Raw genomic sequence first — 60,045 nt, 5'->3', positions numbered from 1 at the left:
CAAGAACCAAAAGTCTTAGCCGGTAAGTGAGAAGGACGACTCTTACCACGGTAAGCGATTACCGGATAAATTGTTGCATGCGATGTCGTTTTCATAGACTAAAATCTTACTCGATAAGTAAATAATAATGTTAAATTTTACTTGTAAGCACTTACTGGGTAAGTAATTGGTAAACGACTCCTAAGTTAGGTCTTGTTTGTTTTTTCATTTTATGTTATTATTTATCACTTATGTCTGATTACTTCAGATATTTTGTAATTCAAACTGTTTGTTTTTTTTTATTAAAAATATTAAAAGGCCAATGTTTTGTGAAAAAAAAGGTGATGGGGTAAGTGAGGATGTGGTCCATGTCTAAATTTCTCCCAACAATTGGGTAGGTGTTAGATTTGGTGTTGTACTTGTAGTGTTAATATATGGGAAAGAGTACAAGTCCTTATTATGTGATGATGACGTCACATAGTAAAAAACATTTTTTTAAGGTTCTAAAACATGAAATTCATTAATTATGTGTGGTCATTTTAGTTATCAATTCATGGTTCATTTCTTTATTGTTTATATGAATTTAAATTGTTAATAATTTAATCATTATTGTTTAAGACACTGACATAAACACACATATATATATATATATATATATATATGTATATAGGGGTTCAATCAAATGAATACCATTAAAACGGTTGAGAACCATGATGACCAATCTAAACCTTGATTTGGTTTTGTTCATATAATTTTAATTTGAAAACTGCTTTTAATTTAAAAAATGATGTAATCGTCATTTTGGTAACAAGAATCACTAGATGAAACATAGAGATTCATTCACAAGATGAAACACATAAATTCATCAGATGAAACACATACTCACCATGTTATTTCACCTCATGAAACAAAACACAATTTTCATAAATATGTCATTTCACCTCATGAATTCCAAACATACTGTTCATATATATGTTATTTCACCAAATGAAACCAAACGCAAATTTCATCTCTAATCTATTTCAGCCCGTGAAATCAAACGAAATCGACATCAGAATTTTGGAATTGAGAATTGATTCAAAACTTATCACTGATATCAAACAACAAATCGAAATCGAAATTGATTCAAACCCTCTTTCTCTCTATCGAATTCAATCCCTAATTCGATAATATGAGATTCTTCAAATCAAATTTCTAACCCTAACCATCCTTCTAGTTGGAAAAGAAATTTGATGTGATCTGATTCAAAAAATATCTGAAACTGAAGCTGAAAATGTGTTTTCTTATCTCTCTAATGATGTTGTTCTCAACATTTTCTTCAAGCTCATCGACGATCCACGACACTGGTCGTGTCTCGCCTGTGTTTGCACCGAATTTTCGTTTCTGATTCGAACGATTTGCTGCAAGACGAAATGCCATCAAGCGATCCCCGCCATGGTCTATGATATTCTCCGTTGAACGCCTCCATATCGACAGTTTCTCCTCCTGGCGGTAAGAAGCCTTTCGCTCAACAACTTTCCTTTCTTTGAGATTTCCAAAAAGGTGAGATTTCGCAACAAAAATTGTCTTTCTCTTCGGTCTTTACTGAAACAGATACACGAGCTTCATCTCATGCATGATCTTCTGCGAACTTCAGTGTATAGGTACTTACCGTGTCAACTGAACCATCAAATTTTCCATTTCGATTTCCGATTCCGAATTGGAGGGTGAAGATGATGCTGACAAGGATCAAGTGGTCGTTCATTTGTAATCCGATAGACACGTGGAAATTGGAGGATTTCAGTGGTTATATGGGATCGACTTTGGATGAATTAGGTGTAGATTCAACAACGGAGTAGAAAAGTCAAATGAAGTGGGTTGTACCCAAAAACCCAATATGCCCTTTCATTTCTAAATTAAATAAGAGATTAGACAAAACTTTTACTAATATTACAAAAATGCCACCATGTTTAATGACCTTTGATTAAAACCCTTTAATGAATGAGATTAGTCCGCACCGTCCTCAATGAACCTACATTTTCTTTGTGTACAAGTGATTTAAAAGTGTTGTCCATCGTTTGATTCACTGTATACATATAACAGAAAAGAATATCACAAAGGCCTTTGGTTTTTCAAGCTGACTTCTATTTTTTTCAAAAAAATTATTTCAAAGTCCTCACAATATTGTGGTAATTTCATTATTTATACGTTTAGCAACGAGTTGACGAGTTAGATTAAGTTAAGTTTGTGACAAACCTAACTTAAATATATTATATATTAATTAAAAGTTTGACAAATTGATAATCTAACAATTTTATATAATCAGACTATTTATGAGATTGGATTAAACATGTTGATGGTTTGGTAAACCATCATATATAATCATACACCAATCAAATAACATATATATATATATATATATATAAATGCAATGCTATTATATGAATTACATATCACCAATGAGAATCTTTAAAACTAAGTGTATAGAAGTAGAGATGGTGTTGCCCCGACCCGGTAGGAAATCCGACTCACCCAACCCGAACAGGGACTCCTGCTAAAACGGGTCTTGGGACCGGGGGAGGACTCAAAGCAGGTTGGGCCCAGGTGACTTGTCCCCCGTCCGCCTCGTATGCGGTGTAAATTTTATATAATATATGTATATATGTATATATATACATATATTATTTTCTAAAATGAGGTCTTGACCGAGGATGATGATCGGAGTTTGACCAAAAAATAATCCGGAAACGGGATATTAATCCCCGTACCCGCCGGGGACCGGGGCGGGGGCCGTTCATAGAAACCGGGGTCGAGGCCACGGCCAGATATTAGAAAACTCTCCCCATCCCTGTCCCGTTGTCATGCCTACATAGGAGAGAGAAATAATAGTTCATTAAATGTATTAATTATCTTTTTATTTATTTATTATTAATTATCTATTTAAATTAAAGTGAATTACAATCGTAGTCCATCAAAATGCGTTTGATACACTGAACAATACATAACAAAAAAGAATAAAGATCACTGATCCAGGTTTTGCAGGAATTTTATATGGAACTAATAGAAACACACTGGAACAAAAAGGTTGAGGCGTTAGGCGTGTTCCACATTCACCACGTGGAACAAGATGGAACAAACTTATATTTTACCAATGTAATATCAAAATTACACATAATTATCATCTAAAAAATCAAATACACCTCTGTTCTTACATTTTTTTTATTGTATAAATTTTATTAGTTGTATTTTACGTTATTCATATTTTCACTTTATCTTCCTCAAATTTTTATTTTTATACAAATTTTATATTTTGGTTGATTTATATAATTTATTAAATATTGATAAAAATAATATAGAAAAAGCATAAAATAAAAACTGAAAACTACATCAACTTTTTATTTTTGTGTGTTTAATCGTTTTGATGAAAACATTTTAATGAGATATTCTATTACAAAAATATTTTTAATTATAATTTAATAAATTACATGAATTAATCAAAATATATAAAAGATATAAACAACTCATTAGAGTAAACTGGTCATTTTATATATGATCTTTTGTTCAGTAATGTCTTACCAAATGCTGAATAGTTGTTCTGTTATGTTATATCCTATTTTGTTTGAAGACTAAAAGCACCCTTATTTGCTTTTTGATTGGGACCCTAAAATTCAATATAATTTTTATTTATAGAAAAGTCCAAAAAACACAATGGATTTTTCTGTATAGAGTCATTAAGTCCTTGGACTTTTTGAATAAATAAGTCTTTGAATTTTTTTTTGAAGTATATAATATTTATATACAACAAATGCAACAAATAAACTCACACACTATTCTCACCTATGGTGAGGTTTGAACCCCTGACCTCCTAGAAGGCTAAGGGCTACGATACCGCTAGGCCAAAAGCCCTTTGGTTATTTGGACTTCTTGAAACTTGTTAAATAAATTCTTAGACTTTAAAAAAAAAAAAACCTGCAACCTGTATAGGAGGTAAAACTACAAAATAAAAAAACCATTCTTGAAATTTTCTTAAGGATTAGGGGACGAAGAAGGTTCGATGATGGGGGTGGAGATGGTCTTCGAGCGACGACTGCTGGTGGTTTTCGAGAGGGAAAACAAAAGAGAGATAGAGGGGCATCCTAAACCTGATACGGTTTCAAATGGTGGTAAGGAGTAGAGATGGAGGCGGTTCGTGGTGAAGAATCGAGAGACGAGTAGGCCAAGGTGTTTAGCATCGATCGAGAACAAGGATCAACCGAAGGAGGGAGGAGGTCGTGAATGGAGCGGATGAGACGTCGTCGATGAAGCCGTTGGTGGAAGATGGTGGTCGCAGGGAAGGGTAGACCCTGGTGGTCCGATAGCAGGTGGTGGCTTGAGACTGGAGATAGTCATCGGTGGTGAATGTAATCGAGGGAGCCAACGATGATGAAACACAGTGGGAAGGAAAATAGACTGTTGAAGAAGACACTTAAAAGATGGGATGGTGAAACTAGAGTTTTGCCTTTCTTTACATTCCTAAAATAAAAGGAAAAAAAACTCTTTTCGGGGTTTCGAAATCTTTGAAATTGATAAAACGATATTAAAAAAAAAATAAACATATAAACACAGATATAATAAAACAAATTAATAACAAAAACTCGTTTTTTATTTAAAAAAGTTATATTTTTTTAAGAGAAACAAATTAATAAATAAACACAGATAAAATTATTGATTTTTAAAATATTTATGGTTTCTAAAAAGGCAACATTTGAATCGTTAAGAGATGAATATTGTTTAACAAAAAAAGTCTATCTCTTAATGGTTCTAAAATCATTTGAATGATTTTATATATTGTGCTTCCCTTAACCATTCAACGTCTTAATTTCATTGTAAATAATTATATTTGATTTTACACTATATCATAAGTGCTTCTTAATTATTCTAACCATTTAATCATTTCACACCAAACCATTCGGTGCTACCAAACATTATTTGTTTGATTTTGATTTCGGGTACTGGATTTCAGAATTGGGCCCATTAAACAAGTCGTACGGACGAACCCATCCCGTCGTCGGTCGGAGGTGACGGCTAATTCTCGTTCAAAAGTCAAAATCATTGACTTCAATGTTTCCTCATTAACAACGACGACGACTACCTCAATTTCACGAGTCCTCCATGTCGGCACTTGACCCACTCATCGGCCCTTCATCCACTTTTTTCTTCTCCGGAGACCTAATCAATTTCCCCACAAAATTATAAATGCAACTCATGAATTTTGTGTGAAAGGTTGAGCCAATCGTGGATTGGAAGCCATCTCTGTTGAATTTGAATGTATCTCGGCCCCAATTAGTCAGTTGGATTTAAGGGAGGTGTTATTTGTTGTGGGGTTTTATACAATTCTTTCAATTTTGAATTAAGAAAAATCAAGTTTCTTGACCTAAAATCTTTCAATTTTTGAGATGGGGGGTTTAGCGATTAGAGATGAAGGAGGGATCGCGAAAAGTTTATGGAAGAAATCGAGAAATGAATCGATATTTGCTATTTATACTCCTTATATATTATCACTAGCATCTGGGAAATTGGATTCTGCTTCTTTCCTTCATTGTATCTCTCAGGATCTTCGTTTTCTTCAAGCTTCTGCTGAGGCGTAAGTTCTCTCTCTGTCCGTCTTTTATTATGGCAACTGATTCCTGTTTATAAATTATTTATCGAAATCCTTGATGTTGCTCTTTATATGTGTATTTAATTGTTTTGAATTTGGGGGTTTTTAGGTTTGAGATGGCTGAAGAATGCTCAGATGATGATGATGATAAGGCTGTAATTCGTAAAGTTAGAAAACGGGTGTTGAAGAAGATGGCAATGTTTCGATTGATCGTCCAAGTAAGCTCCCCAATTCCCTTTGTAACATCCGAGATCAACCGTAGCAGATATTGCCTGCTTTATCCGTACTTGGATTCACGGTTTTAAAACGCTTCTGATAAAGTTATGTATCCAATCCCTTATAAGGCAACCTTAGTTCTAGATCTTACAATCCACACAAATCTTAGGCCAACTATACAGATATTGTCCGCTTTGTTCACACCTGAACTCACGGTTTTAGAACGCATTTGATAGAGGAGCTATCTAGGCCCTAACAATGTGGGATCTTACAATGAGTGTGTTATATTTCAGACTACAATATCGGATGTGATAAATATTAATATTTCGGTCGCAAATTCCCAATTGAATTATATATTCTTTTTGGGAAGTTGAAACTTGCAGATAAGATGAATCCTACCGTCAGGGATCATTACAGTCACCACCATAAATTAAGTAATATTCGAGTCTGCATCGATGGTCCAATCCTCCTCAAAAGTCATTTTGCCGATAGATATATCCGGGATGCTAACAGCTAAATCATGTTGTTAGAGAGTCCCACATTGGCTAGATTTGGACCATTTATCCTCTATATATGTTTGGAATCTCTCTTGTCTCCTCGAGGGATCTTTTGGAGAGTATTCTAATGAGGTTCCACATATTCTTACATGGTACTGGAGTCGAGGTCTACCACTTTAGGGACCTGGAGCAATATGTACTCGTCTAGCCCACTCTCGACACTCTGGGGCAATTTGTGCTTGTTTAGCCTTCAGTGGAGGGGTGTTTAGGAGTTCCACTAGGGAAATCTATACTCGTCTAGCCCCTCTCGACACGTTGGGACAATATGTGTCTGACTGGCTATCTAGCCTCTGTTGTAGGGGCGTGTTAGATTCCCACATCAGCTAGACGTGTTGGAGTCCCACGCCAGCTCTTTTGTATAGTATTCAAATTGGGTTCCACATATTCTCACACGGTATCAACGCCAAGGTCTACCACTTTAAGTGCTATGGGGCTGGGCAATCTGTATTCGTCTATCCCACTCTCGACATTCTTGGACAAATTGTGCCTGTCTAGCCTTTGTTGATGGGGTGTGTTAGAGTCCCACTAGGGATCCTACACTAGGGATCTGTACTCGTCTAGTCTCCTCTCGACATTTTGGGACAATTTGTGCCTGTGTAGCTTCCGTTGGAGGGGCTTGTGACTGTTAAGAGTCCCACATCGGCTAAACTTGGACCATTCTTCTATTTATAATATCGAACCAGAAGCCTGAAAGGCTCTTTTGGAGAGTAGTCTGATGTGGTTCCACATATCTCACACATGTAAAGTTGGAGAATAGATCATAATCGAACAAATCATTCTTGGTTCTTGGGATTGATAATTCCCCTTTGTTTGTTTTCCGCGTACCTCATACTCTATCCAAAAATGCAATATTTGAGTTTCCAATTAAAATTGTCGGTTTGCTTAATACTTATAAATGCAGGAATGGGGATTTGAACTTCCAGCAGGGAACATTTCAGATCGTGCAATGGTCAAATGTACGGATTTCTTGCTGGCAACGGCCTCCGGTAAAGCAGTTGGCGAGAGATTTCCGGGTAAGGTTGCAACTCCTTTCGAGAAAACTAAGTTTAGCGCGTATGCACTTGCTGCTATGTCCCCTTCCATGAGGATTCAATCGTTTTTGAGTAAGGAGATACAAGCAGTTCTCGAACCAGATGAAAACATTCATCTCTACAAAAAGTGGATTGATAGTCTCGCTTCTCAAAAATACGAGGTTTGTCTGATTATTCATGGAAATCGGGGATAGTTGGGGTGCGTCTGGTACATGGGACAGGACAAAACATAACAGAATAGAACAAAAACTTGTTGTCCCATGTTTGGTGCAATATTAGACTGGGACAAGACAACACTGAGTGGGACAAAATGCATTCTTTTTGTCCCATCAAAATAGGTGGAACAAAATTAACGTAGACGTGTCAGCTAAACATGCAAATAAAGGTTAGGCCTCAGGGTTTCTCCCATTAGGTATCAGTTTTAAGGGGATGTTTGGTTGGTTTTCCATTAAGTCATGTATGGATAAAGCTGTCTGTGTGGATTAATCTGTCTATATAGATTGAGAAGGTTTTTGTTTGAAATGGTTTTTTTTTCCATAGATGGAAGAAGTGTCTTTTTTTTTAATTAGGAGGGATAGGTTTGGAAAAACTTGGCTTTTTGCATAAAGTTGCCTCCTAGAAGCTTACTGAATAAACCACTTTCTATATCATTAAGCCATTACCAAACAGTCATATATAGCTGGCCGAATAAGCTGAGTGTCCTATTAAGATCATTAAGCTGCTAACAAACAAGCTCTTAAATCTTTTCAGGGCCACTGTGGATTTTCCTCGCTGTTATCTTTAAGGCCCCAGCTGATTAGTCAATGAGCATAAGCTGGCCCAAACACCCACAGTTACCATAAAAACTTTAGGGAGATGAGACAAGATTGGTAAATTACTAAACTACCCATGTCAAATTAAAACCATAAAACCTTCTACAATTCTTTCACCAGCCTATCTCAGGGGTTGTTTGGTTGGTTTTCCATTAAGTATTGTACGGATAAAGTTGTCTGTGTGAATTAATTTGTCTGTATATGTTGAGAAGATTTTATGTGGGAGGGTTTTTCATAGATGGAAGGAGCGTGTTTTTTAATTGGGAGGGGGGCGGGTTTGGAAAAACTTGGCTTTCTATATAAAGCTCCCCCCTAAAGCTTACTGAATAAGCCACTTTCTATATCATTAAGCCGGTACCAAACAATCAAGTATAGCTTACCTAATAAGCCGTGAGTCCTATTAAGCTCATTAAGCTGCGAACAGACAGGCTCTTCTTAGGGATCTGCGGATTTTTCTGGCTGTTATGTTTAGGGCCTCTGTGGATTTTTATCTTTAGGTCCCCATGTATTAGTCATAAGTTGACCCAAACACCCAAAGTTTTCATAATTTTTTTTTGGAGATGGGACAAGATTGGCAAATTACTAAACTACCCTTGTCAAATTAAAACCCCCAAAACCTTCCACAATTCTTTCACCAGCCTATCCTACTCTTGCATGTCTAATCCGTCCTGTTCAGTCTCGTCGTGTACCAAACGCACCCATGATCAATCAAGAAATCCGGCATCTTATATTATATTTGCTCCAATTTTAGGATTCAGCGTCCCAGATTGAAGATTTGTTGGATAAATTGACAGTGTGTTTGACTGGTGAAGAGCTTCAGTTTGTGGAAAACATCTATCAGAAAGCCATGAAGCTTCAAGTAGAATTTTTTTCAGCTCAGCCGATCATCCAGAATACTATTGTACCCTTATATAGAGCTCATGGCAGCGATGAACACAATTTTGTTATATTTAGCGGTTTTGACATGACTTGCAGTGCCGTTGATTCATGTGCCCTTTTGGCTGATATCGCTATCATAAAATCATCAAAAGCTATAAAGTTGAATGGATATGAATCCCTCGATGATGGAGCGTCCTCGGATGATCTTCGGGATATTTGGAGCAGTCTTCATGGCCAGTATGTTGAAGAATATGAACAGTGTATTGATAGCATCATGCTTAGTGACAGAGGTATATTGTGGTAGCGGTTTTCTAGCACTTTCTGATTCGTGTAGTTCCAGGGCTCACTCCATATATATGTATATATAGAGATAGAGAGAGGTAGGTTCATATGAGAATGGTACCTAAATAAGAAAATAAGAAAAATGGCTAAATTACGTACACAATCACATGTGATTTTACATTAACGGTCAAAAAAGGGTGTGCAGGCGGCTTTGGCCGGGACTTGGGAAATCTCGTGTGAATCACATTTGATTTTATACGTGATTTTAGTGTAAAATCACATGTGATTCGACCGTTTTCTTATTTTGGTACCATTCTCGTATGAATCCGATTCTCTCTCTCTCTCTCTCTCTCTTATATACACATATATTTTGTGATTAGGACTCGTAGAGAAAGTTCAAGTGAGAAAATGGGAACCAACTATTTCATGAGTTATTCATGATAAATAACCCTAAAAATATTACGAGTATCATGATTTTCATTATTCATGATATTCATCATGGATAATTCTTAAAATAGTTGGCTCGAGAGCTGAATCCACATATATTTGTGAGTAGAATTGGCGGAGAAAGCTCAAATGAGAACCGTAAATGTTTTGAACACCTGGTACCAACTATTTATAAGTTATTCATGATGAATAAGAATAGCCCTAAAATATTCATTATTCATGAATAATTCATAAATGGTTGGCTCCAGAACTGAATCCACATATATTTGTGATTAGGACTAACTAAGAAAGTTCAAATGAGAATCATAAATATTTTGAACACATGGGGACAAACTATGTCATGAGTTATTCGTGACGAATAACCCTAAAATATTAATGAATATCTATCGTGATATTCATCATGAATAGTTGGTTCTTACCTTCTCAAAATATTTACAGTTCTCATTTGAACCTGCTATACTGGATTATACATTCCTCAGTAGTTTGATTCTATTTTTGAAAGGTCCTCGATAGAATCTTAAAATTATGTTTTATCTTTTTATCGTGCAGTCACACAATTCAACTTCGAAAGTCTTTGCAACGCACTCGGGCAGCTGTCCGAGCTGGAGAAGGCGGCAAATTTGAGAGTGGCGAACTCCGGTGTTTTGAAAGGATTGCATATGGATGAGATTAAGTGGGCGGGGGAACACCTTGTTTTCCAAGATGGTTGTCTAGAGTTCTTTAGAGAGATTGAAAAGAGCAAAGACATTGCAATCGATGTTCATATACTTTCATATTGTTGGTCCGGTGATCTCATCAGGTCTGCCTTCCGTTCAGGTGCGTTTTTGCTCAACCGTGCTTATATTTTATTCTGATAAATGCATGGGGCAAGTTCAAATCAGAACCGTAAATATTTTGAGAACCCAGGAACCAACTATGCATGCTTTATTCATGATTTTCGGCATCCTAACTAGTTTTTTTAAGATAGTTTTGAAATAAAGTGTCTTAGCAGCTTATTTTACATATACGACACTTGTTTCTATAAGACACATTTTCAAATAATGTCCTATAAAAATACTAATAGAATGATTTATTTTATAAGTGTCCTAAAAAAACACTTCCTATTAACTTATTATAACATCTTTACATAGGATGCACAATTGTTTGGTCCTATAAAGCAGTCTATTACGGTATTTTAGACATGTTTGGCGTCCCATAAAGATGATTCTCTTAGTGACACTAGAGGCACATTACGGTAAAATATATAAAAGATATAAACAACTCATTAGGGTAAATTGGTCATTTTATTTGTTCTGTCTTATCAAACACTGAACAATTGGTATTGCCTTGTTTTGTTATGTTCTGCTTGGATACCAAATACACCCTTAATGATCTTTTGCATAGCTATTAGATTCACGACATTTGCATACTGATTAGATCGATTTATATTCAACAGCTTCGGGATTTCCCAATGTCCATTCAAACGAGCTACTCTTCGATGAATCTATATCAACCGGAGAGATCTTGAAACGGGTCCAAAATCCCACCGAAAAGCTTCAAACTTTCAACGAAATCTGCAAGATGTCAAGCAACAATGGCAGGAACTTGTCTGTATACATCGGAGGTTCTGTGGAAGACTTGCTTTGCCTGTTGAAAGCCGATATAGGTGTCGTAATCTCTCCAAGTGCTAATCTAACGAGACTTGCAGGTTTGTTCGGGTTTTCTTTCGTCCCATTATTTTCCGGTTTGGTCAAGAAACAAAGAGAGTTAATCGAAGGCGGATGTCCTTGTTGGAGTGGTCTTTCCGGTACCCTTTACACTGTTTCTAGTTGGGCCGAGATTCATGCTTTCATTTTGGGCACATAATCATTCCTTTGGTTATTTAGCAGAATAACCTTCTGACATATTGTTTTTTAAATGCATAACTTTCTAACAGATTCTGAGGCATTATTCTGTCAGGTAGATATGTTCTTAAATTTGTCAAATTGTGAAACATTTAAGAAAACTGTCGGAAGGTTAATAACCTTTTGACATATATTTCTTAAATGCACGACTTTTTGATAGATTTTGAGGCATTATTCTGTTAGATAGATGCGTTCATAAATCTGTTAGATTGTGAAACATTCAAGGAAACTGTCAGAAGGTCAAATAACCTTCTGACAGATTCTTATTAAATGCATGACTTTCTGGCAGATTCTGAGGCATATTCTGTTAGGCAGATGCGTCCTTAAATCTGTTAAATTGTGAAACATTATAAAAAAGAACTGTCAGAAGGTCATTTTAGCCCTATACGAATACATAAGACAGACAAAGTAGTACATATTTTCCTAATAGAGAATAACAATAATTGGTAATTTATAGGGTTTATAGCCGGATATTAGTAATGGCTAGGGTTGAGCCTTTGAGTATTTCGAAAGGGCCACCACCGCCCTTTTTACGTTCTTCGGTTATCTTACGGTTTCGGTTTGTGAGATTTGAAGATTTGTATGTAATTTTTCCAACAATGCTGGGAAATTATTGGATATGTCATTTGTAAGTTTCTTGAATTGTACAAACATTGTTCTATTCAATAATCAATGAATCCATTTTTATAACATGTTTGTTCTCAGCATTTTTAACGTTTTACAGATATATAACCTTAAATGAGATTTTAATTAAATTCATGACTTTTAAATGACCACGAAGCCATTTTTCGTTTTAATTGGTCATGAGGTCATGAAATTATTTAAAATCTTATTTAATATTATATACCTAAATGGTTTTTGTTTGGCAGTCATAAGTTATCTTATTTTTTGAGTTCATTAAAAAGGTCTTATCTATTAAGCCATAAGCTAGTCTTTCCAAAGGTTGCTTCAGATGGCTTATTGGGGTTCTTTTTCCACTTTTTTCAGTTATGCCCTTTATATTTTATCAAATGTAATTAGTTTTTCAGCTAACAACTAGTTTTTCATCCAACAGTTAACTTCATAACCTAGTTTGCCAAACATAGCATTTCATTAACTACATTTTGATTGCAGATATGCAGTTAAGTTCGAATAGTTACACAAATACACATTGCTAGAGATGCACAAGGCCCGGACTTCTTACCAAACCCATTCTCTGTGGAAAAAAAAGGGTCCTTGTTTTTCAGGTTTGACCAGGCTTTGGGGTTGAAAAAAGTGTCCAGTCAGGCTTTTAAGCCAGGTTAACCAGGCTTTTCCAGACTTAACCAGCTTTTCCCATGTCGGGCTTTTGGGCCGAACATAGACTCAAGCTTCCCCAAAAAACTTAGGTCCGGCCCACCCAAACTGGGCTTCGGGCTCATTTGTTTTGGGCTTTTCCAGGTTGGGCTTGTACATTCAATTTCTCCAATACCTTGTGGTTTTTGATGTTCATTTAAATGATCTTTGTAGCATATTGTGAAATGGTGATGGCCAAACCCGGCCCGGGACCGTCGGAGGACCGGGACCGGTTTTTGGCCATCACTACTGTGAAAGAACTGAAGTACCAATAACACCAACATATAACACAATCTTAAAAACCCCTAATTCATTCGAGAGTAAATCCATAATTACAATATCATAGAACTCAAATTTATCAGTGATGCATGCATTGTGTAACCTTACTAAATATGCTTCCCCCAATCACTAGATGCTTATAGCAATAAGCATCTAGACAAAACCGAAAACCGGGTCTCAACCCGAGACCCTGTTGTCACGAAAATTGTAGGATTTTTAAAACCACCCAGAAAACCAAACGCATCGATCAACCGATTTCTCTCCTTTTTACCCTTTGACCAAGAAGAAATTGGTTGACTTCATCGAACCACAAAAAAACGTAGTTTATATATGTATATCATTAAGCAGCATCAGTTCGGTTTCGATCTTTGTTTTCTTGAAAGCTCGTTAGACTCGGAATTTCTCATGATCCTAAGCCTCTTTACCGAACTAAGAAACATCCTGAAATCAGAAAACCAGATTAGATGTCGAAAGATAAGAAATTGTGGTTTAAAATTTTGGGCAAATTGCATGAAAAGCAACGGACTTTTGGGATGATTCCTATTTTGGCAAACGTACTTTCAAAACCTTCATTTTTGTACATCAGATGTGACATCTCAAACATTAAGGTATCTGGTTTACATCTGAGAATTCATGAAAATGCAGCATAATTTGATCAAATTCCTATTTCGGGTAACATAAGAGCGAAATAGGTTGCATTTTGATGCAATTTGCCGATTATTTTTTAAGAAATGAGAGATAAGAAACCGTACTGCCAAGGAACATCTCCGACAAGCATACAATCTCCGTCTTTGTCTTGATAAGTGAGAATAAACTCGGATGTTCCGTCTAACAATCTTGAAGAACCCGTCGCTTCTGTGCTCGACCCTAAACATTTGGAGAACAAACCAAACATATGTTTAGTTGATAAGCTAGTTGTTAGCTGATAAACTAGTCATGTTTGGTAAAACTTGCAGATAAGCTAAATAACAATGTAAAATGACGATCTTACGTCTTTGCCAAAACATTTCTTCTAAGGTTTGTGCCAACATCTCGTAGGAACTGTAAGCATTGAGATCGACTTTCCGTCCAATTAGAGTTCCATCCATGTTCACTTTCACGGACTGATATTTCTTGACGGAAACCCCTTTTCTCTCGTTACAATAACCCTTGCCTCCATTCGTTCGATTGTTTTTCTTGTTTTGTTCTGCTATTGAGACGAGTTCTTCGCCTGGCGATTTGGTTTGGTTGGCCAAACTCGGCATCCGGTGAGCTTTGCTTACCGGAGGCCATCCAACAACGCTTCAATTACACAATTTTATAACACAAATCAGTATCACTAGAAAAAACCAAACGAAACTAATATATCTGGTTCGGGGTAAGATGTAGGCAGACCTGATATGTTCCATAAAAGATATTACAACATTGAATCATTCCATTCCATTCATTATGAAGATAATAAAAGGTTCCATTACCAATTCAATCTTAAGAATATGATTCTTCAAGATTCAAACACCGAGTAAAACCCCCATTTGGGAATGTGGTTGGATCAAGGGTCTGTTTGTTAGCAGTTTGATGAGCTTAATGGGACTTACAGCTTTTCGTCGGTCAGCTATATATGACTGTTTGGTAGAGGCTTAATAAGTCTTTTTCCACCCCTCTATGAGGAACCCTCCCGAACAACAATCTTCTCGGTCTACTTCAATCTATACAGACAAATTAAGCCGTTCTCTATAACCAAACAGCCCAAAGTATAGGGTTCCAACAAACAAGATCAAGTTGACAAGGCTGTGGTCTAACAATATGGTATATTACTAAATCACCCCAGAGAAATCCAGAAAGTCTTTAGAAACAAATCAAGAACACTACTACTATGCAAGAAACCCAAAAGGGTATTATGGGTACAATCCAAAATCAATGAAAAAAAATGGAAAAATTGCATACCCATTTGGAGGAGAAACAGAATCAGTGGCAGTTCTTTTGGTACCAGAAGAAGATGAGGAACAAGAATTAGGTTTAGAAACCAAAGAATGGAAATCTTTAGCTGTCAAGATTCTGGCATACTGACTCCAACAAGGAGCTGCCACCGCCACCGCCGCCGCCGCCGCTGCCACCACCGTCTTTGACTTCAAACCACCACCACCACCAATACTCAACCCAAGACCCAACTCAAGATGATCTAAATTTTCATCAAGAATTGGGTAAGATGAAGAAACTTCAGTAGACATAACCAAGGCTGTATTCTTGTTGTCTTCCTGTGAAACTGTCAAGATTGACCTCCCAGTGGTTGACCCACCAGACGGCACTCCACCACCATCGCCACCACCACCGCCGCCGCCGGCGGCGGCGAGAGAATTACCTGATAACCCAAGAGTAACATCCATTTCCTTTTTTCAAGAAAGTTGGGAATTAGAAATCAAGATTGAAGCTTTTTCTCTAGAGAAAGAAGGGGGAAGTGATCTTGGTGCCAAAGAAAACATCGGAAATGAAGGAGGAGGGGGGTTGGGGGTGGTGGAGGGTGGGACCCACGTGTCGGCTTTGTGCGCCTCACAAATCCATCATCAATTTCTCCTAACTTTGTCCCCACCCAAACACACACACACACACTTCTCTGTTTCCATTTGTATTAAAAGACTCTGTCCCCACCATTTAATAGAAAAAGGAAATCCATCACCGTTAGTTTTTCTTAACCATTCAGTCATACACAGACATTGAATAGTAACGATAAAGCTGAATGGTTCAGCCAATTTCTTTAAAGAAAAAGAAAACCCTCGTGGATTACCCATAAAAACAAGAGTAATTATGACTGTTTGTTATGCCTCAGAAATCTTGTTGAAAAGTAGAAGCATTTGTGCTGAACAAGTATGATTGGGTACAACACAATTCAGCTGGCTTTTTGAGAGCTTGTTGTATTTCTTTCTGTGAAAGTTGCTTTCATAAAAGCAAAGGTTTTCTTTTATTAGGGTTTTGCTGCTCATAGAATCCTATGCACCCAGAAACAAATTAAAGAAAAAACAAGAATCTAAATTACACTTTTTTGGGTAAATTCCAAGTTAAAACAACTTTCAGAATACCTTTTCCCTTTTTCTTTTTTAATAAATTATTCACATGTATTTTTTTTATTTTTTATTTTGATAAATTGTATGAAAAAGTAATGTATTTTAACTTGATTTTTATTTTTAGGTAATGTATTTTCAGAACTTTCATTTTGGTACCTAAGATTTGAAGTTCTACTGAGTTGGATACCACATTAGCATGATAACTGGTTAATGCTTCAACCAGTTACCCGAGTACTTAAATGTTTAAAACTTTACAACTTAGTTACCACAATGGAGGTACTGAAAGTATGTTGTCAAAATAGGAATCAAGTTAAAGTATGTTACTTTTTCATGCAATTTACCCATTTTTTTTATTCAATTTATCGGTCTTTTATTATAAAAGAAAAAGAAGAAGCTAGAATGAAAGCATTTTGATACTCAAGGGAGAATTTGGGGGGGGGGGGGGGGGGGGGGGGGGGGTTTGACTCGTAACTCTTATTTAAAACGGTCTTAAAAACAAATCGTTCGAGATTTAGGGGCTGTTTACCTAAATTCTTACTCGGTAAGTGCTTACTATTAGAAGTCAACACTATAATTTAATTTTTGGGTAAGATTGTAGTATATCAAAATGGTATCGTATGCAACAATATATCTAGTAAGCGATTACCCGGCTAAGAACCGTCAGCCTCACTTAGCGGGTAAAACTCTCTGTCCTTATCATTGCTCTTACCAGGTAAGATTCTTGGGTCTTGCCATGTTCGTCCGGTGAGGAAAATTGTTCAGTAAGCACCTATCGGGTAAGCGTTTAGTAAGCAGCTCCTTAGTCATGGTTTTTCTATGCTTTAGGTTGATAAAGACCCTAAAAAATGATTTAACCTTGTAATTGCATTATCGTATCAGATATAACAACATAAAGAAAACTAGTTCATTCTGAAATTGAAACCAAGAAACGTTTTCAGCAACATGTGTTCGGAGATTTGATCAGTTTGACAAATACCCTTTTATTTACTTTCAAGCAAACATCAAGTGTATTATCCATAATTTACACATAAAATCAGTAAGTGGATGTTTTAAGCAGTTATATATCTTGAGCCTCTGACAGAGTGAACATTTATGATGTCACATGTCCCAAGCAGAATACTTATCAATACAATTTATGTTAAAATTTTAAGAATATTTACTACAGTATGATACTGATTTAATATTTTTCGAATTTTGCATTGTGATACATATTTCTTCAAGCAATTTGAGATCGTCTATCTGGCGTTTCACAAACGGAGACATAATTAATTGCCAAAAATAGAAAAGAAAAACACAGTTATTGAACCTTGTAAACTTAAAAGGGGGTATTGTGCCAAAAACTTAAAATGAAACAAACATAAGGGGTGATTGTGGAATATTTTAAATGTAAAGGGTAAAAAATAGAAATAGAGGCACAAAATGTTTGGTAGTCAAAATATCGTGAAGAAAAGAGAAATTGAAGAGAAAACAATGACAAAGAATCCAAACGACAAGCCGACAAGATGTGGGGTCCAGTAAAGCTCCTCAGGGCTCTATGTCTGCGACTTCTTTGAAACTCCCCCTGCCACGTGGCATTATTAAAATTATTCTTTATTTTTTATTTTTTAATGTTCCTTTAAAATTTAAATAAAATATTAAAAAAGAATTACAAAAATGTTTCTAGTAAAAACGATTAAAAAGTCACCAAATGTTGTAATTGGATATATAATATGAAAAATTAACGTACTTTGATTTGATTTTTATTTCAGGTAACGTATTTTTAAAACTTTTATTTTGGTACCTGAAATGAAAATTTAAACATTTAAGTGTCTAGATAACTGATTGAATCATTAACTGGTTATCATGCTGATATGACGAGTGGTATACAACTTAGTATTATTTGCTGACGTGATTAATGACCGTGGATTTTTTTAAATCTAAAATTAGTCTTTTTTAATATGAAATTAGTTTTCAACCGATTACCCGGGTACTTAAGTATTTAGAACTTTACATCTTCGATACCAAAATGAAAGTTTTGAAAATACGTTACCCAAAATAGGAATCAAATTAAAGTACGTTACTTTTCCATGCTAATTGCTCTTTGTAATTTGGTTATTCACTATTAAATCAAGATGGTACTGAAAAATACTAAAAATATTGTTTTGCCCCTCAAAATCTGAAAATTTTGTTTAGGAAACATATAATCTGTTATGTCAAAATCACAAATAAAAATATACCGATAACAAATCAATATTTTTTCTGAGAATTTACTACTTGACAATGCAAAACAGAACTGAATATGATCTATAAACCAGATTTATCGGTATCAGTACCCCCACCAGTCCATCCTATTATCAAGACAAAAAGCGATATTTAGGTATATAATTTCAGATTAGATTTTAATTAAATGTATAACCTTCTGATAAGTATGAAGCAGTTTTTATTTTTATATGTCAAAAGATCATGAATTTAATCGGAGACTAATTTAAGGCCGTATATCTTTTTAGACTAACAAAGATGCTAGTTTATTCATATATGAATATGGCATAACTGAGTATATGTTGTTATGTAATATCCATTGAACTTTTAAGTAAGTAGATTTTTTTAATTAAAAATAAAATAAAAAGTCAAAAAAATAGGCGTCGATTGAAATTAAATATCTTTTTCACCCCTGATCACCTTAATTAATAATTTTAATTAAAAACTATATTTAATATGAACTGTTTGATCAAATAAAATGGAGGGCTGAGATAATCCTCACGTTTACGATGAAAATTGCGTTTGAATTTGAAACCCCCCCCCCCAAAATCCTACCTCATAATTTGTGTTAACTATGTGAACCAATCTTAATCTGTAATCCTTGAAATCTATGGATTAGATCATGACATATGCGTAATAAATGAAAATTTAATCAAAAATAAACATTGGTGAACATTCTAGAACAAAGGTATTTGTGGAAAAGATCATAACATATGAACACCTATAAAAAAAATCTTATTAAACACCTATGAGCACCATATGATTATGAACGTCTTATGGCAATGACCACATTCTAATGAATACTTATGGTTATGAACACATTCTTATGAACATTATTAAATACCATAAAAGTAGCTTACACATAAAAAAAAATTGTAACATCTCATTAATTATCATAAAATTAACTTACATATAAAAATGACCTATTTGCCCTTTATCATTAAATCAAACATTTGAAATAACCTCTACTAAAGAATAAATTTTATCGGTCCACAAACACATACTCTAGCTCCCATCTTTCCTCTTTTCTTTCTTCTATTTTTTCCTCATCTCCCCCACAACACACACACACACACACAAATAATTGAACATACAGACGATGACCACATTATGAACATTTTCTTACAAATATTATTATAAATTTTGAACAAATTGTAAACACGTTTTAAATATATTAACTTGTGAACAACATTTAAATCAGTAAAACTAAACCGAAATTACTGCCTGTGAAAACCATATAAACCTTGTGAAACCTTTGAGAACCGCGAATACCTTAGTAAAAAATTTCTTAAGGTTATTTACATTGTATCCACAATATATTCACCATGTTTCAACATTTAAATCCAGTAAAACTATGTCTTTTTTATTATGTACATTAATTTTAAAACAGATGAAGTAATAAGTTTTACTGTTTAAAACATATACAGTCTTTTTTAAATAATTTCTAATCATATTTATTTTGTATTCAGCAATACACATTTTTTATATTCTTCTGCAAACAATATATTTTTTTCAATCTTCGTGTTTTCATCTCTTTCCACATTCGAAAAATATCACAATCTCTGTAATTGACATCTCTTCAATTTACCGAAAGGTGACAATGTAAAAAAAGAAGAAGTTTTTGAACATGATACTTAAGCATAAGGACCAAATCTGTAAATTAGATAAGCAAGTCGCAGAGATTAATTTACAGACTTAGTCCCTACACTTATAGACTATGTTCAAAAACCTTTTTTTACACTGACTACTCTAAAAGTTCTTTTTTTAGTATATAATATTTATATACGACAAATAGAACAAATAAACTCATATACCTTCATCATCTTTTGTGAGATTTGAACTCTTGACTTTCAAGAGGTCAAAGACTCACATACCGCAAGACCAAATGCCTTCTGATAACTACTTTGAAAGTTGAAAAGTTGCTACAGAGAAATAGTTAAGATATAAATTAAAAACTTAGAAATGACTATTTTAAATAAATTTTTAATATTTATTTTTATAGGTAAAAAATGTTTAGGGTCAAAAAGGTCAATTGGAAAAAGATATTGGGTGGTGATATTGACGGTGTAGTTGGTGTCCGGTGGTGGGGGGGAAAGTTTGCCAGCCGACGACCACGACTGTTCATTCTATTCTTTATTTATAAAGGGAAAGAAACACTTGTACTTCCCTTCTTTCTATTAATAGTAATAATTGACACACATTTCTTTATTTATATATATATAGATTGGTTATTATACAACCTTTGACATTTCTACAACCAATACAACCCAATCTCAATCATTCATTTCATTTGATTAATATGTGATTTTATATAAGTTTTGATTGTTTCATAATATAAAGTATTGATCATAATTAATGAATCATATTCATCTTTCATAAATATTCAAATCATAATAAATGAACTCTCATCATTTCCATAATTATCTCAATTTATTGGGTTGCATTGGTTGTACAAATGCGATAAGTTGTATTTGAAACAAACTCTCTCTCTCTCTCTCTCTATATATATATATATAAGGATGTCTTCGTATAGATACGTGTACAAATGATATTAATAAGTAGAGTCAGATTCAAAGGATAATCGTAAGAAAATAAAAAAACAAAGAATATATTTGTAACTGTTCATCTGAATGATATGTACATGTGAATGGTTTGTTTGACATGCATACGTGCATAACCAATAAATAACTTTAATTACTTGTATGCACATATGCATGCATACCTACCAAATGAATGGTTACCAGTGTGTTCCTTAATCTAGAGAAACCGTCTTATTATATATAAGTATGCATTTAAAGATCGTTTATCAAATACTTATCCGGTAAGCACTTATCGGGTCACTTATCTTACTGTATAAACATGACAAGAATCAAAAATCTTACTCGATAAGAGAAACGTTAAGGACCAAGAGTCTTCTCTTACTTGGTAAGTAAAAATGATGGGGAAACTTGTTGCATACAATGCTGTTTTGATGGATTAGAATTTTATCAATAAGGTTGTGTGGGTCATATCAGATAAACATTCAAGTAAATGGTCATCAGTCTACTCTTAAATCACCACCAGCTTCCTATTTCGTATTAATGAAAAAAAAATACGAACGCCATTCAAGAAAAGAAGAAAAAGAGAGCATAATACGAAGTTTATCAACCAAAATCTAGCAAACATGGCTAATTTATCGAGTAACTACTAAAAACATGACAAATTACATGAAAAAAATAACATACTTTAACTTGATTCCTATCTTGAGTACCGAAATAGAAGTTTTAAAAGCACATTACCAAAAATAAAAATCAAGTTGAAATACGTTACTTTGTCATGCAAGTACCCTTAAAATATCTCCAACAACTACAGAGATTTTAGATTTATGAGCTTTTATTGTCGCACCAATTAAACTGACATAATAGAGAATATCATATATCTTTAATAAAATTTAACATTAAATCAAAAATATATTATCTTAATTGTTTTCATTAATGAGGTTTAATGCATTATGATTTTTTTCAAACAGTGTCAAAATAATAAATTTACAAAATATTTAATAATATAATTAAAAATAAAAAAGCACATAAATAAATAATGTTTGAAGTGTGGGGCCTACTAAGCAGACAAAATCCCACTCCATTATTACCCACCAGATACTCCTCTGAAGCCTTTTTCTGTATCATTCTATGTTTCCACGCCTTACTCAACAACCACCCATACGTACTTGTCTCGCCACTTTTTAATTCATTTAAATATTCATTTTCACCATTTTAATTAATTTTTTATCCATTTCCCTCTTAATATTTTAAAACTACTTTCACAAGTATTTAATCCTCGACTTCTTAATAGTATGGGTACTTATGGATTAGATTGATCGGGTTGAAGACATTTGAACAATACAACTTAATGTTTATAATTTGAAAAATCTTAATACAACTCAACCAAAACCAAAGTACAACCCAACCCAACTCAAACTGTACGGATTGGTTGATTTGGTACATTAAAATATTATTCTAACCATGAATAAGTTATTTCTATACTCATCATTTATTTTTGATCATCAACCATTTGATACAACTTATTCATACTTATTAATCTTACGTATATCACATGTAATTAATTTTCTCAATTTACATATATATGTTCACAGTTATTGAACATATATACGAATTAGTTATATAGAAATGGAGAATAGATTGAAAATACATGTATATGAAGAGGGTACATGATAGTGATATATATTAATAGAAATTCAACAATCATATTATATCTAAGAAATACAAGGATATCGGTTTCTTTGGGTTGAGTTAGGTTCAAATAATAAAACTCAATACCTACGGTTTGAAAATTTTACAACTCAATTAAACATCGGGTTGCTTCAGGTTGAGTTATTTCATGTTGGGCTACGTTAGGTTGATCGAGTTTTTGAGCACACCTAGTTGAGGGGTCAAAGTGTTAAAAAAATTGAATATGGTCTACAAGTACATAGACCAAATATGTAAATCACTCCCAACATTTCAGCAAGCTATTTGTTGACCTTTATCTAATTTACGTCTTCTGCATTTGCAGACCATGTTTAGATTTATTTTTACATTTTGACCCTTTCGTAAATTAAGAAAATGTCACTTGCAGAGGTAGTGATATTGTTGAAATTTGGGGAGAGAAAATGACTAAGAAATGAATATAAAGCCTGAAAATGATTATTTTTATTAATTTCTCAAATTATATTTCAAGACTGACTTCATATAATATTTAAATACAATAATATTTATACACAATTTAAACCCCTTACCTCTTGAAAGGTTGGACTCTACTGGTAATCTGGATACTGTTGGACCAACGACCCTTTGGTGAATCCTACAACTTATTGCAAGTCTACTTTCCGAACGGTCATAAAAGAGTGTCCACAAACGATTCCAAATACAAGGGAGCCTACCCAAGTGGTCCGTAGCGAACGATAGATTGGTTGGGTTGAGATGATCATTAAAGAGTGTTTTGACCACTTTTGCACCAAACCAAGAATAAAGTACCGATATCATGGACCGTTGGATAGGAATTGTAATCCGATACGAGCCCCACAACTAGTTCATCGAACTTGGTCCATGACTAACTCGTCTTCTTCGACGGTCACAAAAGTGTGTTTGACCACTTTTGAACCAGAAGCCAATAATTGTGCAAAGGATTCTATATTCGCTTACAGGAGTCCAATTTTAGGAGTCGTTTACCAACACAAATTGGGTAAATGATAATAATATAAAAGGTTCGGTCTCAATAAACATTGATTGAAAATGGTTGTTTACCAAACGTTTTATAGTAATTGCTTTCAGATAAAGTACATTTGGCATCTTGTCTTGACCCAGTAAGAGAGATAATAATGTTGACTAGGTAAGTGTTCAGTCAGCATCATCCGTAAAATTAGTCTTTAGGTAAACTAGTTGACTGAGTTACTGACCGAGTTAGCCGTGCTGACTGAATCAACAACGTTAGTTCTTAAGACACCTCCTACACTTCATCCATCATGCAAATGTAGCCAATGACAAATGGATACTCCTATTTTGCAAAGACATGAACACAAAACAATATGAACAAGTTTTCACATATATGGCCAACTTTATCCAGATACAAACAAAACCAAAAACAAGCTTAGGATCAATTTGTTAGCAGCTTAATAAAGTTAATGGGACTTATAACGTATTCAGTCAGTTATACAATACTATTTGGTAATGGCTTAATTATATAGAAAGTGACTTATTCAATAAGCTTTCAGGAGGGAGACCTTTACGCCGAAAATCAAGATTTTTCCAAACCCGCATTTCCCAATTTAAAAAACACGCTCTTATCCATGAAAAAATCCCCCAAACAAAAATTTTATCAATCTATACAGACAGATTAATCCACACATGACTTAATAGAAAACCAACCAAACAACCCCTTGGTATATGTCATCCAGAGGTGGGGTCTGAGACATGTAAGATATATGCAGACTTGACCTCTGCTCCAAGAGTGGACCAGTTGTTTATGTGAAAACACCCATCTTGTGAAAAATATGCGAAAGAGAGACGTATGTAAGATAAAGTTTACAAAAGATAAGGTAAGTATACCAAATGGTCATTGGCCCAGTAGCACCTGGTTACAGAAGGGCCCAACCTCCCAATAGGTTTAAGAGTTCAAAGTACCTCACCAAATGTGAGGAGTATGCGTAAGTATTTTCCATATATAAATGCAACAAAAAATAACGAATATTTGTCACGGGTCATAAATTCAATGTATGCTACAAGTCTACAACAATATCATATAGAGCATAATCTATCAAGACATTGAACCAAAAAAACAATAAAATGGCAATAGCCCTCTAGCAGATAACGACCACAAACGTTGGCCAAAGCCGAACAACTACAACCAACAGATTTCTGAAGGTTGATTCGAGTTTGGCCAACTCAAGAACATCATCATCAATTATATAAAATGTGTAAACAAATGCTTCAAAAGCAAAATCTTTATTAAGATAAGCACCTGAATACCTGCTTCCTTTCAGCATTATGTGTGAAACTGGAAAATGGTAAAATTCAGCAATACTAGCTGGTTTGAGCATGTGTCTTTTCAGGAATATCTGGTTCTTGACTTCTGGTGCAGCCGGTGATGCATGGCTGGCATGCGGGTGGAGATATGTCATCCGAGATGCGGATTCTGAATGTTCTATTCTTTTCTTCGTTTTCAGGAACATGTAGGAGAGCTTCCATTATTAAGATTTCCCAATCACGTGGCCGGAAAAATGAAAGCCAGCTCTCTTCTGTTTACACATTATCGCCAACATTAGATGTAAGGCCAATAGATGAAAGAGTTTCTTTCCTAGACTTCTAACGCTGTATTCTCGAAACCTCCTTTACGAAGGGAAGGAAAGGAAACGGAGGGAAAAAAACGTGTGCTCTTTAAACTTTTTAGGACAGAAAGGAAGGGAATAAGAGCGAAAATAAATGATAAGTTTCCTCCCAAATGTGGGAAGGAAAGAAAAGACAATCCGTGGAATTTAGTAAAAGTACAAAACTACCCATCAATTTAACACCATATAAAAGGTATATTTGTAAAAACAATATCTTACTTTTCCTATCTCCCCGGTTCAAAAAACATGAAAAATTGTTTCTTTTCCATTCCTTCACCCTTTTCTTCTCTTTCAAAAACACAAATAAAAAATGCTAATTCCTTTCCATTCCTTCCCCCTTTCCTTTCTTTTCTTTTCTTCCCAAATTCAAGAACACGGTGTTAAGATACGAAATATGTTATATATAGAGATTTTTAGATATAATGTGTTTCTAGGGAAAATTTATTGTTTTCTTAGACAGATCATTTGAAATTTTAAAGAAAACGATATAGCGGATTACTTTAGTGAGAGCAATAATACATGTATAGAGATGAGCAACTTGAGTAAAAGAGACAATTTCCAAATAAATATGCATTTCCAATTCTAGAGTAAGAGAACTGATTCAAGCTGAGTATTTCAGAAGATTAATTACTATATATACATATTTGGAGTGCTTGTGTGTGTGTGTGTGTTTTTTTTTTTTTTTTTAAGGGAATAATATTTATATACGGCAAATAGAACAAATAAACTCACACACCCTCCTCACCTTTAGTGAGGTTTGAACCCTTGACCTCCTAGAAGGCCAATGACTCACATACCGCTAGGCCAAAGTCCCTTTGGTGAGTGCTTGTGTGTTTATGTCCAAGTTTATGACATTCTAGGGTCAACTTGTAATTCTACAAATGTGTGTAGCATTTTTACACAAAAACAACATGTGACTTCAACCGAGTGGGTTCTACATATTAGGCTAAACAGGGTAGCCATAGAAATGAGCATTGTTTCTTGGAGAATATACATATTATATATGTATATATGTATATCCTGCAAATCATATAGAAACTGTCTAAAAGTTAGAATCCATGAAAACCAATTTCCAATTTCATAGATGAAACAACACATGTGAAAACCAAACCCATGGAAATCAACCAAAACCATCCAATGAGTTTGATTTTAAGCTATGATCCATGTTCTTTCCATGTTTTGTTCTTGTGTACAATATGAGTGTGTGTTCCATGTACGAACGTATTTTGGTGTTTTTTCCATAAGCAAGACATTCCTTCATGTTTCATATATGAAACAACATTGTATGAACAATTGAACACTGCATGTGCGCATGTGTTGTCTCACTTTTCACAAGTTTCTGACTTTTGGAGGGTTTCTATATGATTCGCCCCCTATATATAAATCAATAAGCTAAAAAAATAAGGTTTAGTAAATCAATAAGCTACAAAAATAATGTTTAGATAAATCAATAAGCTAAAAAAATAAGGTTTAGATAAATCAATAAGCTAAAAAAATGAATGTCATGTAGGACTCTTTAACTCGTTTGAACCAACTGTCAAACCTAATCTTTAACCAGCCCAACCGACGTTAAAAACTTATTTGGGTTCGATTGACCTGTAAAAGTTTAAAAAATGATTTTAGTTGATTTCTAATTTGGGTTACAACCCACAAGGTCACAACCGAACCCTAGTTTTGTTAAACCGGGCCTTGTGTGCAATATGTAATTGCAACATCGGTAGACTTAACAGAAAAAAGAAAAGGACCTTAGAGTAAAAAGGGTAAATATATATATATACCTAACATGGATCAAGAGCATATTTCTCCGGGAGACTATTTTATATTTGTCGTAATTGTATGGTAAATCAAACAAACCCAGAAAATCCCACATGAAGTAGGGTCTAGAAAGGGTAGGACGTGCACAAATCTTACATCCAACCCAGGGAGTAGAGAGGTTGTTTCAGATAATACCCCGGCTTGTAAAAAGATTATGAGAAAACGATTGTGAAATGAAATTCTTCCAAAAGTTTGATAAGAAGGAAAAAGAAACGCAATAAAAGCAAGAAAATGAGTTTAGGAGAGTTGAGAGAGAAAAAAAGTAAAAAGGACTAATAATAGTAGTAATACTGCATACTGGAGGCATAAGGATATTTAGGGGTGTTCATCCAAACTTCCCACACCACAACCCAAAGCGAGGTTTAGAACTTCCGCGGTGTGGTTTGAGGTTTGCATTTTTTTACCAAACCGCACTATGCGGTGCGGTTTGCAGTTTTGAGTTATCAAACCACGGTTCAAACTGCCCAGCACATTATATATATATTTAAATTAAATTATATATAACAATCAAGCGAATTTATGTAATATTTTTAGTTTTTTAGAACATTTTTAATTATGTAGTATTTTTAGGTTTCTTAGACTCTTTTTAATTATGTAATATTTTTAGTTTTCTTAGGCTATTTTTAATTATGTAATATTTATTTGGAAATCGAATGTATTTGAACTTTTTATTTGTTTGGACTCACATTATCATTGATTTTATAATAAAGTCTTAATCTTACAATGATTGAATTGTAGGTGAAAAGTGCGTTATGTACAAACCGCGAAATGTGGTGCGGTTTTTTGCGGTTTGAGATACACGCGATGAGGTTTGCGGTTTGGGAAAATGCTCAAACCGCACATGCGGTGCGGTCGCAGCGAACACCCCGAAGTATAATCATCAATTTACTACCTCTGAACATCTGGGAACCATTTAAATGTTTAAAGCTCACTGTAGTGTCGCAAAAAAACATGATGATTTACGTAGATATTGGTATAACGGAAATGATTCCTACCTCCGCTGCGAACAGCCCTTAGTTGAAAGATTCCGGTGCCTTGGGGCCCAGAAACAGGAAAAGTGCAAGAGACAGAATGCCTTTTGTGAGTCACTGCAAGTGATGCATTGTACCAAGGACCTCTAGCAATTGGCTCCCCAATTGCATCTATAACCGCCTGGTTCTTGCTCGCTTTCTCCATGGCTTTGCTAAAAAAAGTTAAAGCAACAACAGCTGAACTTGTGCAAGAATTATGTAACTAGTAGCTACAAAGATAAACAGACACTTCCTTATGCAATTGGCTTTTGCAGTCTTTTCTACAAATTACACATTTTATAATTTGATATCAGGCAACAACCCCTCTTCCCTCAAAACACTGTTAAAAACCATAGAACAATGATGCAAACAAAATAGAAGGGTAAAAGACAATACCATGCACACAAAAATATATTACTATCCATACTTGGAAATCTTAGAAATTTCATGAACATTTATAAACAAAACTGTGGGAGTTATTAGGATCGGTAAGTTAGAAGGTGAAATTTTATCCCATGCATGTACTGCAACTAGGCTTAATTATGAATCCTATATCTCTCAGTTGTACTTGTGATTGGAACCACAAAGATTATTTGCAAGTCTAGATGATACATGATCTACCTTACAACACACCACCAAAACGACCAGAAACCTATTTTCCACAAGACAACAGAGGCAAAACATAGAAAACTGCCAAGTGAGGTCAACCCAAATTGCATTAGCCAATGCTATCTCAGTGATGTTTCATCATGATCTTCCTATCCATCCTTCTTCCAGCAAAATAATTTAATTTACAAAGGCGGTCACATGCCAAATAACAATTTCATTACTTGACGAAGAAACTATCTACATTGCTCTTCCAATTCAGAATGACATTTTCTTAATCCCAAGTAGCATGAACGCTATGGAATCAAGTAATATAATTCAACCACGTGACTTTCAAACAGCAGGATTTTTCCATGACCAAAGTTGCATTGGATAGAAAAATCAATTAGTTATGTTGTGAAGCATACATCACATAAACAAACTTGTTAGATTGATCATACAGATCACTTAGGACTTTTTCCCTTAAATCTTTTTTTCTGGGAGATGGACATTATCCAATTTATAGCTAATTTGTTCCTAATACTAAGTAGAGTGTCATAGGTGTTTCCTTTGTCTCTTCTATTGTAAACAATCTAAGTGTTCCGTTCCAAATTTAAAGAATCCCAAGTATCTGTTAGTCACCGTTTTTGCAAGCCTTAATTAAATCATGGAAACAATAAATCATATTCTTCAACCATATGGGCACTTGTTAAACATATAGAAAAACCAAAGGGACAACGTCAAGGATAAACTGTTTTGCCGACTACAAAAATGAGATAAGACTCCTCCATAGTTGTTAAAAGCGCGCCTAGACTCTGAGGCTCATAAGGCTCAAGGTCTTGGGCTTTTTTCAGTCGAGGCTTACTAAGGCACTGCATCTTAGCTGAGGCGCCTTGTGGGCCTAGGTGCGCCTCATAAGGAGTTATTAATACCTGGTTAAACCCTAAGATTAAATAAGTATTCTCGTCTTCTCATCTCCTAGATTTAAAAAAAAAAAGTGTTATTAAATAGATGACATAAGTCAAACCCTAATATTAAATACCAAGTCCTTAGAGCTTCAAACCCTTCTGCCTCTATCGAAGTTCTATTGGTTGCTGAATTGGAGATTTGTTCACTTGTTGTGTGTAACTGTGTGTGTGAGTGTGTGTCTATATCTATATCTATATATATATATATATATATATATATATATATATATACTGATAAGATGCGCCTCGCATTCCTGAGCCCCGCGCCTCACGCCTGCTCCTCGTGCCTAGGCACCGGGACCCCTTTGCGCCTAAGTGCGCCTTGAGCCTTTAACAAGTTTGGACTCCTCTGGGTTCTACTTCTACCTATTTAGTAACAACTCCCAGAGAGAAGGATAACAATCGTACTAGAGAGGGCAGACAAGTGTGCAAGAGAGAACGTAGATGGGAATCATAAATGCTTTTTATGCTTAATGATCAAATAGAGGTGCAAAATCTTCATTGTTGGTGGACGGCATTTCCACCCAACATCACAGTGAACATCTGTCAATCAAGATACAGTTTCATAGTTGAGAAGCAAAGGCTACGAGCCACTAATGGTGCACTGGTGCCCTAGAAAAGTATCATGAGATGAGTGAATGGTTCAGCAATGAATTCTGTTTTTCACAGGGGGAGGAAACTACAACATTTTTGTACGTGCTGGTTTATGTCATTTGCATTCTATTGAAACTTCCCAAAAGAGCTATTTATCACATCTAAAATAATCAAAAACAGCATGCAACACCCAAAACATATACAAATCAGTCTTATGTACAACATTCCCATCAAATAAGACACCAGCTCTAGGAGGCAAAAATAGCATTCTGACATTCTCTCCTTTCCATAAATTTATCCGCCTTCTGATTCATGATTTTCAATTTCCCAACACAAATATGATATGGATCTCATCATAAACTGACACCCATTATTCTAATCCATCTTCTGTACTAGTTCATAATTTTCTGTCAAACAATTAAAATTCCATATAAATCATGAAGCTATATAAATAACTCGTTTCAAATCCTAATCCATCTTGTAGCTCCTTAAATAGAAGAAAACGAGTCAATCATCACGAGTGATTACCTGCTACAACCATGATAAATGACAAGGTCATCAAGCGCGCTTAAAGCAACCCCACCGGTGACACAAATCAACCCGCCAGAAACAATTCTCCGGCCCCATGCTTTCGGTTTTGCTTCCTCCTCCACCCCCACTTTGGCCGAGCTGCTGCCGCTGACAAAATAACAAATCAAACCACCATTTTATCAATTTCCATATGAATTGCAATTGAACATTACAAATTCGTCAAAGTAATACCTAGAAGGAAGAGGGTTGCGCCTCAAAAATGAAATAAACCTCCTCCCAATCATGCTTGATCTCTTTCAGCTGCTGTTCATGCAAAACCCTAGTAAAGCCAAACCGTCGACTTCAGTTTTTCGGGTTTGAGAATATTGGGGAAAATTTTATGGTTTATAACCTTGTAACGTATAAATATATACATATTGGGTTGGTTGTTGAAATGTATCGAAATGCATCGGATTAAATCTATGTATCAATCACGATTTGTATTTTGAGATTAAAGGTGATCAATCGTCTAGATATTTTTTTTTATTTCTTATTTTAACTCTCATTCTCATACGATTTTTAGCCTATACGTATTAATGTAATTTTCTTATAAATAATTTTTAGAGTATCGGGCCGTTTACCAGATTATCGAGCAAGTGTCTATGGGTTGTCAGTTACTCAACTAAATGAGTTTGACAAGTACCGAAAATCTTATCTGATAAGACAATATGTTTGTTAGTTTAATGGGATTCAGACCTTATTCAGTCACTTATTCACACAGACAACTTTATTTATACATGACTTAATAAAAAACCAACAAAACAATATTGTATTTGAGAAAACCCAACTAAGTAAAAGACTTTTACTAACAATCCATCTTGTTGGCCGAGAATGTTATCTGAATAAACGAAGATAGTGACTCTTGTCGGTAAGCACTTACCCGATAATTGTGGCTAAACGGCCCTAAATTACAGATTTGGTCCATGTGGTCAAGTAAAATTTAGGATTGAGCCCCTGCACTTCATTTATTATGCTAATGGTCATCATGTTTTGCAATTTGTTACGAATTTGGTGCCTCCACCCAACAAATGTCTAAAGTCTTTGTTAACTAGCATCTCGTGCATTGCACATGAGGGCAAAACTGTCTTTTTATCCTTTATTATTTTCATGTCTTCTTTCTCGACATAAAGAACTCAAAATTCATTGTTTGAATACATAAATTGTTTCACGTAAACTCATCCAAAAAGAAAACCTCAACATACAAATCAAAAACTTGAACCGAATGTCAAAAACCCTTTTTCTCGTATCTTCACCTGAGGACAAACCGATTCCATGTTTACCCTACTTTTGCAGTTGGGTATTTCTTGAATCTGACTTCTTCAACTTTCCTCAGATCGATTCCATGTTTACCCTACTTTTGCAATTGGGTATTTCTTGAATCTGATTTCTTCAACTTGGTTTCCATTTTCATACAGAAAGAGGGTCCGAAATTGGATTGGTCGAGTTCGAGGGAGAGAGAGAGAGAGATGATGTTTCACAACTTGAGTGACCTACTTTAGAACATCAATCTCTTATCCAATGCCATTGAATCACACATGTACCTATTTAATGATCAAACCATTCAGGCGTATACATATATTATAATTCAAAAATACACGTATGGCGTTAGCCAGATAAACCTAATCTGTAACGAATTGTGAACCATAACGATCAATAGTGTGTAAACGAAGAGTAACAACCAAATTCAAAACTTTTTCTTAACCATATGGTCCAAATATGAAGTTTATTCAATACTTTGTATTATATTCTGGTTGTGGAAGTTGGTTTGATCCGTCTACGCTTTGTCCGCTACCGCTCTTGCAGGTGCTTCACTTTAAGGCAAAACGCTCTGGTACCAATGTATTTTTATATCCCACCACATCACCAGATCACGTAACCTCGTTCATCTTCAGCGTAAGAGCGTTCGATCAATGATCTATTACACTGTTACAAGAATAGTTGTTTCTAAGCAAAAAAACCTCAGATGTGTCTGCACCTCGATCTCCTTTATCACTGAACAGTCGTTTAAGGGACATAATATAAAAAATTAAGCATACATCTTTAATTTATCCATATCCACTTGTAAACTCGAAAATTATGAGACCTCGAAACGAAAATTTATAATGAAGCACTCAAAAAAAATACGACACCCAATCAGGTGCTGCCACATGTCCCGTTAAAATTATCTGAAGAAATCCATATGCGAAGAACCAAGTACTTGATTGGTTTAGGAGGCCCGATAATTTTCTAAAAAATACCCAACCGATGTAAGCAACCAGATTCGAAGCCAGCCAGATTGGTTGGGCTAGCCCGGGTTAGCCGGCTACAAATCAGGTCAAGGTCTGGTTATAAATAACCAGCGCAATAGGCTGGCTAGCACCGGTTAGACGGGTCGAACCAGGAGCAGGTCAGGTTAACCAAGACCAGTGAGTTATGGAGGTGGTGTAAACCAACAGCAGCTAGGCACGACACGGTGGTGACAATCATTATATCAAGCGTTATTCGCAGGCGCAAAAAGAAACAATAGAAATCGTTGAAATTTCATTCCGCAAACAAACAGAAAGCCGAAAAAAATTCTCGATATGAATCGAAGATGGAAATAACGTTCCCAAAAGTGGGTACAAAATCACAGCTCAAACATTGGTTTTCGAATCAAAAATATAATCAACTACGTGAACGGACCTCTAAACGTTACGGAATCCATTGCCCCTAGCACCACCGGCATAACGTCCTCTTGATGAATCATTGTAGCTTCCTCTACCTCTTCCTCCGCCTCTTCCTCCTCCTGCTAACACAAACCACCATTAAACAAACAATCATACGCAACTTCGAATTGCAAACAGTTGCAAATCGGGTAATAGCTAACCGAGCAAAAGTGCGGTCCGGGTAAGAAACAGATTGATAATCTTACAAATTGAGGGCTGTTTATCGTTAACCGAGTAAAAATGCAGTCAGGTTAAGGGTCCTGTTTATTAGAAACTCAATGAGCTTAATTGGACTTACACCTTATCCAGTCGGCTATATATATGACTGTTTGGAAGTGGCTTAATGATATAAAAATGGCATTTCCAGTAAGCTTCTCAAGGAAGCTCAGTTTCATCCAAACCCGCCCCTCCTAATCAAAAAAATAAGCTCCTTCCATACATGAAAAAACCCTCCCAAACAAAAACCTTCCCATTCTATACAGAGAGATTAATCCATAGTCAACTTTATCCATACGGAACTTAAGGAAGATCAGATTCGCGATTACAGGCAGTTTCAGCGTAATCGATATCGAGCATATAGATGGAAAGCAGAATATGCTAGCCGACTCACTCTCAAGATTAGTTAACCTTTGTTTTGCAGAACCAAACTGCCCCTAGGGAACAGATCGATATTCTTCCAAATTGAGGGCTGTTTGCTACCACAAATTGGGTAATCGTTAACCGATTAAAGTAAAAGTGCAGTCCGAGTAAGAAACAAATCAATATTCTTGCAAATTGAGGGCCATTTACCAACACAAATTGATTAACCACTAACCAGGTAACAGAGCGGTCTGGGTAAGAGATATTGTCTGGGTGGGTGCCAACTTAAAATGGTCGTTTACCAAGTATTTTGTAACTAGTGCTTAAAAACAAAAATAGCTTAGGTAAGAACCGTCTCACTCGGTTGAAGGTCGACTCGGATAAGGACATTGGAGATTGACGTAGATAGTGATATATTGGTGGCTGACAGAGTCAACATTTGAATAGTCAAAAGTGCAATATACGAAGGTTACTTTTTGCAAGTACATTTTTTCACCATTTGTCCAAAAATGGGAAAAAGAACCCGCTAGAGCTTATTGGAATGCTATTCAAAAAGGCATTTTAAAAAAACTAGATTTTTGTAATCAACTTGTATATCCAACCTGCTACTAGCTTTTGGGTAACCATGCAGGACTTTTCCAATAAGCTTTAAAAATACGTTATCTTATAGTTGCCAAACATGACATCATTCTTGCAAACCATTATGGTTTTCTCCATTTTTGTAAGTATGGTTATGCAAGTAAAACATTATTACTAAAACAACACAAAAACAAAAGATAACCAATCTATCTTTCAGAAAACCAAGGGGAATGTTGTGTCATTAAGAGGATTGTGAGGAACGTACTTCCACCACGAGAACTGCCGCTACTGTTTGCTCTCCTTTCTTCAATGTAAATTTGCTTACCAGCTAACTGGATCGGGGATGCCTGAAAATTATAAAGATAAAATCATACTTCATAGATTTGGAGAATTCCAACAGTAACATAGACAACATTCAAACATGGTTTCCTTTAAAGATGTGTTTGACATGGGGACAGGAATAGAAAAAACTAGACATATTTGGACGGCCAAAAGTGAGGCAGGGTTTTATTTTGACATTGGTAGTTTAGTAATTTACCAATCTTGTCTCATCTTTCTTGATTTTTATATCCACCAACCTTGGTGAAACAAACATATGCACTTTTATTTTGATAGGGATGGTTTAGTAATTTACCAATCTTGTCCCATCTTCCTTGATTTTTATATTCACCTATTTTGGTGGGACAAAAACATGCAATTTTGCAAACTGAGACTAATATCGCATGAAAAATGAGACAAGTTTTTGTTATGTTTTGTCCTATTGTCTCCCGCATACCAAACAAACTGTTAAAAGAATATGTTTACTCAAATGTTGTATTTATTTAAAGACAGTGTAACACAACCGATTGAAACAATTACATTTGCAATGGTACAGTGGTTACTAAAAGCACATGAAGGAAGGAATCAAACAAACCTCGATAGCCTTCTGAACACTAGCAACATCCTCAAACTCTACGAAGGCGAAGCAAACACCGACGTCCTGCACATTTGCATGTTAAGTTCCAGACGAAGAAAAAATACAAAGTTTATGTAAAACTAAAAGGATGATAACAACCTTCCGGTTCTTCAAGAACACACCATCCTGCTTGATTCTCCCAAAGTTCTTGAATTCTTGAAGAATTTCAAGACTAGTAACGGAAGTGGGCAAGTTCCTCACATAAACAGACTTCGATTCACCTGAAAACATAAATTGTAGACAAGTGTTAATAGTACGGGATGCATAATGTACAAGCAAAATTATTCATCGTCAATGTGATAACCAGGTTATTCAGTTATAAAACTTGGGGTTGACATAGTGTTGATAAGTTAAGGGGTTAAGTTGTTTATGTGCTTAAAAACTTCTAAAACTGCCACCACCTTTATATGTTTGTTTATGAATATATTGGGATGATATTTAAAAAGAAAGGTTGGTGGAAGTGTGTGTGTGTGTGTTCTTTGAACAGCGGAAAGAAAGCCAAAGCAAAAGCAGAACCAAAAAGAGAAGAAAGTATAAGCTGTTTCTGTGATTTCTTAATTGAAATTGTTGCTATTTCATCTTCATATTTTCATCTACGTGAACCATAAAGTGAGTTTAATTTTACAAACTTTCCTTATTTGGAACTCGACCTAGAACCGTATGGTTCTTTATATGAGTAGTTGTTATAAAACTGTTTTGGATGTCATAATTGTGAGACTTTGATATGTTTATATCATGTGTTGGAATAAGAGTGGCATATCAAGGAGAGGTGTATACTAGGATAAGGATGGCATATCTAGGATGTGTAAACCAGGATAATGATGGCATAATCATTGAGTTATAAAATAAGAGTTTTTGATCAAAATGTTCTATGTTATCGCATCCTTATGATGCAATGACTTAAGAGTTGTCGCCTCTGTGTGATGCGATAACGCATCCTATTGATGAATAGTTGTTATCGCATCTATGTGATAAGAGGGGTTATGTTTGTCGCAGCAGTGTGATGCGACAAGTTAGTTTATCGCACCCATATGATGTTATGAGTTGAAGACCACACACCAGTGTGTTGCGAGGAAATGGGGTTGTCTCACCCATGTGATGCAAGAAATTATATAATCATCCATATGATGCGCCAAGTTTACTCAAAATGTGTTTATCAAGCTATTTGGCTATTTTGATGTGATAAATGAGGTTCATTATATCAAAACGATATATATTTGTTATTATCACAAATATGAGTTTATAAATGTGTTTTGGTGATTATTCACCCTGTAAAAGCATCAAAAGGATTTCTCACTAGACCTCCTCCTTTTGTATTTTAAAAATGTGTATTACAGGTCGTGCTCAAACAGAGGATAAAAGGAAGGAAAATTTGTGAAGTGTTATATATATGCTTGTATCTTAGTACTTGTTATGAATTCAAGTGTTGTATAGTAATTTTGTGGAAAATTTTGGTAGTTACTTTATAATATAACTTTTGTAATTAGTGGGACCAGTTATGTAAATTATATTTCATGATATATGTATATAGAAATATATGTTTATATGCAAATGTGATCTTGGATGTTACAGTCAACTTTTATGCGTGCACATAAACCGAATCAAACGAGCCAAACTTTTATGTTTGCACATAGGTGGGTTGTGGGGAGGGTGAAAATGTCCACATACCTGACCTAAGTAAAGATGCACAACGCCCGGGCTTTTTCCGGCTGGCAAGGCCTTCCAAGCTCATTTTCAGTGAGCAAATAAATGACCGGGATTTTTTGGATCAGGCCAGGTTTTGGGTTTTAAAAAGAATCCATTGGGCTTTTTTGAGCTTTTTCATGCTTAACTGGGCTTTCAAGGCTTTTTCAGGTCTAGGTTTTCCGAGCAGGGTCTGCCTCAAAAAATTTGGCATGTTTGGGCTTTAAGGCCCGGCCCGCTGGTTAAGACCAGGCTCACTGGTTCCACTAGTCCCAGGCTTCAGGTTTGGGCTTTTTTGTGCATCTTTATCTCAAATAACAGAGCAGTTGTTTCCTTGAATATGAAGCCCCCAGGCTTGTAAAAAGTGTGCCAAAGAAAGAGAAGCATGTACACTTAACTTTGGAAAATACGACTGTGTGTGCACATATATTATGCAATACAGATACGCAGAACGCAACAACAAAATGCACACAAGCATGCCCATAAAAAACCTGAAAGAAATGAAAAGAGGAGTTGATGTATTCACCGTCATCGTTAGCTAAAGCTTCCTCGGCAACATGAGTGGTAGTTTCAGGCACAAATGAAGCAACTGGCTCAGGTGGCTTTTGCCATTCTGGTGCAGGTGCAACACTTTTAACAACTGGTGCCTGAGCAGGAACTGAAGACACAGATTTTCCCTTCAATTGCAGCTACATTTCAACATTTTCATCGCAAAAAGAAGAAAAATAAATTAGGCACAGAAAAGGTAAGAAAACTATTAACATTCAAAAGAAAAATCCTGAAAATAACTTTATATATTACCAGTGAAAAGAACTATGGCACAAACATCATGTCAACTCTTAGAGAGCATTTGGTTGCGAGACTGGACTGAACCGGACAAAACTGGACAGACAAGAGTGAGATAGGCTATGAAAGAATGGTGAAAGGTTTTACAGTTCTAATTTGACATGGGTAGTTACAAAACTTACTAATCTTGTCCATTTTTGTGAAACAAAGTTCTATCATGTCTCGTCCCAATCAAATTGTCATGCCAAACGAGTTTTTGTTCTGTTCTGTCATGTCCCATTTTGTCCTACCTACCAAACGCACCCTTAATAACAAAAGAATTACATACAATGGAAGCATAAGTGAACTTCACAGGCTCGGGAGCAGGCTCTGGAGCAGCTGCAATTGGCTCTTGAACATATGGTTTTTGAACATATGGTTCTTGAACGTATGGTTCTTGAACGTATGGTTCTTGCACATATTCCACTGTGTCCTGATGCAAAGGCTCTTGAACATAGTCAACTGAATTTTGGTGCAAAGGCTCTTGAACATAGTCCACTTGACTATGAACATGAGCTGAAGGCTCTTCAACTTGATGCTCTTCCTCATATTCTTCACTATAATCATCTTCTTGCTGCTGCTGATGCTGGTGTTCTTGGGAAGCATAGTAGTCAGCTTGATCTTCACCTTCTATGTGTAATGAATTAAGATTTTTTCTAGCTTCAGTCTCCAATGGATCTTCAGCAACTGGAATTAGATGTTTACCATCCAGAGCATTAAAAAACAAATACAAATGATGCAGAATTTCAAAAAGTTGATGCATTCCAAAGTTTTGGTCACAATGCAGAATTTCAAAAAGTTGATGCATTCCAAAGTTCTGGTCACAAAAGTTACAAAACTTGAATAATTTAAACATCACAACACATTCCATGGTCAAGTAAAAATATCTACACATTGAAAGTTCAGTGAAACATGTATGAAATGAAATATTCAGAATGCTACAAAGTGAGGTACAAACGAATAGTGAAAATCCAGTATAATGAACTACTTTAAAACATTGTAGGATAAGAACAAGTATCCTCTTAAAAAAACAACCAACAAAAGCACTCACCATGTAAAATATCACCTTAAGCTATTGACTCTAAACAACTTAAAAAGAAATCCCTATGTATAAAATATAGTTACATTAGCTTCTTTTATAGTCAAGAAAGTATATATATAAGCAGGAATTCCTTACAAAGATAACTTGTATTTGCAGGGCCAGTTAAGATGTGATACCTAATAACTCTGGAGAAGTAGAATTAATTGGTTGAAACTCATCTTTGTGTCCAGTGACCAGGGGTGCTGGAAGATGATTGATGACCTCCTCACTAACAAAGTGGAAGATATCATTCATGACAAAGTAACCCTTCTCCTGGGGAGCGAGGAAAAACGTCTGAACGAATTTCCTCCAACCACTGAAGTACTTCGATCTGACAGACCCAGAAACCACCACAACAATCCCTTCACTCCATGATTCAAGAGAATTTATGGTCTTGATATCAATCCCACTAAAATGTAATGACTGAATAAGTGTATGAATTTGCTGCAAGAAAACAAAAAAAATTCCATTTGTTAACAATTTAAAGGTTACAAACATGAAAAAAGCTTACAGATGTACTACTGGGAAAAAATTGTACATTTAAGTCTTCAATTCTTATAAAATCAACTAAATCAAAACAATAAATTGCACTAAAGTCCGCATGTGTTCATATTCAAATAACATCGATGAATGAAAGAGCATATAAACATTATGGAATTAATAATGATGAATTGGCAAACTTGTACTTTTACAAAGAATGATCAAATTTGGGATCAATTGAGTACTTGGGCTTCTCAAAGTATGCTAGAATAATTAAATTATTAGTTTAACGACGCGAACAGGACTTGCAGCTTATTCAGTCAGCTATACATGATTGTTTGGTATAAAGTGGCTTATGCAGAAAGCCAAGCTTTATACCAAACCTTCCCCTCCAAATAAAAACCTGCTCCTTCCGTCTATGAAAAAAACCCTCCCAAACAAAAACATTTCCAATATATACAGCCTAATTAATCCACACATACTACTTCACTCATACTAGATTTAATGGAAAACCAACCAAACAGCCCCCTAGTGCTACAATGGAGGTCAAAATACAGATGTTATTCTCACAAGTCCTGACTACCGTATATGCGTTTATAAAGACAAATAAAAAAGCAAATTCATTGATCAGAAAAAATCTTTCATCTTTTCTCTGATAATCATGTACAAAAAAAAGACAAATAGATGACCTTATTCAACTTCAAACAAGATTACAATTTCATTATAGGTGCATAGTGTATAGAGGTACATGCACCTATATATAGCATTGAATCTGGAGATCTGAAACATTATTAAGCCTTTCTCAGACTTTCAAAGCTTTAATCTTTAGGTCAAATAATACATGCATATCATAAGATGGTATGATTTCAATTCAAATTGGCTCATAGCAGGCATCATACAATCATACACCAAAAATCACATTAAACAGCATACACATAGCAGATAACCCACAAAAGAACAAACACAAATTCATGGAACAAAATTGAGCAGTTAAGATTCGATTGTACAGAATAAAAAGTTGACTTCTTATTCAAGTCAAAATTCCAAAACCAGAGATGGTAAGGTCAAAAAGACTCACAAATATAGCCGAAGCAGTCTCGGTCGATTCACCATCAACCCGAACCATAGTACTTGAATCTGTGTAAAACTGATGAACAAATTCCGGCTGTTGTTGAAGAACCTGATAGTACTGCTGAGCAAAGTACGAACCAACCTGACGAAATTAAAAAAAAAAAACAAATTTTATCAACGTCAAGGATCAATTAAACACAAATAAGTCAAACAATATCATTTTCTAATGTTTTCAAAATTGAGCGTATAACATAAAACAGGTAAACACCTGCGAAGCGGTAACAGAGGATGAGTACGAACTCGCCATTATCACAACCCGATCAAAAACCTGGTTCCTTAAAACCCTAAAACCCAAAATTAACAACGTATTTCTAGGGTTTCAGAGAGAACACATATAAGACAGTGAATCGAGCATCTAGGATCACAAACTAGACAAAATTGAAGAGCGAAAGCACCACAGATAAGGACAATTCTCCGTTTTCCTTATCAAATGACGTAGAAAAGGAAATTTCGAAGGGAGATTGCGATGTTGTCGTCGAGAGTATCGAGTGTGTGCGGGTTTCAGAGAGAGAAGATGAGATCTATGGAGGAAGAGAGGGTGATTTTCAAAACTTCTGTTTAGGAATTTGGAAGGGTTTTATTGTATCACAACTGTTGGATTGGATATCTAGTCATTGAAATGGACGGTGGAGATTGCTGTAATGGTGATGGTGGTGAGGGAATAATTTATATTTGGACCATAAACTTTTAAGTTTTTTCAGTTTTGGTACATAAAGTATGAAAAAGGTTACAAACAGTCCATTAACTTTTATCTTTGCTCCAATGACCATATACTTAGGTTTGTTTCGCAGTTTGTAACAACTCGTCCCACATTGATAGAATGTGAGAATTGTTAACTCCTTATAAGTCTCAAGTAGTGGACTACCAATAATTTTTATCATGTTTTTAAGTTGAATTCAAAGTAGTGGACTACCAATAAAATTATGGCACTGAATGGTTAAGAGAAACTTATGATACAAATCATTCAGATGATTTATAACCATTAAGAAACGGACTTTTTTTACTAAACAAGATTCACCACTTAACGATTTTGATGATGTCTTTTAATAGAAATATTAAGAGGTAAACAAAACTTTTGAACGTCAAGATTTCAAGACATAGACTTCGGTTGTCATGGTTTTATTCAATCGCATTCCTTAGGCTATGTTTTGTACGATGAACAAGACATGATAAAACATAATTAGGATCATTGTTTCATGTTTGATATGAATTTTATATGGAATAAACATGAACGTGGTGAAATGAAGTGCATGGATCAATATAGAACAAATCTATATTTTACCAATATACCCTTAAAATATAATTTAATTACCTTCTAAAACCTCGAATGTGTTTTCCTCTTTACATTTTATTCATTCTTTAAATTGCATTCATTGTATTTATATTCTATAAACTTTCACTTTGTCGTCCTTATAATATTATTTTTATACATTTTCTATATTTTTGTTAATTTATGTTATTTATTAAATTTTAATAATAATGAATGATATATAAAATGTATAAAATAAAATTTGGAAATTAATCGACTTCATATTTTGGTAACATCTTAACCATCTTGACGAAAACTTTTTAACGACATATTTTGTAATAAAAAATATTTATTTTGTTATAACTTAATACATTACATAAATCAATAAAAATGTAAATAACTCATCAGAAGTAAATTAATCATTTTATCAGTATTGTTATGTCCAATAAATCTTACCAAATGTTGAACAGTTGTTCTGTATGAGTACCAAACGCACCCTTATAGACAACCATGCTCTCAATGCAACAGCTTTTTCACCTACGAGCCTCCAACACGAAAACCGAACACAATTTTTAATTGCAAAAATTATTGTGATATCGTTTGATGGTCAATGATACATATGTTAAAATGAAAATAAACTTTGAATATATATATATATATATATATATATATCGGGAGACACGTTCAAACGACAAGGCGATCAACATTATAAATGCAATATGACTCGTATCACATGTGATTTAATACATCCAAAAGGGTCGCCTTGACTAGTCATTGCACGATTAAGTTTTCATGTGTCTTTGGGTTGTTCAAATGCGTTCAACCCGATCAACCTGACTCATAAACACCCATAGTATGAGGTGGACTTACACGGTAAGTGGGAAAGAGGAATGGGACCTGGTTAAAAAATGTAAAAAATTTACAAGGGTTAAAAATAAAAACGTTACAACTTTTACCTTCTACCCCCCTGATTTTTGTAAGGGCCCGCAAAACTGGAAATCAATTAAAAAACCAAAAAAGTCTATTGAAATCAATCAAAATCAAAAAAGTCGTTCGAAATCGACAAAAACACTAACGACTTTGCGAGCCTTTATTCTACCTTAAAGGTGCCTCCACCAGCCAAAAAATATGAATCCGCCACTGCCCCTAGTAGTAAATCACATGCGATTTATCAATTAAAAATTAAAAATTCATCCCACGGTATGATAGACAAGTGCACAAGAGTTAACGATGTCAGTCTTAATATGGGTTTCTTATTGTTTTTGCAGACGATGTATGGATATTCAAACTTGTAATTAGTTGTCAAAATAGCCTATACGGTGTAGTTCAGTTGGCAACGACTCCGTCCAAATACAAGATCATTAGCAGATTCAATCTCAGACACCCGTTGAGTGAGTTAACAAGTGTTTTCTCACATTGTTGTTCTTGAAGGCGAATTCTGTATAGAACTGATTAACATCGCCGGTAATCAGCATTTTCGTCCAAATTAGTTGTAAATATAACCATAAAGATTAGTGGTGCACAAACGGGCATATGCGCAATTTATGCTCGTTCTAATGTATTTCTGATAATCTTTTTTTTTCCAATTAATAATACTCTTAATTCTGTATCTCTTTAAATATTTTGTGTTATAAATAACTAGTAAACCTTTATTTATAATGCCATCTCTTTATTGCTTGAATTTAAAACAGTTTTTCTAATTAAATATTTAAAACCTTTTTAAAATTCGAACGTTTTTATAAACCACGATGGTTATCTTGTATATTCAAACTCACAAGGATGAAAAATGTCGTTTTTGACAAACCATATGGACCAAATTTGCAGTTTTTTCGATATTGGTTTACAATTACAGATTCCATATCTGTTTATTTTTTGTTTTTATGCTATGATTAATATTAGAAATTTTAAAACAAATAAAATAGTTGGAGTTGGATTTAATTTGTTTCGGATATTTTAAATTTTACTCCTTTATTTCAAAATTTTGTTGAAGATATTCTGATGTAGGTTCGTTTTTTTATTCTCAAAGTCTTGATATGTTTTTATTAATTGCATTTAATGTCAATTACGTTCTTTAAATGAAGTTTCTAAAAGTAACCATGTATTTAAATTACACATTTCCAACTGTTTCATAATTTCTATAACGATAATGTTGTGTTAAAAAGCAAAATTGAATACACGTGTTACAGAGTCTTATGCGACAATGGTCGGTTAACATAGATAAAATTAGAGTAAACTACAAATTTGGTCCCTATGGTTTGTTATTTGTAACAATTTTGGTCCCTGTAGTTTTGAAATTACAAGTTCATTGTGGTGTGCTAAAACAATCGGATTTGGTCTCAAGTGAAAGGTAGTTTGGTCTTTTTCTACTTTTAATCACGTTTTTCTTTAAAAAAACAAATAAATATGTAAATTATAGGGACTAAAATTGTAACTTAATTATGAAAATAGGGGGGCCAAAATTGTAAATTAATTAATATATACCTCACCCCTTTCCCGAACCCCTTCTCCGATGAATCCCCTCGCCCCCGGGAAAAAAAAATCTGCAACCATCTCGAAATCCCACACCGGCGACTTTCCTCTCCATTTCTCTCTGTTTCTTCATCTCCTTTCCTACTACTGAAAATCGACTCCTAAACCCACCACGTACCATCTTCGGCTCCCCACCCCTTCATCTTCTTATTCCCCTAAGAGAGGGAGGGATGATTTGCAGCGGTAAAAAAGAGGAGATGGGTGATTTGAGAGGAGGGGTTGTGGTTACAGAGAGAAATTGATAAAATGGATGTTTTTTGGTCTTAATCGACAGTGAAATGGTTTGAGGATGGAGGTGCAGACACTGGTCGATGACTGCCTTCGATGGTTGTAGGTGCAGACACAGGTGCATAACCTCCATTTGTATCTTATGTAACTTATTTCAGTCTGGCACCGGTGATAAGCTGTTTTCTGATGTTTGGATAAGAAAAACAAAAACTGCTTATACCGGTACCAAACCGGTAATAAGCTGTTTTTGATAAGTTAATCTTTCATGACTTATTACAAGTTTACAATTTTAACTCTGTTTTATTAACTCCGGTTTGATACCACATAATTTAATAAGCACTTTTACAAAAAGCATAAGTTATTTTAAATAAGCAGTCCCAAACACCCCCTTAGGCGAAGCTCGTTTGCAAGAACCTTACCTTCGATATATCTATTGAAATTGAACTCCTCTATTTTTGTTAGGATGTGAAGTTTAGGAGTTGAAACTGATTTTGATTTTGAGGTGTACTCGGGCGAAGAGGATGATCGGTGCTTGGTTGTAATTAATTATAAATTAAAAAAAAAACTTGAAAAGTCTAAAATATCCTTGACTTAACGGGTTCTTCTAACAACCGTTAGAAAGATGAACCAAATCCGGTCATTTTCTCATACCAGAATGGCAATTTTATAACTTCAAAACTGCAAGGACCAAAAGTGTTGCAAATAACAAACAACAGGGACCAAGAAACCCATATAATATGATATTTGAAAACGAGAAAATACGAAGGAAAAAAAAAAGCTTTGATCAAAACCCGAAATCAATTGTTCAAATGATTTCATAACATTCGATGATGATTTGCAAGCAATCAGACTAGGTTCATTAGGCAACAGGTCTCTTGAATTAGGGTTTCAATTTTCTGGTACATATTTTATCACTTAAAACCGATGATCTGTCATAGTTTTTTACTCTAGGACGAGTTCGTGTGTCCAATGTCGGGCTTGTGCCACGGACCCTTATACGTGCAATCTCTACTTCGATATGATCTGTATCAACTCTTTCAGAAGCAGGCGTTTTTGGAGTTGAAATCCGTTTGAAAGCCATCTTGTTCATCTTTCCGATCAAATAGTCATTGTCTGCAAAACAAACGAGCATAAAACCACCCTAAAAAAACCGCAATAAAATGTTCAATTTTGCAACCCCTTAATTATCAACACAAATAATTGTCACACATCTATCAATCAAGTTTCGTTGTCCAACACACAAAGTAGCAAGCGAGAAACGTATGGCCAAAATTAGCAACGGATCATGCTCCATTGAGTATGTGTAATCAACACAGGTTTTACCATTTTGGCCATGCTTCGCAAATTAGCTGATAAATTAACTGTTGTCGACCAATGTATTGTAAAATGGTGGCGCTCAGATCCTACTGTTTGTATAGTCGAGGGACAATAGTCATACCAGGACTAGATAATACTGCACGAGGGCGTTGAATTACACGATCAACGTCCTTAGTTTGACGATTCTTGATATGATTTGACTCTGAAATTAAATCAGCAAGATGTACTTAATACTGTATGAGCGTTTAGAAATACCTTATAAGGAATTGTACATCAAACCTTTTGCCATGGAAGTAGCAGGCATTGCTGACACACAAATTCGTCTCGGTTTTGCATTGGATTCATTGACGGCTGCATTTTCTGCCTCTGAACGAATGAGGTAACGGAGACCTACAATTATATTGCCGGTTGTATTGTACGAGTTAAACATCAAATAATACGAAGATATGGTGAAAAATACGCTTAAGAATATATGGAACCATTAGAATACTTTCCAAAATAGCCATCGGTTAAAAAATAGACGTTCCAAGATATATTAATCAGTATATTTTAAGTATAAGCAGTCTGAAACCTATTAAATGGCAACCAAAAGACGAGTAAATCAACAAATGGTAGCCAAATGCAGGATAAAGACGTACCAAGAGATTTGAAAGGAGGAAATGTATCGGCATCACGGTCTTTTAGTACTTGTTCTTCAACGGGCACCTTTGGATACACTTATTTACAAAGAAAAACACAAACCCGGATGTTCAAAATCTATACGTATTTTTAGCGAATTGATTATGAGGGATAATGATGATAACGAGGTGGATTTTTCTATCTGGTCGTGTCAGACATATATAAGGTGTTAATTGAAATACCAGATAAGATGAGAATACAAATATGATATATTTCGATCATATCTAAAACTATATTATAAAACATTTGACAAAAACTCTTAAAAATCATTTTTTATACATAAAATATTATTTATTGATACATATTACTTAAAATTTAAGATTAAAAGTAAATAATGCATAAGTACAACTTATTAAAGCTTTATGCTTGAATCCGTGTAAGTAACTGCAGATAAACATAATCAAATATTGGATAAACATTTCATTTAAATATAAAAATCTAAAATATAATGAGGATAATCATTGTGCTCTAACATGATACTTAATTATTATCTTTATAAAAAACATATCATTAAATCAAAAATAAATTATTCCGTTATTAAACCTAAATTAAATTATAATAATAAAGAAATTGATTTAACAAAATTACACAACAAAACAATAACTTTTAAATAGTTAATTTAATACTAATATCGATATATTTCCTTTAAAATTTGAAGATATCTTTAAATTTATATTTTATTCAAAAATAAAAACATTATCGTTAATCTGAAAACCACATAAAACCTATTATAACATCGACAGGGGACAGAATAAAACGAAACATTAAAACCGAGATGTATATCGTTACATTACGCGAGTACCCTTCTAGTAACAACTAAAAAAACAATAATCACAAGAACTTACTTGATTGATGATCAATCGATCGAGCTTCTTGCTTCCTTCGAGTTTCAAATAAATCGAAGATGGAACTTCGGTTTTGCAGAGAAGATCATATAAAGGAAGGTGAAGATGGAATAAATGGCATATATATACACATATATATATACATATATACACACATATATACATATAGAGGTTTATTGTTGATTGCTTGACTTAGAAGGCAAGATGAATTGATTCTTTCTGCATGCATGTGCCATAGATATGACTTGGGCTTAAAGGCATAAGAGCTCAAGACCTCCGATGGTTACAAAAGCTGCCGGCCGGCCACCATGGCAACCACCACATATGCAGGACGAATCTAGAAATTTTTTCAAACGATGACACCATTTGACTATAAGAAAAAAATATAGGAAATTTTTTTTAAACGGTGACACCGTTTGACCATAAGAAAAAATATACGGAATTTTTTTCAAACGATAGCATCATTTGTTCAGGAAAATGACACTACCAGACTTCGAATTTGGGTCTGGGGTAGAATAAAATCTTTGCAAATCAACTCTACTAAATAAAACTTTGTTTACATTGTAGTTTCCAAATAGATACGGCGGCACACAACAAACTAATACGGTTGCTCCTTTCACGAGCCTAAACTTTTTAACTTTCGACAGAAGAATAATACGGTGGCACGTGCCACTGTATGACCTAATATAGGTCCGTCCGTGCACACACGGCCAATACTTTCGCAGAGGTTTTTGACACCAACCAGAAACCATAAGAATCTCAATGATCTAGCGGCATTCGGATTACTGATATATCTCAAATAGATAGAGGCTTCAGTCTCACAAAATGTGAAAGGTGACTGTGAATTTTGTTATGTAATAAATATTACATTCTTCAAAAAAAAAAATATTGTAGTTCAGGTGTTCAAGTCGTGCCACATAGTGAGCCAAAAAATGCACCTCATATAAGTGTGTGGCTTGGGGCCAATTGAGGTCGGTGATAAACTTTTTGCTCAAAATTTAGGTATTGAATGTTAGATATATATTGTATCTACATTTTTTTGAAGCATATAATATTTATATACGACAAATAGAATAAATAAATTCACACACCCTCTTCACCTTTGGTGAAGTTTGAACCATTAACCTCCTACAAGGCTAATCACATACCGTTAGGCCAAAGACTCTTTGGTTTGTATCTACACTTCTAATTTACATAAATCTGCTTTATATAACATTCGACAACTTAACATTGTCTTCACGAGTGTTTTTAACGAGAGAAAAGGGAAGGAAGGTAACGGGGGGGAAATCCCGTGCTTTCGAGTTTTTTTTTTATGAAGGAAATCGAAACAAAAATAAAATAAGGAGAATCGTGTGGGACGTAAATGAAAGAAAATAAAAATAACAATTAAAATATTTATAGATCTACCCATCAATTACAATATGTCATAAAACAAACAAGATAATATTTATAAAAATAACATATTTATTTGACTTGGGATCATGTGGGACAAGTCTGTTTTCGTGAGACATGATTTTTACACTTCAAACTTTACAGCAAAACACAAACATATTTATTTGACTTGGGATCATGTGAGACAATATTGTTTTCGTGAGACACGATTTTTATACTTCAAACTTCACAGCAAAACACAATGTGTTTTGCTGATGAAGATTCAAATTTCTTTTACATCCACAACATTTTATTGTAAAGTTTCAAGTGTGGAAATCATGTCTCATATGTCTCACGAAAACAACATTGTCTTACACGAACCCAACCCTATCTATTTTCATTTATCTCCCATTCAAAAACATGAATTAAAAATTATGTATTTTCCTTTTTTTTTATATTGCACAAAATGACCAGCCAAATTGCTAAAGGAAATCCGCAATTCACAATTTTCCTATTAGTGCCATATGTAAAACCCACGTTTACAAGAAAACATACGAAACAAAAGAATCTCTGACCTTCTAGAGATCATGTAAGACCAACCTGCTTTCACGAGACTTTTTTTGAAGTATATAATATTTATATATGGTAAATGGAACAGAAAAACTCACACACCCTCCTCACATTTAGTGAGTTTTGAATCTCTGACCTTCTAGGAGGCTAAAGACTCACATACCGTTAGGCCAATGGCCCTTTGGTTGCTTTCGCGAGACTTATGAGACCATATAAATAAAACTGAACATTCACAACAAAAACTGTTAGTATCTTTGCTGTGAAGTTTCGATATTTCTCGTACCTTCATAATTTTTTACTGTAAAATTTCAGTATTATGTCATGTTCTCAAGGATCTTACGAGAACATGTCTGTCTCGTATGAATCTAACCTTAATTGGTCAAACTGTTTTATTTGAAGATAAACATGGACCCCACTAATGAATCGATTTTCCACATTCTTTTGCTCGAAACAAAATTACAAATATAAACCCTATTGCAAATATTTGGTACCAACTTTATGCACTTGTAAACCCACCCTTACCTTTAGATGCACATTAAGATAAGATGTACCAGATTAATTCCCAAATTAAGCGCGTATCATGTATGGGTTAGAGATTAAAGGTGATTAAGAGTTCAGATCCCTTCTTACACTTTTCACCTTAAAATAAAACTTACATAAATAATAATAATATTTCAAAATAAAAATAAAAAAAATAAAAAAGTAAAACCAAGTGTGTTTTGTCTTTACAACCTCCACTACGAGAGCTCCAATAATAATTCACCATTATCTTGTCCTTTTTCAGTAACCTACATCATTAAAACAAACCCACACACTTTAATACATACATAATAATATATTTTAGGATTAAGTTCACGTGAGACCAGACCAGACTGTTTTCATGAGACAATTTTTTTATACTTGAAACTTCACAACAAAACGCTCTGAAGGTAAAACTTACCTTCAGAGCGTTTTGTTGTGAAGTTTCAAGAGCAAAAAGTTGTCTCACGTGTCTTACGAAAACAACTTGTTCTCACGTAATCCCAAGTCATATACTTTATCTATACTGTATTATAAAACATTTAACTAAAACTCTTAAAAACATATTTGGATGCATAAAGTATCGCCAATTACTGCATTTTACTTAAGATTCAAGAATACAACTTATACTTGCTTTGGTACACGTTCAATAACAGCCTCCGCTCTAATCCTAATCCACACCCCGGAAAGTCTCTTATACGTACACGTTTATCTAATCCTCAAACCGTCTTCGATATGTGTTTATACTAACCTGTCCAATCTCTCCAAATCGTTCTTATTGATCCATATCCCAGAATTTATGAATCCCAAAAGGGGATGGGGATTATCACCTAGGGGCCGTTTACCAAACACTTACCTAGTAAGCGCTTATCGGTAAAATTTAACACTATAATTTACTTACCGGGTAAGAGTTTAATCCACTAAAATGATATCGTATGCAACAATTTACCATGGTGACTCCAAACTACCCGCAAAGCGAGTGATCATCACCAGTCGACTTCCATAGCAGATTGGATATATTTAGGTTAATAATAAAAAATTAAAATATTTAATTAAAAACCAAGTACCCAAAAAAAAACTAACAAAATTGAGGAAACCCACGTGCCAAATGTAAAATTGGTACATAGTTTAATACTCATCTTCTTTTGGCACAAAAAAGCATTAGCTTTTAAAACACCTTTTAATAAGACGGAAAAAAATAATATAATTTAGTTTAATTCTTATTTAAAAAATATACTGATAAAAGACAGCAGTGATACCACTGAAAATGACAGTTTCAATATCGCCTGTACGCAATATAATTACAATTATTGGAGAAACTGTTCAAAATAGCCACTGTTATATTCAATAACTGAAATAGTATGAGATTTCACAAGTATCACCTCAACGAATTGTGAAATCTACTTTTTATCAATTTAATATTCATAAGTTATGAAATAATGACGTGACAAGTAACAGTTTAACAATTACCAAGTCAGCATTTCACAATTATTACTTTAACAGCTTATGAAATAACAGCTTCATAATACTGTATTCATAGAAAGTGGATTTCTCAGGTTGTTAAAATACTGATTACATAATCTTTTCTATTTCGATAAATTATGCAGAAAAACGACTATAAAATGAGTTGAGAATATTGTCATTTATTTTAGGACAGAGTTGGATATACCAATGATTCTCAATATTCAAAATAGGTTGCTATTTAGACATTTTTTTTTATTTTAAAACAAAATTATAATTAGAATAAATTACGTTTTTAGTCCCTATGGTTTGTTAATATTTGATGATTTCTTGTATGTGGTTTTAAAATTTTGGTTTTCATCTGATGGTTTGTAATTCATTTCTATTTTTGTTCTTGAGTTCAAAATACCACATTTAAATATTAAGGATTAAAATATAAATAAATTGTAAACCATAAGGACGAAAAAAGCAATGGATTTTAAATCATAAGAACGAAAAATATAATAAATTATAAACCATAGGGGTGAAAATTGTAATTTCAAAACCATAAGGACCACAAACCATATGACCAATTTTGTAGTTTACTTAAATTGGAAGGGTATTGACGCAATGTAGCGAAATAAATCTCGATTTGAATGTTTAGTTTTATTATTTTATCTCTATCAATATAATACGATTGTATGTGCTTTTGAGAAATACGACAATGATTTTATTATAATTTAATTCAAATTTAATAACAAAGTAATTTATTTTTGGTTTAATAGTATAATTTTTTATAAAGATAATAATTAAATATTTTGTTAGAACTCAATAATTATCTTAGTTATATTTTAGATTTTCTATATTTAAAATGAATGTTTATCTTGTATTTAATTATGTTTATCTGCAATTAGTTACACAAATTTAAAAATGAAGTTTTAATAAATTGTACTGATACAAAATTATTTGTAATCTTGAAGATATACTATATTATAAAGCATTTAACAAAAACTCTTAAAAACATTTTCTAATGCATAAAGTATTGTTTATTAATGTATATTACTTTAAATTCAAGATTATAAATAAATTGTATATAAGTACGACTTATTAAAGTTATATGTTTGAATTCGTGTAAATAACTGCGAATAAACATAATCAAATAGAGGATAAACATCTCATTTTAAAATATAAAAATCTAAAATATAATTATGATAACTATTGAATTCTAACAGAATACTTAATTATTATCTTTATAAAAAATATTATTAAACCTAAATTAAGTTAATTTGTTACGTTAAATTAAATTATAATAAAAATTTTGAATTAAAAAAATAAACAAACAAGAACTTTTAATTGGATTATTTGTACTAATATTGATATATTTTGTGCAAATTTTATATGATATTTTGAAATTTATTTTTTATTTAAAAATAAAAACATTATTGATTTCTCAAAAACACATAAAATTGTTTTATATCGTCATGAATAAAAAATAAAATAAAATATTGAAATAAAAATGTATCTCGATGCATTATATGAATACCCTTCTAATTTTAAGTAATATGCATCAATAAATAATAATTTATGTATGAAAAAATCATTTTTAATAGTTTTTTTATCAAATAATTTATAATATAGTATAAATTAAAAAGATTAATATAGAATGAGTTGTATAATATAAAATATAAATAAAATAATTTAATGAAAACAAATATTTTGGTGTCAAATCTGGCAGAGGAATGTGTAAAGAAGAGAGAGAGATAGAGAGACCAACCTCCATAGGAGTACTTTTCTTTCTTCTTCTTGAAAGCTGATCTCAAAACCATTAAAAAGGCTATTCCCAGAAATAATCCGGCCAACCCTCCGATCACAATCGCCACCAGCTTCTGCGTATCATGCCGCCGCCCACCACCGCCTGTCTCCGTCGCCCCTGTCGCTATCCCACCACCACCACCTCCCGTCCCTGTCCACACACCAAACCCACAAAACTTATCACTAAAACTCAAAACAAAAAGACAAATATTACAACCCATAAATCAAAAATCGTAAATCTCACTTCTAATTAAAAGTGTTCATTGATACAATTCGATTTCAATCGCTTTCAAATTCAGTAGCGAAATGAAAAGATGGCGATGATGCATGCGATTATGTCGGAGATGATGGTTACCTGAGCCGGGAACGCCGTTTGGGTAATATGTATAGCTGATGTAACATTGCTGAAGATAAATGCGGCCGGAAATTGAACTTCCACACGAACTCCGGCCGTTCTCCGCCGCAGTTTTCACACAGTTCACACACTCCCCATTTCCTAAATCGCCTTCACACTGTCCCAAAACGTACACCGACTGATACTCGCCAGCGTAATACCCTTTTCCGGTAACAACCCCTTTCTCGATTTGCGACAACGCCGATTCCAACCGGTCATCGAACCCAGACCCGCTCGCCCGATTCGACCCGCACTGTTTAAACAGCACGTCCGTCGCCGTCGCCGGTGGGAATCCGACAACTTCGTATCTCAAATAACATCCGTCGAGCTGGACACGGGCGGCGATTGTATCGCCGCCGCAGAGTTTCCCGATGGTTTCTGGGATTTTATTCACGCAGGTGTTGCAGTCGGTGTTGGATAAGTCTCCACGGCACTGGTAAAGGCCGGTGATGGCGGTTGTTGATGATGAGTCATTTCCGCCGACGGTGGTTTTGTAGAAATTGGTGGTGGAGGATTGAGATATGAGGGTGGTGTAAAGGGATTTGAGGTTTTGCGATGAGATTCCAGATGGGTCTTGGAATTTTTGGTTAGCACAACCTTTATACATGAAATCTGTGAGACCTGCAAATGAAGAAGATGGAGAGAAGAGGAAGATAACGAGGAGGAAGAAGATGGGTTTTGTGGGTTGAGAAGCCATGGGAGGGTTTCTGCAACTAAGTTGGGAAATTTGAGGAAGAAGATGAGATGAAATGAAATCGAAGAGTGGGGGAGAGGTACGAAAAGGGTTTCTTTTTGATTGATTTTTTTTCTGTAATTCATAGATTTACTCGAATTCATTTTCACATTTAAATATTGCAAACATATATATATATATATATATATATATATATATCTATATATATGTATGTATATATATGTGTGTGTGTGTAATTTTGTCTTATTTATGCAGGAAAATGACACTTATTACGATATAATTATGTTTTAGATTAATTTTTTGGTTAATTACATAAAGATGTATGTTTTTTATTTTGGTAATTATATTTTAAGACATTTAGATATATAGTTAGATAGGGTTGAGGTTTGATAAGAAAGAAAGTTATCGTTAGAAGGGTAACAAGAGATCTTCGTTTATGGATAAATCTTAATTGAATGTCAACATTAATGAGATGCACCAGATCAATTACTTTATAAAACGCAATTCATGGGTTTGGACATTAGATTAAGAGTGCGTTTGATACATTGGACAGTACTAACAGCGATCCATGTCTCATGTTTGACATTATTTTTACGTGGAATATACAAAAACATAGTGAAACAAGCTTGTTTCACCTCTACCACATGGAACAATGTGGAATATACTTATATTTTATCAATATAACCTCAAAATAAAACTTAAATTCTCTTTTAAAACATCAAATAGGTCTCATTTTTACAATTTATTCATTCTTTAAATTTTATTTATTGTATTTTATATTTCTTGAACTTTCATTTTAGTGTCTTCGAAATATTTTTTTATACGGTTTTTATAATTTTTTTTCATCAATTTAAGTAGTTTATAATATATTAATAATAATAAATAATATAAAAAATTAGAAACTATATAAACTTTTTATTTGGTGTCATTTTAATTGTTTTGATGAAAACTTTGAAATAATATATTTTGTTATAAGAAACAATTACTCTATTATAATTTAATAGATAACATAAAGTAATTAAAATAAACAATTCATTATGAGTAAATTGATCATTTTACTTGTTTTGTTATGTCCAGTTTTATCATTACCAAACATTGAACAGTTGTTCTATCATGTCATATCCTGTCATGTCTGGACACCAAAACACACCCTAAAAGTTATTAAAGGTTCAAATATCTTCATATGTTTCTCACAATTCTTCGCCAAAATTAGATAATATTAAATGCATAAGAATGGTGCAAATAAGAACACTTGTGATTTACACAAAAGTTCGAACACTTATAACTTTACCATTTTGTTTTAGGTCATGGTTTTAGAACGAATTCAGAGAGCAGATAAATATAAATAAATATTTACTTTTTGTAGGAATATCAGAAATATGCATGGTAGAAATGTGGAAAAAACTGCAAATCACATAATTAACAGCCAGAGCTGATGATTTTTGATGTGATCATTGTTGGGTTTCAATTGATCACAACATTATCACATCAAAACCACATCAAATAAGTCTTCAACTTATCAAAGCATTATCAGTTTCACATTATTATTAACAATAGATGCATGTACATAAAAGGTCTTCAATAATACTAACAACATTAAGAAATAGGGCAAAATGCACAAAATAACAACCTGCTTTTACAAATTTTATTATATAGCATTTTACTTTCATATTTTGTTATTACAGCAACGTACTTTCAAAATATTTTTTTATTACGACGTCGTACTTTCAAAAATAAATATGTTATAGCATTGGGTAACATGTTACCTTTTGAACATGTTTTTCTTTGTTGACCTGTCAAACTTAAAACGCCATGGAAGCCACATAAGATAACCTGTTACACATAGGATAGCTTACATGTCATTTAAAAGAAAAAGGAACTTGTATTCTCATGGCATTTTTGCCTTTCTCTCTATCGAAATCCTCATGGTAAAACCCCATATTTACACCAGCTACAAAAGAATTCATGGCGGACGAAAAGAAACAGATATATCATGAAAGGCAGAAGTTACAATTTTTGCCTGCTACACTCGATCAACAATCTTTCTAGGAGAAGCATGCATTTACACGAAAAGATTTGGACGATATAGCTGAAAAACTTGTCCTATAAGATTCGTACAAAGGCAATTGGACACCCTTTTCGGTTATCCTCAAGCCTCGTCATAATTCACTAACAGGTAACTATGATATAAACGTGTTGATGTGTGTGGTGGAAGGAAATGGGAATCGAGTCGTTTGGCATGATTGGCATAATCGAGCTTATTCGATTCATCTTGATGAATCTGAAGATAAATTAACGGGAATTGTGCTAAATATTCATGTGAAAAGGAACGGTGGGTTTTGGAGGAGCAGACATTGGGTTTCCCTAAGAAGGATTAACGGGGTTTGGTGTAACTTGGATAGTGACTTTGAATCTCGTTACTTGTTTGGAAGTATCGAAGAATTAAAAGATTTTTTGGATGGTGCCATTGATGGTGGTACTGAGGTACTCCGTGTAAAGGATGATGACTAGTTACCTACACTAGAGATTGGACCGCTTTAGCATTTTATGCACTTTAAAACTAGTTATAGGTTGAAGGTTTTTCTGCATGTTGCACTTTAAAACCGGATAGTTCGCCTATGCGACCAATGGTGCCGCCAACGATTACGACGACCGAGTGACCACAGCGGACGAGCTAGAAGAGGACGATGATTCAGATGAAGTTGCCGAGGTGGAGATGTTATAATAAAGTAATTTACAATGTTCAAATGATAAAAATACTAAAATAAAAAGTACAATGCTGTAATAGAAATTGGTGATGTTATAATAAAGTAATTTTGGAAGTACAATACTATAATAAGAAATGTCATGTCAGCATTATCGTACATGTAGACATCCTACATCGACGATGGAGTGACAAATAAACCTGGTATGATGAGTAAATTTAATTTAAAAGATTACTTAATGCTATAAAGGGTGAATTTTTGAAAGTACGATGCTCTAATAAAAAATAATTTGAAAGTACATTACTAGGTTGTTATTTCACGCATTTTACCCTAAGAAATGAAGACAAATTTAAGATAACTATATATTATTGAAAAATATTTAATTAATTTAAAAAACTAAAAATATTCCAACATTTTTTATTTAAAGATAACATTATTTCATTGTCATCCTGAGTCTTTTCAAAATAACCGCAAATGGAAGAAGATCCGAGTGGGAAAGCAAACGAAGGAGATGGATGTCTATTTTGCTCTTTGACCTTTGTGTCCTTACGCGTTAAGCATTTCTCAAATACAACGATGCGTGTCCAATTTAAAAATAACATGGGCAGTTTCGTAAATTCACAACTAAGTAAAACTATACCAAGAAGATTTTCGGGTTTTAAATAATACAACAAATCGACATAGATAACGACGTTTTCCAAATTGTTAATTTGAACTTAAATTCTAGAGTAAAATACAAATTTGGTCCCTATGGTTTGTCAAAAATGATATTTTTTTCCCTTACAGTTTTAAAATTATAAAATGATGTCATGACTTGCAAAAATGTCTATATTTGGCCCCTCTCTTTAACGACCTTTAATAAATTCCATCAAATGATGGACATTTTCGTCATTTTTCCGAGTTTTTTTTTTCTATCTTTTACCCAATTAAAAACCACAATCATAAAATCGATTTTGATTGGGTAAATGAGACAAAAAATCGATAAAATGACAAAAACGTTTCTTATTTAACGGAATTTTTTTAACAGCCATTAAAGGGGAACCAGATCCATATGTTTTTGCAAACCATGATGTCATCTAGTACTTTTGAAACCGCAATAATAAAAAGTGTTATTTATGAAAAACCATAAGGACTAAATTTGCAGTTTTCACTTAATTTTATTATTGAAGTTGATATGTTATCGGAGCATCTCCAACCATCTGACATATTCACGGTTTTACAGTGTTCGCAACCCCAATCGGACGACAATTTTTTTTGCCGGCCACTCCATTTGAACGGCAAATATACCGTCTAGATTTGGGACGGCAAAAAAGTGGTCCCCACCCACCATCTCCGTTAAATCTATTTTCATTTTATAAATTATGAATAAGTAACACAAATATTTATTTTTTGTTTTTTATATATTTATCATGTAAATTACCGAAAACAAATATAAAATTACATACCCAGTGTTTGACATGGGTCTAAACTGATTGTTATGAATTGATATTGTAGTAACTGAGTCGGGTGTTTAAAGGGAAAATCATTCTAATCATATTTAACATCTATTAAAACAGATAAATTTGAGCAAACATATCAAATGCCTTCGATGAAGAATATAAAGGATAAACGAGCCAGTAAATTATTCAGTACAATTTGACCCCCGTCATATAACGATCTAAGGCAACATGGACAACATTTGCGAGTGTGCACTCCGCACCTCCAACTTACTTATGTTTGTCTCGTCACCTTAATCAGCAGGGCCGGCCCTGGGCATAGGCCCAAGGGGCGACGGCCCAGGGCAGCAAATGCCTAAAGCCCAATGTATATGTATAGGTTAAGTTGGGCCTAAAAAATTTGCCGTTCTTATCATCCTCCCTCTTGCCTCTCGACTCCCGCCTTGCTCTATCGCTCACTCAATAGAAATCGAAATCGCAATCGGCTGGCTCTCGTTCTCGCTCGACTAGTCGACTATCGACGGTCGTCTGCTTTCTGCCGGTCTGCGGCTGCCTCTCTCGTCGCCAGTCGCTCTCGCTCTCTACCTCCCGGCTCCCGCTCCCGCTCTCCGCCCTTCACCAATCGCCACTCACCCGTCGCCCTCTCTCATTGTGACTACTTACTTGTGTTGAGGTCAGGGATTTAACATTTAAGTCTTTAACTTAGGGTTATTATATTACTTATTTTATTTTTTTAAGTTTTTAATTTTGTTTAATTGGAAAACCTAATAATGAAACTAGCTCATAAACTTCTGCTGCCATTTGTTGGGTGGTTGGCCCAAATTCCTGTTCACTATTTACATCCTCTAAATTCCTTTCAATTTGCTCAAGTCCTAAATTTTCTACTTTTAGGGCTGTTTATATGCTTTTTAGGAGCTGTTTTGAAGCGGGTTAGTATAGGACAAAGGCTTAAGATTGATGCTTAGTATAGGATAAAGGCTTAAGCTTTCTAGAAGCTGTTTTTAAGCGGGTTAGTATAAGACAAAGGCTTAAGATTGATGCTTAGTATAGAATAAAGGCTTAAGCTTTTTAGGAGCTGTTTTAGCTGATATTAGTTATGACAAAATGATAGATATTTTTGCTTCAAAAAACGCAAGAAGACATCATTTTAGGTGAATGATAATGTACTATATGTTTTGTTACACAGGGTTTTGGTTTATCCCCCCGCCCCCCGCATCATTTTTGTTATATTAAAAAAAAATCAGCGTGAGGATGAGCCGCCTAGATTGAATAGGTTCCAAACCCT

The 60,045-nt window shown here is 34.3% G+C and overlaps 6 protein-coding genes and 1 pseudogene across 12 annotated transcripts; 2 read left to right on the top strand and 5 right to left on the bottom strand.

Annotated features, from left to right (window-relative positions):
* The first annotated feature begins 5,103 nt into the window (after window positions 1-5,103).
* On the top strand, window positions 5,104-12,379 carry LOC112517667 (bifunctional TH2 protein, mitochondrial-like). Of its 4 annotated transcripts, XM_025125040.1 has the most exons (7): window positions 5,104-5,581; window positions 5,706-5,814; window positions 7,271-7,561; window positions 8,964-9,381; window positions 10,370-10,636; window positions 11,256-11,423; window positions 11,508-12,379. In XM_025125040.1, the coding sequence occupies exons 1-7, from the start codon at window positions 5,394-5,396 to the stop codon at window positions 11,663-11,665; spliced, it is 1,599 nt and encodes a 532-aa protein (XP_024980808.1). In that variant the 5' UTR covers window positions 5,104-5,393; the 3' UTR covers window positions 11,666-12,379. The 4 variants fall into 4 exon arrangements, with proteins under 4 accessions (XP_024980808.1, XP_024980810.1, XP_024980809.1 ...); XM_025125042.1 differs by having other exon boundaries at window positions 7,271-7,382; window positions 9,007-9,381; window positions 11,256-12,379; XM_025125041.1 differs by having other exon boundaries at window positions 7,271-7,387; window positions 11,256-12,379.
* Window positions 12,380-13,302: 923 nt separating this feature from the next.
* On the bottom strand, window positions 13,303-15,659 carry LOC112518528 (annotated as a pseudogene).
* Window positions 15,660-24,751: 9,092 nt separating this feature from the next.
* LOC112517626 lies at window positions 24,752-31,305 on the bottom strand. 3 transcript variants are annotated; one of them, XM_025124977.1, is made up of 4 exons: window positions 31,169-31,305; window positions 30,935-31,084; window positions 28,245-28,432; window positions 24,752-25,341 (listed from the first exon to the last, which is right to left on the bottom strand). In XM_025124977.1, exons 1-4 carry the CDS (start codon window positions 31,219-31,221, stop codon window positions 25,130-25,132), a joined length of 603 nt encoding a protein of 200 aa, XP_024980745.1. In that variant the 5' UTR covers window positions 31,222-31,305; the 3' UTR covers window positions 24,752-25,129. The 3 variants fall into 3 exon arrangements, with proteins under 3 accessions (XP_024980745.1, XP_024980743.1, XP_024980746.1); XM_025124975.1 differs by having other exon boundaries at window positions 24,752-25,344; window positions 31,169-31,302; XM_025124978.1 differs by having other exon boundaries at window positions 24,752-25,344; window positions 30,935-31,078; window positions 31,169-31,302.
* A 2,210-nt stretch (window positions 31,306-33,515) lies between these two features.
* LOC112518383 (putative G3BP-like protein) lies at window positions 33,516-41,503 on the bottom strand. 2 transcript variants are annotated; one of them, XM_025126051.1, is made up of 9 exons: window positions 41,182-41,503; window positions 40,921-41,055; window positions 39,500-39,806; window positions 38,571-38,968; window positions 37,983-38,145; window positions 35,873-35,994; window positions 35,732-35,797; window positions 35,084-35,165; window positions 33,516-33,743 (listed from the first exon to the last, which is right to left on the bottom strand). In XM_025126051.1, the coding sequence occupies exons 1-9, from the start codon at window positions 41,218-41,220 to the stop codon at window positions 33,640-33,642; spliced, it is 1,416 nt and encodes a 471-aa protein (XP_024981819.1). In that variant the 5' UTR covers window positions 41,221-41,503; the 3' UTR covers window positions 33,516-33,639. The 2 variants fall into 2 exon arrangements, with proteins under 2 accessions (XP_024981819.1, XP_024981820.1); XM_025126052.1 differs by having other exon boundaries at window positions 33,516-33,740.
* A 4,281-nt stretch (window positions 41,504-45,784) lies between these two features.
* LOC112518732 lies at window positions 45,785-47,878 on the bottom strand. Its single transcript, XM_025126533.1, has 5 exons — window positions 47,820-47,878; window positions 46,935-47,012; window positions 46,576-46,686; window positions 46,418-46,498; window positions 45,785-46,092 (listed from the first exon to the last, which is right to left on the bottom strand). Coding segments are annotated over exons 1-5 (504 nt in total). The 5' UTR covers window positions 47,821-47,878; the 3' UTR covers window positions 45,785-45,859.
* A 2,581-nt stretch (window positions 47,879-50,459) lies between these two features.
* On the bottom strand, window positions 50,460-54,692 carry LOC112518659 (cysteine-rich repeat secretory protein 11-like). Its single transcript, XM_025126433.1, has 3 exons — window positions 53,887-54,692; window positions 53,494-53,682; window positions 50,460-50,548 (listed from the first exon to the last, which is right to left on the bottom strand). The coding sequence occupies exons 1-3, from the start codon at window positions 54,620-54,622 to the stop codon at window positions 50,541-50,543; spliced, it is 933 nt and encodes a 310-aa protein (XP_024982201.1). The 5' UTR covers window positions 54,623-54,692; the 3' UTR covers window positions 50,460-50,540.
* Window positions 54,693-56,818: 2,126 nt separating this feature from the next.
* Window positions 56,819-57,344, top strand: LOC112517842 (josephin-like protein). Its single transcript, XM_025125212.1, has 2 exons — window positions 56,819-57,103; window positions 57,231-57,344. Exons 1-2 carry the CDS (start codon window positions 56,819-56,821, stop codon window positions 57,342-57,344), a joined length of 399 nt encoding a protein of 132 aa, XP_024980980.1.
* The last annotated feature ends 2,701 nt before the right edge of the window (window positions 57,345-60,045 follow it).

Source organism: Cynara cardunculus (genome assembly GCF_001531365.2).
Source record: "Cynara cardunculus var. scolymus isolate 2C chromosome LG 9, CcrdV1, whole genome shotgun sequence".
NCBI lineage: Eukaryota > Viridiplantae > Streptophyta > Magnoliopsida > Asterales > Asteraceae > Cynara > Cynara cardunculus.
This window is presented reverse-complemented; position numbering and strand designations above follow the sequence as displayed.

Bases quoted from the DNA above. Each gene is read 5' to 3' on its own strand.
- LOC112517667 (XM_025125039.1), top strand. From the start codon at position 5,394: ATGGGGGGTTTAGCGATTAGAGATGAAGGAGGGATCGCGAAAAGTTTA. The intron at 5,582-5,705 runs GTAAGTTCTCTC...GGGGGTTTTTAG, and splicing joins CTTCAAGCTTCTGCTGAGGC to GTTTGAGATGGCTGAAGAAT. The intron at 5,815-7,270 runs GTAAGCTCCCCA...TTATAAATGCAG, and splicing joins TGTTTCGATTGATCGTCCAA to GAATGGGGATTTGAACTTCC.
- LOC112517626 (XM_025124975.1), bottom strand. From the start codon at position 31,221: ATGATTGGGAGGAGGTTTATTTCATTTTTGAGGCGCAACCCTCTTCCT. The intron at 31,085-31,168 runs GTATTACTTTGA...TTATTTTGTCAG, and splicing joins CGCAACCCTCTTCCTTCTAG to CGGCAGCAGCTCGGCCAAAG. The intron at 28,433-30,934 runs GTAATCACTCGT...AACTTTTTTTAG, and splicing joins ATTTATCATGGTTGTAGCAG to CAAAGCCATGGAGAAAGCGA.
- LOC112518383 (XM_025126051.1), bottom strand. From the start codon at position 41,220: ATGGCGAGTTCGTACTCATCCTCTGTTACCGCTTCGCAG. The intron at 41,056-41,181 runs GTGTTTACCTGT...TAATTTCGTCAG, and splicing joins CCTCTGTTACCGCTTCGCAG to GTTGGTTCGTACTTTGCTCA. The intron at 35,166-35,731 runs GTTTGTTTGATT...TATAATTTTCAG, and splicing joins GTGTTCAGAAGGCTATCGAG to GCATCCCCGATCCAGTTAGC.
- LOC112518732 (XM_025126533.1), bottom strand. The intron at 46,499-46,575 runs GTTTGATGTACA...ATTTAATTTCAG, and splicing joins TGCTACTTCCATGGCAAAAG to AGTCAAATCATATCAAGAAT. The intron at 46,093-46,417 runs GTATGACTATTG...TTTGTTTTGCAG, and splicing joins TGCAGTATTATCTAGTCCTG to ACAATGACTATTTGATCGGA.
- LOC112518659 (XM_025126433.1), bottom strand. From the start codon at position 54,622: ATGGCTTCTCAACCCACAAAACCCATCTTCTTCCTCCTCGTTATCTTC. The intron at 53,683-53,886 runs GTAACCATCATC...GTGTGTGGACAG, and splicing joins AAACGGCGTTCCCGGCTCAG to GGACGGGAGGTGGTGGTGGT.
- LOC112517842 (XM_025125212.1), top strand. From the start codon at position 56,819: ATGTGTGTGGTGGAAGGAAATGGGAATCGAGTCGTTTGGCATGATTGG. The intron at 57,104-57,230 runs GTACTCCGTGTA...AAAACCGGATAG, and splicing joins CCATTGATGGTGGTACTGAG to TTCGCCTATGCGACCAATGG.